The sequence below is a fragment of the Pseudoliparis swirei genome, chromosome 2 (assembly GCF_029220125.1).
Source record: "Pseudoliparis swirei isolate HS2019 ecotype Mariana Trench chromosome 2, NWPU_hadal_v1, whole genome shotgun sequence".
NCBI classification, from domain to species: domain Eukaryota; kingdom Metazoa; phylum Chordata; class Actinopteri; order Perciformes; family Liparidae; genus Pseudoliparis; species Pseudoliparis swirei.
The window spans coordinates 19,446,867-19,518,955 of NC_079389.1; positions in this window are offsets into that span (position 1 = coordinate 19,446,867).

Below are 72,089 nucleotides of genomic sequence, written 5' to 3' on the forward strand. Positions count from 1 at the left end.
TATGAAAATAATTACGGGGGATCATCCTCTAGCCACAACATATATGTTTTGTTTGCTTGTTTGCTGGTCCGACATCTTGTCAAGCGCCCCAGAAAATAAATAGCTGCGTTATATTTTCAAGAATGCAGTCCAAGTCGACTGCATTTCAACCGACCTGAAATAAGGATCAATGATTTTACTGTGCAAATGAGGGAAGATTTAGATTTGCTTCTTTTAGATAGGGGTGATGTTTTTCTAATTGAGTCATCAGCCTGATGAATACACTCCCGTGCACGGCCTGTTGTGTTTCCTTTCACGGGAATCAAATGCCTGCCCACTGGTTCTGTGGCTTACAGCAAATAAACTGATGCCAGATTTAATAATTTTCCTTCCACATACTAATATTTCACTTTGAGACACTTTCATCATTAAAGTGACCATTTATGTGAAAAAAATGTTCACATTAATGTCTTTTACCTTTCTTTAGTTATTTCCTTTTGTATTTAATGCTTATCATTTGGTTGTATTTAGTTTGATTGTTTGAGTCCTACTCTTGGAGGGTAGATGTATAAGTATAAACATGTGGGAGGGGATGGGTGGGAATGTCGGGCGGGTGTGTATGTGGATATGGATGGATTTGGATGTGTGTTGATTTTATTTTGTTGTAGATTTATATATATATATAATTTTTTTTCTTTTCTCGATGTCAAGGACTAATCTGTTTGTGGAAAATGATAAATAAAAAGTTATAAAAATAATTAAAATAAAATTAAAAAAAGACAATTTATTGTAAATTGTTTGCACAGTTAGACTTGGAAGAAATGTATGGGACCTCTTTTGATCCAAGTTGCTTCTGTATATCATCTTGATACAAGGAAAATACTCTTCACTGAGTGACACGTTGCTTTGGGGGTGTTTCACTTTCCTCTCAAGGCTTGGAGATCTGGTCTCATGTGAAATGTAACTCAGGACATGTAAACCACTTTTAAGTGGATCTTGACTGTGTAGAACAATTCATGTTCTTAATAGAAGTAAGAAAAAGCCCCTTAACCCTCCAGTAAGTTTGTAAAAGAAGCAATGAGTCCATCTCTAGGGGAGCAGCAGGCTAGTGCTCTCTAATGCTTTGCCGATAGTAATTATGCGTAGAGAAAAAGAAAAAGAGACGAACCCTTTCGGCGACAAGAAATGCATGTGTAGCATGAAGCCACATTTAAAAAAGGAAAATATTAAAGCAAAAACACAAGTAATTTATGCTGCTGAACCAAAACACTTTTACCCTCGACATATGAGGCGAGCCAGTGCCAAAGCCCCAAAACAATGGCAACAACACAAACAAATATATCAATAACACCTATAATTATGAACTGAATACTGATATTTACTGTGGGTCTCAGAAACATGAAATTATGTTGCACATTCCAGGCAACAATGAATTAAATCATCAGCTTAATAAAATAGTGTGTTACCCCTATTGTAAGGCTTATTGAGATGTGCTAAGCACAACCGTAGGTGGCACTAACCCGAGAACTATATTTACTGCGTATGAAAGCACAATATATAGATGCTAAGCATCTCTGTGGTAAATGAACCTCCTGAGAATAGTTGCTATAGTCCCAGACTGCCCAGGCGGCATGTGAGCCAACCGAAGGTATGGCGTACAACCGGCTACAAAGGACTATTTGTATTATTAGTGTACCTTTTTTTCCCCACATACTTGTCTTAAGCGGACATTTATATTCAGCAGCATGCAGTGTTGGAATGAAGGTATCCCCTGCAGTCATAGGTGGATAACTGATACTTGGCTCAGGTGGGCAAGGTGATAGGCCAGAGCCTCTGTCTGAAGTGACGTAATCGCCCAATGAAACGGCCAACAGAGTGCTCTTGAATTCACATATCCACGCGTTTCCTGTTCAAAACCGAAAGCTAGGGAGGGACTTGTCTTTGTCTTTTGTTATAGATTGCACCTTACTATCAAAAAAAAAGAAAACCATATTGGTTTTAGAGACAGGTTTTGGTTTGGAACCACTTCTAGTTGAACACAAGTTCTTCTTTAAACACAGGCATATTCACAAGGTGGAAATCTGGTTCTTTCACAAGGTCCAAAACATTGTTGGCGGGCCTGCTCTCTCTCTGGGCCGCCCTACCGCACAGGCCCCATGGTGCAACGACACACACTTGATATGCACACCCCTGTCAGTCACATTTCGTAGTATGAAAACCACAACAACCTCAAGACTTGTACATTCCGGGACAGTAAGTCGTGTCGTGTGGACAGCACCGCCATCTGATGACTTTGAAAGTAGTGTGGAGTGAACTTCTGGAGATATACGAAGAACTGTCAGGTTAGAAACGTTGCACTTTGCACCTGTACTGATAAGATTTGATGTCACGAGTAAAATGTCTGTTCAGGTATCTAAAAGAGTATGTCCAAAGGAGTCTGGATGGAGCGAGGTGTTTGTGGAAGACATCTCAACACTAGGGATGCATTTAAGAGTATTTATTTAAAATAACAGAAACACCAGCGGAAATGAATTATTTGGCCAAATTTGGACTTGATGGTCGTTTTTTAAAACTTTTGTTCACATTTTGCAGAATTCTTTAACATTTAGCTTCTTGTTCGATAGAAAATAAATAAAGTGATGATTTGTTTTTTTCTGGTTGCTTTAAAGCCCAGCTGTGGCCATCACTCAGACGTCTCCTCATATCTTCAGCCCACATTCTGCCTCCAACAGTTTGTCGACCTCCGATACTCAGACAGCCAATCTAACGTCTCACCAATAAGACGAGTACTTACAGTCTCCATTCAGTGAGCTTAAAGCTCCCAGTTCGTGTCTCGTTCTCACTCACCGCCCCGATGGCGTGCTCTCTCCTGCTCGGCATTTGAAAAGAGCCTGAGCTTCGCACCACGAGCGATAACGGCTGCATTTCCACTTCCCATTTCAGAGCTCACTTCTGGTTTTAGACTTCAGAATAAGAGCCCAAACAGGATACCAGCTAGGCGCTCAAGGGAAACGTACCTCTACCATAATAAAACCAATCTCATTCATACCATCCATATCCTATAGTTATGATAACAATAAACCATATAAAATCCACATTACAGTTCCAAATATAATACAGTGATAATACTTGTCTATGCTTCTTAACCCTCCTGTTGCCTTAGGGTCAGTTTGACCCCATTCAATGTTTAACCCTCCTGTTACCTTTATATTTACTGACATATTTTACCCTTGGGGTCAATTTGACCCCAGCAATTAAAACCTCTAGAAAATTCTTAGAATTAATATTGTTTTCCAAGTTTAAGTGTGAGGTACTTTATGTTTGTTTGTTGACTAAATAGCCCTTTAAATATAGAAAAAAGTTGATATTTCTTATGTTTGACACAGTGAAAAACAGCCTGGGGTCAAATTGACCTCAAAGAACACCGACATTAAACATTGAATGGGGTCAAATTGACAGGAGGGTTAAACATTAATCAGAATATTCCTCCCTAATATCCACTATGTAAATTATCTTTCTATATGCATAATTTAAGACTTCCATATTTACATGTGCAAGTGTACATAAAATTCACGACAACCTAACAGATCCGACACAATTAGTCAGTGCTTTAACTTTGGCGGCAACTTGTATGATCAAGGACATACGTTTAGCTATAGCTTCAGAGCTGTTTACACATCACCAGTGCATCTATGGATTTTCCTTTCAGTACCTCTAAAGGTGCGTTCACACCAAAAGCGAAACAATCTTTTCGCGCGACCGAATTCCATGAAAAGTCAACGTACAGACAGAGATAAGCCCCGCCCCTCGTGGAGCGTCTCAACGCTCATGGTGAGAACACGGCAAATGGTCGAGCGAGTAAACTCACGCGTTTTGGGCGATGCGAAAAATCGCGTCGCTTTTGGTGTGAACGCACATTGAGAATCACATGTACAAGGTAACGGCATCCAATGGGGGAGAGTATGAAAACAGGTTGTGTATCACTGGCCTTTCTATTGTGAATACTCTATTAAATACTGTTTTCCAATGAAATATAGAGAACATCATATTGTTCAGTTAAATAGAGGCAAGGGGTCCCCAGAATAGTTGCCACGGTCATGGACATTAGTGCACTGGAACAAATAGTCTTGCTCCATGTGTTCGTCTGATCGACTATCGCCACAGCTCACTTTCTTCGAACATCAAAATCTCTGTGTGCTCTGAACAATAATCAATACATGAGAAAGGAGAACTGGAAAGAAGGTTGCATCGATGTCCTTCTCTCTCCACACGATCTATTCTTGTTGGAGCACTTCTTGTTCTCCTTAAAGCAAAGTTGTGTTAATGACTCGGCGCTTGGCAGGCAGCCAGAAAGACACCAGATGATGGTGAAGGGATCTCTGTAATGGGCATGGCGGAGGAATTTATGGTATCTTAACATTTACCCCAAAGTAAATTGTCGGCATCAAACATACCTTCCCAAGGTTGCTGTAAAAATTACACTTTACGTTGGAGGTGAGTTGGGCATTTAATTGTGACGCTTCCTTCAAAGTCAAAGTACTCAAAAGTGACCGAACAAACGTTAAACGTTCGAGAGCCATAGAAATGCAATGGCCTCTTTTGAAAGAACTCAGCTGGATGAATTGCCTTTAAAAATAAGTATAGTACAATTATATTTATTTTGTAGACAATCCAAATGAACAGTAAACAAATTTAATGATGATTATATATCATCATGAAACTTCCCCAGTTGATTACTTTGATTAAGATAAGTACTTGTTGAAATGTTATCCTGAAATATACAAATGAGGCATTAATTAATGCTTAGTTTCTTTGACTTTAAGATAACGCTACAAAAGCAAATTGACAAAGTGATCAAATAAACACCATAATGTGTATGTTTGTGTTTTGTCCCACTAATCAGAAAGAAGACAAGTTAAGGGAGCAAAATAGCTCGACTTTTCAAAATTCACCAGTACATGAAAAACAATATATTTGCCTGTAGAGTCTCACCCCTTAACGCAGTACAAGTAGGATTTCCAAGAATAACATTGTGAAGATTAATCGTCACTTACGACCCACTAAAGGTGAGTGGTGGTGTCGGGATCCACAGAGAACCTGCCCTCTGCATGTCTTTTCTTAGTTACCTTCGCATTGAAAATGCGGAAGGTTATGTTTTTATCGCTGTGTATTTATTTATTTATTTATTTGTATGCGTGTTACTCGCATAACTAAAAAACTATTAAACCGAATCGCATGAAATTTGTTGGAATGATTGGTTATTATCCGGGGACCATTTGATTAAATTTTGGGATCGATCGGATCAAAGGTTAATGTCAAGGTCATGAAAAAGTCAAAATCTTCTTTTTACCATAGCACGGTCAATTTGTATCCAATTGGCATGCAACTAACATGTTCATAATTCAATGCCCGATCTTGTGATCTGCGAAGGTATGCGCTCTACCGAGTGCCCATTCTAGTTTCTTGTGTTCTGAGCATCAAAAACATGAAGCGGCCATGCGTCGGATCATAGAGGACGAGGAAGATCCCAAAAAAACATATCGGCAACTTTCTCAAACTATGAATACGTACAGCATGTGCTATAGTCACACTCTCAATGCTCAAAGCCTTCTCCCATCCAGCCCTCAGGGCAGGCACGTGCACAGACATTTTGGGGGGCAGGTGCTCAAACCAAAAAAAGGCGAAATTCTCACAAGAACTCAAATAAATGCCCCGTCGGATATTAAAACAGATTTGGGGGGACTTGATGACAGAAAGAGTAACGTTTATTCTTAAATACGGATGAATAATTTTTTTTGTCTCCAGCAAAAAGGGCACTTTACTCATCCAGGGCAAAGGGGCTGGTGCTTGAGCACCACTTGGGCTCTATCTGTGCACGTGCCTGCCTCAGGGTCACCGTCTCCCCACACCCACCTCTAAACTCCTCTCTCGTTAAACATTAATGGCCAATATGAAACTGGATTCCTCTCGGTCCGAATGGGAGATAACTGCACGTGCAGAGCAATAGGATAACATAATCAGAGGCAGACAGCTTCCAGGGCCTGACAGCTATAGCGACCTAGCTGGCTACGCCGCCGGAGCTGAAGAGTGATGCCTGGGACTAAAAATGAGGGACGGGGGTGGGAAGGCGAGGTGTGTGCATATGTACGTGGGAGATTGCGTCAGTGTGTGTGTGGTGGTGCTCGTGGCGTAGAGATAAGGCCGTAGGGAAAGGAAGATGGAGAAAAATCTGGGATAAAGAGTGCAACATCAGTGAGAAAGGAGAAGAAGAAAACCACAAGGTAAAAGAAGGTAAATATCAGAAGTCAAAGAAGCTGAGACGGAAGCGGGAGAGAGGTGAAGTAAAAGGGAAGCATGGCGGAAGTTCAGATATTCATCCACCTATTATAAGTATTTTTAGAAAGTAATTGAGAGTGACTTCACTCCTGAATGCTGATTAGAATAGACAACTCGGGATATTTCCTCCACACATTTCCCTGTCTCTTACTATTAATGGAAACTCAGTTCAACGGGCTGCATCAACTTATCGGATGTCATTTTTTTGAGAGTCTGTCTTAAAGTAACATGATGCAACAATTGTACCTTAAAATAACAGCTTGAAAAAAATGGTGCCGCTACAATGACTTTTAATATGGCGATTTGTGCCTCCGCCATTGCCATCGGGGGTCTGTGGGGAAATAACTCCGCTATGTAGGATTCTGGAGCCGCCCGATCCGGGGCGGATGTACTTCCACCTGCTTTCTGGCAGTGATTACGCAATGTCATATAGTGCCAGTCCACGCTCGCAGCTCCAGTATAAGGGCGAAGCAAGCGAAGTCTCTTGTAATGAATTACACGTTCCAATGTAAATTATGAATATGGAGCTTTTTGGTGTCGTCAACAATATTGTATTCGATCACACGTACTCCACATTCAAACATTTAGAAAACAACGTATATAGGCTGAAAACGCGATCGGTATTTCATCTAAACTAAATGTTGTCATTCTTTTGGTTATGTTAGCATTCATCTCCGATATCACAATGAATAAAACTATGCAGTCATATTTATGTAAAATCTTTGAATATTCTTACCTTATCGGTTGACATCATTTCTTGGTTTCTGACTTCGTCTGGTCATTAATACAAGTGTATGCGAGGCTGCATCTATCGTAACTGGGTATTTACGACACTGAAGTCAACGTTAAATACCTCCAAAACTGGGCTATACAAATAAACTGAATTGAATTGAATTGAAAAGGGAAAAACTCCATTATGGGGCTTTAAATCCCCTCATGTAGACCTCGCACTCTCTCTTCTACAAGGACGCTAATTGGAGGTTGATGTGCTCGTTAGCAAATAAGAATGGGCACCGGCAAGCTGTCAGTTGTAGCTGTTGTTCGGCGCTTCTGTTGTTGTCAACCGACGCAGAACACGGGCTCTTATTGAACGTGTCCCCGATGCCTGGGAGTGGAGCGCCGAGCACGTCAAGCACGTCTCGCTTTTCTTCGGCTTTCTTCCTCGATATTCTCCCCTCCCGCAAAGTACACGAACTGCTCTAAAACAGATGGTGCAAAGGAGTTTAGGGAGGGATAAGTTACAAGGACATTGTTTGTGAATTTCAGGGCTGAGGAAGAAGGAGAAGACAAATGCCAGGGGGACGTTCTATCACTGGAGGAGTGGAAGAAAGGAGAGGAGGGGAGATGGATGCTCCCACGCTCACAACATCTGTTAGCGAGGTGTCTTTGAGCCTTCAGTCTCAGGTGCCTCGGCAAAAAAGAAACTATATATCCCAACAAAACAGGCCGATCATTGGTTTTAATTCCACGGTTTGACACAACACGACGTACTTGCAGTCACGTTGGTTTTGAGAGCCTGGTAAATGAGGTGGAAAGTGTGTCTTTTAATTGGGACATTAGAGCTTTAATATGCCACATTTTAATAATTGATTGAAGGATTGTGTGGCTGAAAACAGATGTCTTTTCAAGTGTTTTAATTGGGTTGACACTGAGAAAATGACACGTGACTTCAACAGTAATATGGCATTCAATATGTTCTCTGGTCTAAATGGAAATCAAATCATCAAACTGGATTAACTCCCTCAAATCTGGCTCATTTACGCAGAATAAAAGTTGCTATTCTGTAAGCGTAGGTTCATAAAATAATTAAAAACTTCTAGAGTTCATATTTTAGAAAAACAAATGTAATGATTAAAAAAATTACACAGGTGAAAATAAATAGCTGTATTTATTCGTTGATACTTAACAATCAAACCTCAATTTTTGCATCAAGCGACGATAATATTCAGCATCCAAAAGGTTTTCACCAGACAAAGCCATACGCTTAATACTCTTACTTTTCAAGGTATATGATCATAAATCCAAACTATTGGTAAAATGAAAGCCCTGCGACTCAGACGTAACGATGATCCTGTTCACGAGAGGAACAAACTGCCGTCTGAGCAGTGTCTGTTTGGCTTTTATTTATTGATTTACAATCAAAATATGAAGAGCTATTCGTCCATCCCTTGTCTTTTCGTAGCAGCTGATGCCAGAAGTTGTTGTTTTTCTATCGCCCACTCGTCCAGTTTCCATTCTGATCGTCCCGTCAGGCAGACACTCTGCACGAGATAGCGAGAGTTCACTCGAGTCAGCTAATTAGCGAGAGTGGATATCTTTGTGTGGAGCGCCACCATCCACATACGGTAACATTGATAAAGCTCTACTTTTAATTGCCGCTGTCATGCAGTTATCACTACGGTAATTTGTACAGTATGTTTCATTAAGGTGCGCAGATTTGGTTGTCGCTGTTTATTGATCCAAGTGGGAAACTTTGGAGATGCGGCAGAGTCGGGTTTTGTTCTTGTTAAACTGCATTTTCACATGAACTATAAGAGTACAATCTGTTCCACTACTGTGTCCAACTTGTTCAAGCAAACGTGATTAATAGTCGTCAGTTCTGAATGATCCTTGCCGAATCTGATTCTTAGCACGCTCTACTCTGATTGCTATCTTCTGGATACCTATCTGACAAACTGAGCGTTAGCTTGGACATCATATCTGTTACATGAGGCTTCAAACATTTGCACCAACTGAAAATCTAATTTATAATGCATTAAAAGCCGTATGTTCAGAGATAAGGAACGGATATCGCCCCCATCACACGCTTGAGGAAGCGTCTTCGTGGCCGACGTGAAAGCATTACATAAGTTGGCGGAACAGAGATCGGGACTTTTTATGCACGTTCCAAAGCTTTCCTGTTGCTGGGGCCCAATTAGCACAAATGAAACACATAGTTTCCTGGGCACGCTCCACGTTTTATTCATAACAAAATGTGCATACAGCGCTGGACCCACTCTATGCATGTTCCCAATACACAATCCACATGCACTGTATCCTTTGTGTGATTTTTCAAAAGATTAATGTCCACTCGGGGCTGAAATGAGGGGTTGCAGTCAAACTTATTTTAATACAAAACCTTTACATAATGTGCATGAGGGTCATGAATGGTTTGTTACTTTACCCACGTAAAATAAGGCGACGCAAACACATTTAGCGACGCAACAACAAATGCATTTGCAACTAATGCCTGAATCTTGTCTCATAGGAAACAACTTTGCCCTTTAGTGCGCGTCTAAGTTTGTCTTAGTGCACGTCTAAGTTTGTCTTAGTGCACGTCTAAGTTTGTCTTTAGTGCACGTCTAAGTTTGTCTTAGTGCACATCTAAGTTTGTCTTAGTGCACGTCTAAGTTTGTCTTAGTGCACGTCTAAGTTTGTCTTTAGTGCACGTCTAAGTTTGTCTTAGTGCACGTCTAAGTTTGTCTTAGTGCACGTCTAAGTTTGTCTTTAGTGCACGTCTAAGTTTGTCTTTAGTGCACGTCTAAGTTTGTCTTAGTGCACGTCTAAGTTTGTCTTTAGTGCACGTCTAAGTTTGTCTTTAGTGCATGTCTAAGTTTGTCTTTAGTGCACGTGTCAGTTTGTCTTTAGTGCACGTCTAAGTTTGTCTTTAGTGCACGTCTAAGTTTGTCTTTAGTGCACGTCTAAGTTTGTCTTTAGTGCATGTCTAAGTTTGTCTTTAGTGCACGTCTAAGTTTGTCTTTAGTGCATGTCTAAGTTTGTCTTTAGTGCACGTGTCAGTTTGTCTTTAGTGCACGTCTCAGTTTGTCTTAGTCAGTGGTGTATAGTAACGAAGTAGAAGTACTTCGTTACTTTACTTAAGTAGTTTTTTTGGGTATCTGTACTTTATTTTACTACTTATATTTCTGTTTACTTTTACTTTTACTTCACTACATTTTGCAATGAAAACTTGTACTTTTACTCCGATACATTTCCCCTGAAACAGTATCGTTACTCGTTACTACGGAAAAAAATAATCATGAGAAACATCGGGGACTGTTGTGGAACACACCGCAGCGCACCTGAACGCAGCACGAGCACCAGGTTGGGGGTCAGTGGTGCTTGCCGCGTTCTTTCTATTCCCAGTGATGCCCAGGATGTTAGCGAGCGAGCGGCTACAGATACGACTCATTTCATGTGGAGCAGCAATGGAAGCTACTCGAACAATCACGGAGACCAAGATCAACGTCCGTGGCCATATTTGGGCGAACTCTTTTCTTTGGTCGGAGTGAAAGTTTCTTCCAACCGGATGAAGTGCCTCTTATGCCGACCGAAAGCTACGGAGATACTGGCCTTCAACAACTCACCAACCTCAGGAAACACATTGAGGTGAATTAAGATTAATCCCATGAGCCGCAACGTTAATGTTTAGTCATCATAAACCTGTTAAGATATCTAGCAGTGTTGTCCTCAGGATTGTAGTAAGTTATATCTTTGGCAGGAGAGGGGGGGGGGGGGGGTGAACAGTCTGATTGTCCTCCGCATGTTGTACGTTAGGCTAACGTTCGCTAGCTATCGTCAATTAAATGAGACAATTAGCGTGAGTGGAGCAGACAGATCGCTAGCGAGTTAATGAGCTGAAGAAGTGTTGATAGTTGTGAGAATTTGTTGATTTGAGTAGTCTTAGCTAAAATATAATGCTAATCATTACAGCATTATTATAATTATTTGTATTAATATTATAAGAGTGACGGTCCAGTAATGGCGACGATATTGATTTGGGACTGTTATTGTGTTTAACTACAGAGATACAAGTACATATTCACAAATCAACTCTGGATGCACGGACAGTGCATGAAACTAAATGTATAAACCTCAAATTAAAACAAACTATTTTGTACAAAACTTTAGGTTGGGGTCATGACATGTTAGGAAGTGTTATTAATTCTATCATGTCTGTAATACTCTCACTTTATTTCAGGAATGGACAACATCAAGCAGCACATGGAAGAACCCTCCCTGCAGCTATGTGATGCCACCAGGTCCAGTTCATCTGATGAAGAGGACTTCTTCTTCGTCATCTCAAGCGCATGACAGCAGCAAACAGCTGGATGGAGACGTGGATCACGTTGACTTGCTGAAATGCTTCCCAACTGTGTGCTGCTGTCTGTGAAGCTAGACACACTCTACCTGCACCAGGGCCTGTGAAGCTAGACACACTCTACCTGCATCAGGGCCTGTGAAGCTAGACACACTCTACCTGCATCAGGGCCTGTGAAGCTAGACACACTCTACCTGCATCAGGGCCTGTGAAGCTAGACACACTCTACCTGCACCATCAGGGCCTGTGAAGCTAGACACACTACCTGCATCAGGGCCTGTGAAGCTAGACACACTCTACCTGCATCAGGGTCTGTGAAGCTAGACACACTCTACCTGCACCAGGGCCTGTGAAGCTAGACACACTCTACCTGCACCAGGGCCTGTGAAGCTAGACACACTCTACCTGCACCATCAGGGCCTGTGAAGCTAGACACACTCTACCTGCATCAGGGTCTGTGAAGCTAGACACACTCTACCTGCACCAGGGCCTGTGAAGCTAGACACACTCTACCTGCACCAGGGCCTGTGAAGCTAGACACACTCTACCTGCATCAGGGTCTGTGAAGCTAGACACACTCTACCTGCACCTGGGCCTGTGAAGCTAGACACACTCTACCTGCACCAGGGCCTGTGAAGCTAGACACACTCTACCTGCATCAGGGCCTGTGAAGCTAGACACACTCTACCTGCACCATCAGGGCCTGTGAAGCTAGACACACTCTACCTGCACCAGGGCCTGTGAAGCTAGACACACTCTACCTGCACCAGGGCCTGTGAAGCTAGACACACTCTACCTGCACCATCAGGGCCTGTGAAGCTAGACACACTCTACCTACATCAGGGCCTGTGAAGCTAGACACACTCTACCTGCACCAGGGCCTGTGAAGCTAGACACACTCTACCTGCATCAGGGCCTGTGAAGCTAGACACACTCTACCTGCACCATCAGGGCCTGTGAAGCTAGACACACTACCTGCATCAGGGCCTGTGAAGCTAGACACACTCTACCTGCACCATGTGAACGGCTCTTCAGCATCGCAGGACTCGTCTTCAGCCCCAGAAGAGCAAGACTGACATCTGTCCATTTTGAAAATCAACTTCTTTTGAAGATGAACAATACATTTTTCACTTTAAAGTGATGAGTCTGGTTGTTACTGTTGGTTCTGCTTTTTTCTGTGTTAATCGTGTTTTTATATTTAAGTAATTTCATAGTATTCATATATTGCTAAGTTCATCCTAGCTCATACTCCTTGTTCATGGTATTACAGCACCCAAACAAATAAACTTCATAATTCTCAAAATTCTGACCCTTTGTTTTTTTTATTAACAGCATTTACTTTTACTTTCAATACTTAAGTACATTTAATATCAGAAAATTACTTTTGATACTTAAGTACAAAAAGAATCAGATACTTTAATACTTTTACTCAAGTAGTATTCTCATAGGTGACTTTTACTTTTACTTGAGTAATTTTCCAGTCAAGTATCTTTACTTTTACTCAAGTATGACTTTTGGGTACTTTATACACCACTGGTCTTAGTGCACGTGTCAGTTTGTCTTTAGTGCACGTCTCAGTTTGTCTTAGTGCACGTCTAAGTTTGTCTTTAGTGCACGTGTCAGTTTGTCTTTAGTGCACGTCTCAGTTTGTCTTAGTGCACATCTAAGTTTGTCTTTAGTGCACGTGTCAGTTTGTCTTTAGTGCACGTCTCAGTTTGTCTTAGTGCACGTCTAAGTTTGTCTTAGTGCACGTCTAAGTTTGTCTTTAGTGCACGTCTCAGTTTGTCTTAGTGCACGTCTAAGTTTGTCTTTAGTGCACGTCTAAGTTTGTCTTTAGTGCACGTCTAAGTTTGTCTTTAGTGCACGTCTAAGTTTGTCTTTAGTGCACGTCTAAGTTTGTCTAGTGCACGTCTCAGTTTGTCTTTAGTGCACGTCTAAGTTTGTCTTTAGTGCACATCTAAGTTTGTCTTTAGTGCACGTCTAAGTTTGTCTTTAGTGCTCGTCTAAGTTTGTCTTAGTGCACGTCTAAGTTTGTCTTTAGTGCACGTCTCAGTTTGTCTTAGTGCACGTCTCAGTTTGTCTTTAGTGCACGTCTCAGTTTGTGTTTAGTGCACGTCTCAGTTTGTCTTAGTGCACGTCTCAGTTTGTGTTTAGTGCACGTCTCAGTTTGTCTTTAGTGCACGTCTAAGTTTGTCTTAGTGCACGTCTAAGTTTGTCTTAGTGCACGTCTCAGTTTGTCTTTAGTGCACGTCTCAGTTTGTCTTAGTGCACGTCTCAGTTTGTCTTTAGTGCACGTCTCAGTTTGTCTTAGTGCACGTCTCAGTTTGTCTTAGTGCACGTCTAAGTTTGTCTTTAGTGCACGTCTAAGTTTGTCTTAGTGCACGTCTAAGTTTGTCTTAGTGCACGTCTAAGTTTGTCTTAGTGCACGTCTAAGTTTGTGCAGGAGCCTGAAGTCTGGCATTCTGCTCACAGATGAATGGATGCGTCACTCTCTTCTTTTCTGCGCTGCTCCCTCCGTGACAGCCGAGGGAGTGAGTAGGACGTAGAGGGAGTTAAAGAGGGTTTCTGTTTAATACAATGATCTCACCTGTCCAGGGGTCTCATACATCCTTACATCTGCTCGCTTTGGTGACAAAACTTTAGAGCAATCACTATTAAGCTTCAGTTTTCTGATAGTCCAACTTACGTTCAGTCAAGACTCTTAGGAGGTATGAAATATGACTGTCGAGGTGTGACTCGAGTCAGCTGGTCGCTACCTCAAGGTTAGCGAGAAGTGCTAAAACAAAGGTGAGTTTTTTTAATGGACATTATAACCCACCTAGAAGTTAGAATGTCTGCTAAATTCTTGTGAATGTGGGTTGAACAAGCAGCACAATGGGCAGCTAAAGTGAGACCACGACCCGTTGTCATTATTCATGATTTACACATTCAGACTCAAAACACTATAAGAAGCATAATTGCCATAACAAGTAATAAAACTGTATAGTTAACATTACAATTACAAAATGCATTCCACGAGCTAAGACACATCGCAAATGTTCTGTGAGGACTGGAAGAGGCTGTCGAGTCTGATCAAATCCAGATTCTGCAAGATTACCCCAATGGCCATGTGAGGCATGGGACTCATCATGCATGGTTGCAGCTGCAGAGGCTAGAGGAATGTCTTTGGGCAACAAGTCCCCTGAGTTAAATCCCAGAATAGGTCTTTTAAATAAAGGGATGTGAGCCGGTTTGAATCTGATGACCCTATTGGCTGAATGACATAACTTAACAGTGCCAGTGTTGTCGGATATTAACCCTTCAGATTAAGGGTTGAGTGCTTGTATTTCCACATCTCGATTCTACGGCACACTTTCCTCCAATCACAGTCATTATGGCAACGATCAGCAGCATAATGCTGCCAGTCAAAAGCTTTCATAAAGAAGAACATCCTCCCTTCGGTCTTGGGTATTTTCCATGTTGTGAATCATTGATTTATGTTCACGGTTCTCTTGCTGAGTAAACTTTACAACATTTGACAGATGCCGTCAGCTACGGTCTGTACTGTTAACTTTATTTTTAGGTGGATTTTTATAAAATACAGTAAGTACCATCTGCATACATTTTCTTCTCACAGAAAATGTGTTGTGAATAGAAAGTGGTGAGTGCCAAAAAAAAAAGCGACATTATTTCACATTTTTCAAATACACTTTTGCTGGATTCACAATCCAGCCTTTCTGTGTGAGGGGGAGATAAAACACTTAAACATACTTTTACATCATGGCAATCAATTCTGAGCTGGATTCTTGCGATATCTTGAGATCACACGGAAATTCATCTCACGATTCAGTCATGCGTTTGTCGTCCGACCTCCCGTGGTTTGGACCAATGGGCGTCCTGTGAGGAGCTACTGGAAGCTCCAGGCGTGGTTTTAATGTTTGACACCAACAACACGAAGACGTGATGAGTCATCCTTCAGATCTTCTTGGCATAACCCGCCGTGCGTAGCTGGTTGAGGCAGAGACGATGGGTTGACGTTAGTCATTGACCTTGAGTAGTTGGGGTAAAGGAAGTCCATTAGTCAGGGCCTAGGACCCAAAGGAATCAAGTTCCCAGTACCTCGCTCACACATGGAACATCCTAGTGCTTGAATGCTGGTCTTGCCTAAAAGAGCAGTGTGACTCTCAATAACGATGTTCAAAACAACAATGGCGGCTTATAAAGATGTAAGTGTAGATGCTGCGATACGATCAGTTGTATCGGAAACAGGAAGGTTTTTCTTTATTGACAGCCGAGCAAAGAACGGCACTGAGGGCTTTTCTCAAATGAAAATAGTTTGATTGACACATGGTTCATCCAATTGCCTGCCACCATATTTCTAGAAAGGGTCTGCCCTTCTCTGAATAGTTTTCAACGACTGCTTCTCAGATGGTTTTTGCGTGTAACAAACCCTTTGGCGTATCAAGTTAGATCTTCACAACTCATAACCTCACACTGCTGACACGCAAACCTTTAAATAGCAAATGAAGATTTTAAATGAAAAACAGCCTGTAGAACTTGACGTTTGTCTCTCAAATCTGCGGTCACTCTGCTGGCTGTCTTCTGACGAGTAATTGCGGAGATGGAAAGTCTTGAAACACTTTTGTTCTATAATGCTGGAAATGTACTCAAAAGTTGACATGAAGTACCAATGAAAGGCTCCAGTTATTTAGAAAACTACAATATGGAGTTTTCTTTCCATCCTGGCCTGAAATTATGTTGTTTAGCCTTTTTTTTCAAAATGATTTACTAAATTTTTTCGACAATTCACAATGTTATTAAACATAGATCATTATTGTGGTTTTGATTTTTAAAGCTGATGTCACACACAATCGCATCAAGCGGTATTTTAATATTTCCGAGGCTCTTATCAGTTTGTGAATTGTAAGGCAAGAAGCATCAGCTGTAGACACAGTGATCCAGCCAAGATGTGGTATGCCATGCTTCACTGGTACAGTATATGTGTAGCTATTTACTGGCAACAGCACTTGTTATCTTGACAAAATTGCATTAGGTGTTGACCAAACAGGGAGTTAATATCTGAAATATCAGCGTTCATATCCCGTATCTCCCGCCCTCCGGTTCCCCCTCAGGTTTACACTGTCGGTAGTATTGCGATATCGTAGAAATCACAGTCACATCATAAAAGCAAAAACAAAAGAAGAATGTTTCTACTCGTCCTAAAAGCCTCAAGGTTGCAGAGAGGAATATTACCATAATCTCCTGAAATAAAATGTTTAAATCATGCTAAAGGGATGTTTAAGACCTTCTAGGGACTTTATTTATATGTCAACAAAGAGGGGTTGTCGGCATGCAGGTTCATGCTCGGCACTGCCCCTGCCCCTAACAGGACCCAAACAAAGACGGATAGATAAGGAGACAGATGATTGATTTCAATGATTTATTTTGTAAAAATTGCTCCCAGGCTGAGTTCCAAATGCAGTCAGGTCACACTTTGCAGGTCAATCCAAGAAGCTCAAAACGCTGTCTGGAACACAAATCACAGGGCACAAAAAACAACAACAAAGTGACACAAGTGGACTAAATATGCAATGAAAAAAGGGTGATAACAGGAACAGGTGACACCAGGGATAATGAGGGAAGAGTTGAAAGAATCAGGGCGGAGCCTATGAATCACACAGAGGCAGAAACAGGAAGTGAGGTAGTCTGCGAAGACTATGGGAGACAACAATTTCTCTGGCGACATGTTGAAGGAACTCAAGCATGATATGTTATTATATGTTTGTAAAAAAGCAGTTAGATCATTAAATAAAGAAGCATTATGCTCAATCATTATTATTATGAGGGAATAACAATGAAAATATATTCATCTAGTTTGGCTATAATTACAATTCTGTCCGAATTTATTTTTCAAGAACACAACTAGAAAAGTGCACTTAGTAAAATGAATATCTCTGGCAGATGTTAATCACATTACATTACATATAATCTCGCTGACGCCTTTATCCAAAGCGACTCAAGGTGCGTTCACACCAAAAGAGAAACTATTTTTTCGCACGACCGAATCCCATGAAAAGTCAACGTACAGACGCGTGTGGCTGCGATAGACGCAATATTTTCCTGGGCGGCGCGTTTGGGGCGACGCGTTTTCAGCGACGCAATTTTCGCCCCGAGTTGAAATATTTTGAGGCGGTCATCTCGCAACTCGGGCCAATCGGCTCTTGAGTTCCGCTCTCGTAGCGCTGGAAGCGGAAGTCTTTCAGACGTAATAGTAACTTCATCGGTGAAAGTGACCGAGCTGAGTGAACCTACGGGTGATGTCATGAACCCAAACACGAGGGCGTTAGTGTGTGGGACGTCCACAACAAATATAAAGCAGAACTAGTGGTTAGTTATTCTGGTGGAGGAAGGAGATGATAACGGTCTTTACGGAGACGAGACACAGAGATAAGCCCCGCCCCTCGCGGAGCGTCTCGACGCTCATGGCGAGAACACGGCAAACGGTTGAGCGAGTAAACTCACGCGTTTTTTCGCTATTGGTGTGAACGCACCTTTACAATAAGTGCATTAGACCATGAGAATGAACTCAGAACAACAACAATCAAGAAAGTAACATTCATTCAAGAAAGCCGAACTACAAAAATACCACAAGTAATACCAAAAGTATGAATATAAGTTATACTGAAAGTGCCATTTAAGTGCCACTGAAGTGCTAATCGTTTTTATTCAAGGTATAGTGTGAAAATATGTTTTAAGTTTCCGGCGGGTGTGTCGACAATGACGAGTGCTGTCATGTTTGATTGAATGATTACAAATCACAATCCCCCCCGCCCCGCCCATCTTGACTGTAAGTGTTTCAATCAAACATGTTTTAACTAACGCATCTAATTTGAAGCTATCCAGATGTCTGCCCAGGAACGCTTCTCAGCATCTTCTCACGGGCGTAACTGTGACTCGAATCGCTTATTTAGGCCGCACCTCATTTTTAATAAGCATCGCAAAAGGGAGGCTGATGCGTCATTAAAAGCCACAACATATTTACAAATGTATTTTCATTTAGCAACCCTGGCAATGCAAGGTGTGCTGCTTCCTGGCTCAGTTCAAAGAGCCGATTGTAATCCCACAGACTTTTCTGTCACTTGTTACCAGCTGCTGGGAAGCAAGACCCGGGATTGTCTCGGAATTGAGGAGGAGTATTTTTGTGATAACACACTTTTACTTTACTGTCCTGCAACAGCATGGCTAAGAAAGGACATCTGTTTTCCAGATGCTGCTGTGGTTAAAGCAAAATGAGGATATATTGCACATTCTTTGACAACATTTTAATGGTTTTGCCTGATCCCAGAGTCAAAGACACCGAATTTCAACATACCTGAAGTGAAGTTTAGTTATTCTTAATCCCAGAAGAGAAACAAGGTTACTTTAATGGAAACTTTAAATCTTTTAGGATCTGCCAGACTTTTTCTTTTTTATGGCTGAACTGATCTGAGTCCCACCCTGTTGGAATGTACCATACTAAAGCCATCGGAATGTAGAGGAGAGTAAATCCCCTGTCTCCTTGGTAACCTACCCATCCACGGAGAGGTTCACCCACCTTATTAATGGCCACTACACCCCTGGATGTCGGCCGTACAAATAGTTACCCCGCGCATCCCATCCACATCACAAGAGCGGCGTCACTTTGTATAGATGGAGTCCCCGGGGACCACTGCCAAAAAGAGCGCATGGTGGGGGAAATTTACAACTCTGCCGACAAAAGAATCAATAAGTGATTATGTGGATACGGCGCAGCACGATGTTATCGCCCCTTGGGCGACCCACACTACCTATTCATAAATAGTCAACTCACTTTATTTGCAATACAACAGAACATGCTCTAAAAACAGGTGAGTTAGGAGGGTTCTCGCAATAAAAGCACAATGCAGATACAATTGATGCGGTGCAGCAATCAATGCAAGGTGATGTATTCCACTGGCTGGATAACTCCTTGGAGCCTGAGGACCACGCTAACCCAGCAGGCACAGCCATTAGCCTTTGCACAGAGTACTTTAAAAGGCTCGCCTCAGTCCTTGCCCAAAAAGCAACCAACAATGGCAGGCTTCTTCCCTTCCCTCCTGGGTGCAGATTTCACATTCGCGTCCATTATGCATGAATGTCAATGGATGCAATGAATCAATGCAAAACAGAAGAATGAATAATTTATTCCACAGGTTCTTCCTGCGTTCGAAGAGGCAGGAGAGAGCATTGAATGCCACAGCGTGCTTGGCAAACACGCTATGGTGAGAAGGCAGGTCTGACGGTTTGCACGGACAAAACGTGGACGTTCCCTCTTCAGATGCTCTTCAAGGAGTGCTTTTGTACACCTAATAATAATAATAAATAATACATGACATTTCTATAGCGCTTTTCAAAATACTCAGACGCTTTACAACAAATAGTTAAAATATCCTAAAATCTGTGCAATAAAAATAACTAAAATTACAATAAAAAGAAAGTTTGACTCACAAAAATGAATATAGCCTAATGACATCACCGTTCATTTACATGTTCTATTGATGCTGTTGGGGCACGCCCAACGTATGGAAAAAAGAAAAGAAAATACAATTATAAAAACTAGTGTGTCAATTAAGCCTCAGACCAAGTGTGGCTGTTAAAAGAAGTGTCTCGACAGCAGTTTGTAACACCCGGTTCTGTTTCTCCTGTGTTCTGTTTCTCCTCTGTTTCCTCTGTGTCTTCTCTGTCTTGATTGTTTAATTCCCTGCACCTGCCCTCAGCCACTCTTGTCTCGTTACTGTCTGATGTCGTACACCTGTGTTTCCCCCCTATATATCGTGTCAGTCTTTCCCTTGTCTGCTGTCGGATTGTCGTCTCTAGTTCCGTGTCTTTTTCCCGTCGTCCCGTCTGTCGTATCTGACCCTGCCTGCTTCGACCCTGCCTGCCTGCCCTGACCGACGATCCTCTGCCTGCCCCTTTTGGACCTTGTTTTTATGTAAACTGTTTTGCCTCATTAAAGAGTGCTTTTTTTTGTTATTTATATTGCGTCCAGCCTGTCTCTCTGCGCCTGAGCCTCACCCCGTCACAAAGACCTGACACAGTTGGTTGTCAAATATCTGATAACATGAACATTGGGTAGTTCAAAGTAGATCCAAAGAATCCGAAACACCTGCATTCAGATTTGTTGAACACATCCTAACTTTTATCCGCACTGCTGCATTTTGGTATTTTCAAATGCAGCAGTCCGCCAGAGATCTGAATCAATTTGGTGCCGTGATTTTCATCAGGACCATTTTCATCCCATCTCAGAGGTTGATTTAATGTAGATTGAGAAATAGCCGAAGCCTCACTTATCCCAAATTGTATTTCCCAAGATGTTCCTTACTCTCTTAAATAAGTAAAAAATCTTTTTAATTCAAATGTGAATGTGTTCGTTATATTTTGGTGAGCTAGTTTTTTTGTGTGTAATGTGATGACTGTTAATCACTGCACAGATGTGGTTAGGCCACACTGAAAACTGCTGTAAATACAAGTGTAACAAATACAGACAACACATTCCCAAAGTATGGTTTCAATTAACTATTATGACTATTGTTTGTCCCAAAAGATACATGGCAGCAGAGACAACAGCAATGAGGGTCCAATTGAGGTTTTAATGGTGCTTTTCAATGTTTAACTACACAACATCGCCAACAAAGACACACATAGTTGGCCACTAACAAAACTATTCTCTCTAGTCTACAGAAATCTGCATCATGGGTAAAATATGAAGCAAGCCTCCAGCAGCTGTATTCTCAGTGTCACCTAAAAGCTTACAGTCATATACATCACTACAGCCCGCTAGTTACTTATCATATAAGTGAATGTTAGCTCCTGTTAGCCTGACCAAAGCGTACGTTGAGATTGTTTTAGGTAAGTGACAATTCAAGTAGCTGTTTAGCTCAAAAATATTGGTTGCCCTATGCATAGTATTACATCTGGAATTAATTACTGGCCCCAGATGATGAGGGCGTTGGTGTCTGACTCGTTCTGAGCTCACATCTGTTTCACTGGCAGGCAGAAGACAGAGAAGAAATGGAGATGGAGGGGAGTGGGTGGAGGATGAAGCTGGAGGGGGGTGCAGGAGAGGAGATGCCCAGCGGCTGACTGCTGGTCTCATGGGAGTTCAACAAAGTGCAGCACGGCCCTCCAGCTGGAGTTCAGAAAGAAGCATCTGGGTGTTTGTGAACACACACTTGTGTGTCACACATTTGTCTTTGACTTTGAATCTCGATTGACCATTGACACCCGTGTGTGTGTGTGTGTGTGTGTAAGTGACAGACACATCATCAGGGGTGGCAGGTGTGGACCACAAATGAGGCCACTGACTGACGGCTGGTCTTTGTGGCCAAGCTTGCCCCAATTTATCCTCTCTCCGTCTCCCAGACTTCAAACTTTTCACTTTGATGGACAAAATGTCCTACTTCCCTGCAACACTCGACTGCAGTATAATTAAATGTCAAATAACGGTTCCCCATCACTCAGACCGAAAAAAGTATTATTTGTGGCAAATTGAGCACTAAATCGGAGATAGAAAATGTCTGATTTATTTGCAGCGTCTGCGCTTCTGCATTGATTGAAATATTGAGGACAACTGGATTGCTGCAACTCTGTGTTGCAAAGTTATTGTCTATTGTTTCTAAATCAAAGCTTAAACTTTGGTTGCTAACGGGCAATGTCAAGCAGCCGACTATACTTTACAGCTTTAGTGTTTCACATCTAAAGCAACATTTTGAAAGAGATGCTAGAGAAAAGTTTTAAAAGAAAGTCAAAAGGACGAAATCTTTTTTTATATCTGACCACAAACTAGAGGGATTATATAGATGTGTATGTTGTTTGCATTATTCACAACTGATTTATTCAAGTTTTATCCAGAATGTGTTACCGATGTATATATACACGTTCTTATTTGCTTTTATCGTTTGTTTTTATTGTAATTTTAGTTATTTTTACTGCATAGCTTTTAGGATATTTTAATGTGTTGTAAAGCGGCTGAGTATTTTGAAAAGCGCGATAGAAATGTAATGTATTATTATTATATCTTATAAAGTGCAGCTACCAGTAAAAAATACATGATCTGACTTTCTATTCTACTAAAGGCTGTTTTTAAAATGTTCTATTTGTACAGTATTCACCGTTTATCGATGTGACAAGTAACATCATTGCTCTCTCAGATGAGTTTACTTTATCACATTATTAAAACAGGCATTATTCAAGCCATTCATCCTTTTCAAGGGGGGATGTGTAAAAAGTTAGTGTCGACGAGGAGGAGCTGAAAGTGCAAAGTAGAATCTACCACTGAAGCACTTTGGTGAAGCCGTGTCCATTCTAAGTGCCTCTGGTGACAAAGCATTGACAGTGTACATATCAACAAATATGAAATATTGTTTGCAGCTTGAATCCTAGTCAAGTGGAGCAGAAGCACAGACGAGGAGCATCATAACACGACCGTTCAAAGACCATCAGGAACAGGCAGATCCCAACCAGCTTCATGAGAACATTAATAGTGCACGAGCTGACATAGAAATGTAATGAAATCACTCATCTTGTTTTCAAAGGATTAGCTTGCATCAAAGTAAAGTATTGATCTCTCAGACAGCACCTGTGGTGTTCTTGAAAAAATCCTTCTTTACTCTAATCTATCTCCATCATTCGATTCCCCGCAAACCTCTTACCTTTCTGAGGGCTAACTCCCGTTTTTTAAAACGCATTCCTATCGTCCAATCAGTGTGTCTCTTCAAAAAATAGCCTGGCACATGTTTCATCTCTTAACCCTCCTGTTACCTTAGGGTCAATTTGACCCCATTCAATGTTTAATGTCAGTGTTCTTTGGGGTCAATTTGACCCCAGGCTGTTTTTCACTGTGTCAAACATATAAGAACTAGAATGGGCACTCGGTAGAGCGCATACCTTTGCATATCACAAGATTGGGCATTGAATTATGAACATGTTGGCATTAGTTGCATGCCTATTGGATAGAAATTGACCGTGCTATGGTAAAAAGAAGATATTGACCTTGTCATGACCTTGACCTTTGACCCGGTCGATCCCAAAATCTAATCAAATGGTCCCCGGATAATAACCAATCATCCCACCAAATTTCATGCGATTCGGTTTAATACTTTTTTACTTATGCGAATGACACGCATACAAATAAATAAATAAATACACGGCGATCAAAACATAACCTTCCGCATTTTCAATGCGAAGGTAAATATCAACTTTTTTATATATTTAAAGGGCTATTTAGGTAGTCAACAAATACACATAAAGTACCTCACACTTAAACTTGGAAAACAATATTAATTCTAATAATTTTCTGGAGGTTTTAATTGCTGGGGTCAAATTGACCCCAAGGGTAAAATGTCAGTAAATATAAAGGTGACAGGAGGGTTAAACATTGAATGGGGTCATATTGACCCGAAGGTAACAGGAGGGTTAATGCGAAACATGTGCCGTCGTCCTTGTGAGCCGATGCGATCTCCCCCACAAAAGCTTTACATTTTTAATGCTGCGCATCCCGCTCTGCTGGTCGGCGTTTACACCGAGGGGGCCTCTGATTTGTGTTGCGCGATGCTGTGTGGAGAAGTGCTGTGGTTGAAGAGAGATGCTGTGCATAAGTGCCACATCCACATGCAACGGAGGAGCACCGCTGCCACGTACATGGGAGGTAAAGTAAGGTGCAAAGCAAAAACAGGTGTAAAGACCGTTGCCAGAGTGAATACTCATCCCGTTTTAACGACCGATTCGACATCTGGCCAAAGGGACAACAGTTTGGCATTTTGGCACATTTACTGGGAGGTTGATCAATGTGCATTGTCCCTGAAAACGAATAAAACGAGTGAATATGCAAAATGCGGCAGTGATTTGTTTGGGTGGAATGCAGAAACCGAAACAGGCAGCAGGAGGATGGTAGTCGCAGGAATTCCACATACAGCTCTTTTTGAGTCAAAGGATGTTCACACAGTGCGCAGCGTCCTCTCCACACACACACGAGCCGCAGCTCAACCGAGTGCAGGAGATGGCAGGCGTTCCGTGTCTAATTGAAAATAAGCAGATGGCTGCGGGGCTCTCATAAAAGGGGTACTCAACATCAGGTGCTGAGAGGTTTTGAAGACCACGTCAGGGCCCGGGAAGAGGAATGTGAACAAATCTCAGTTCCGTTAGATCAGACGCAGGCAGGCCCACACCCGAGAGGGAGCCTCCTAATCGGTACTAAAACAGTGAGAACTAGAATGGGCACTCGGTAGAGCGCATACCTTCGCATATCACAAGATTGGGCATTGAATTATGAACATTTTGGCATTAGTTGCATGCCAATTGGATACAAATTGACCGTGCTATGGTAAAAAGAAGATTTTGACCTTTTCTTGACCTTTGACCCGATCGATCCCAAAATCTAATCAAATGGTCCCCGGATAATAACCAATCGTCCCACCAAATGTTATGCAATTCAAGAAGATGTTGATCTTTTCATGAACTTGACCTTTGACCCGATCGATCCCAAAATGTAATCAAATGGTCCCCGGATAATAACCAATCATCACACCAAATGTCATGCGATTCAAGAGGATTTTGACCGTTTCATGATCTTGACTTTGACCCGATCAATCCCAAAATTGGTGGCGTGAGGAGGGAGCAGTGAGGGGAAAAGGAGTGATTCGAGTGGATGAAGAGGCAGCGTGTGGTCGTAGGATGTAGCCTTTGAACATTTCTTGTAAGTATAAATATATAAGTAGAAATTCCGATTCAGTGCCTCGCAGAAAATAAACGAGGGCAGGGATGACAAAATGATCCCGCATTCCCGTGTCGAAAAAAACCATCTGGATCCTGATGCCGATAAATGCCGGTTGAACTCCAGTGCTCTCTCTTTCCCCTGGAAGCCTGAGCATGTTTGGCCTTTTATTGTTATTTGGTCTTATATCTAAGCTGGCTTGCTGTGGTGAGGTCGTTTTTTGGAGCGGTACACCATTTGTTAGATTTTGTAGGAAGTAGCACTCTCCTCTTTATGAAAAATGAGGATTAAATTGTCCTTCAGGAAAGGCTATGTGTACTTGTAAAAAAAAAAAAAAATCTTTATTGCAAATCTTCCAACCAACAGATGGTGGTTGAAGGGTTGAGTTACCCATAACACCCTTCTCTTCATAGACGTTGGCGTGCATCTTTAGAGAACTGTAGTTCCAGCATCAGTCAGTCTGCTCACACATATAGTACACACACACACACACACACACACACACACACACTGCTCTTTTCGAGACATAATGGTCAACCTATGGTGAATTTAAATGTCATATTTATTTTGTTTACCCCGCCACGAAGCACATCCTCTCGCCTCATTTAGCCTCTGTGGAAGACGCATGGTTGGACGTTCACGGCGTGCCAACAGTGAGCTATTCATCCTTCTCGAGGATTTATGCCTGAAGCTGTTTGGCTACACTTTGGATTGGAGATAAAGAATTGGCTGTAAACATAAAACTAAACAAAAAAGCAGATTTGGGATTCAATGCGTAACACCGTGTTGGAAAACATCCCACTTTCTCAGTGTTTTAGCTCTACTTCAAACGGTCCGCGTGTGAATGTGCGCGTTGTAAATTAACATGTATGTGCTACAGGCCTGTGGGTGTGCATGCATTAATCCGGGCCACTTTTTTGTGTTTATTAATTTGTTACTAACATATGCTGGAGCATTATCATTCTGCAACACCTTTTCATCCCACTTGACGGCCCTCCATTAAACAGCCCAGCTGTACATTAGCCATGCCTCATATTTATTTTTTTAAAGATGTCACATAACTCTACTCATGAGCTACCCACTCAACGAGACGCCAAGAACCATGCATATGTGCACCAGTTGCTGTGATGCTGAGCCGTACATGCCAAATGCAGATTTCCACAAATATACTGCACAACACAGACAAAGACACCGCCTTAAAACTTTCTCTGCAAAGCCTCTCGCAGTCCAAGCTCAATATAATGACTCCCATCTCGGGATAATCTTCCACCAGGACAGCAGATGGCAATGATTTTCAAGAATAAAAAGTAAAACAGCGGCCGTATCTGCTGCTCACTGCTGGAGGAGAGACGGGTTCAGCTTGGCTCTCCCCTTCTCTTCAGCCATGTTATGGAGGGACAATACACAGCTGCTACTCACCTGCTAATGAGGAGGAGGTGCTGGACATGTTTCTCAAGGCTGGAGTGAGAAATGTGTGTGTGTGTGTGTGTGTGTGTTTGTGTGGTAGTGTTTTACCCATCTTGTGGGGACATACATCTGATCATACACTCACATCGTGGGGACTTGATTTTTCAGGGGACAAAACGGAGACACGTCCTGAAGAACATAAATCCTTACATTTTTAGGGCTAAGACTTTGTTTAAGCTTAGGGTAAGCTTACATTAGACTCGTAGCGGTTATGGTGAGGGTTAGTCTCCAGGAAATGAATGCAAGGCAATCTAATGTCTCGTAATGTTTATAGGTCATTAAACTAAACAATGTATGGTTGTATTATGCATGCGCCAATGCATGAAAGATGTTGTCCAGAGGAATTCTGAGTAAAAAAAGTTAACTGCGGTTTAATATCACACATTCAAATTGAGAGTCTTGAATTGTTTACACAGAGACCGGAAATTAGAAATCATGCACAGTATGTTAGAAAAGACACAGAGGTCTATATCAATCAATCGATTTTGTTTTAAAGCTGCATTCATCGATTTGTTGGTTTGTTTTGAGCAGACGCAAATAAATACCAGGATTCATTTGAAATTGTATTTTTGCCAACCCAACATGTTTATGTTAATGTTAATGTGTATTCTCTTTTACGCTCTATTTAGCTCTCCGCTAACTCCTGGACACGGGAGCAATTTTCCAAACCCACAAAACGTACCTTTTAATTAACCCTCCTGTTACCTTAGGGTCAATTTGACCCCATTCAATGTGTAACCCTCCTGTCACCTTTATATTTACTGACATATTTTACACTTGGGGTCAATTTGACCCCGGCAATTAAAACCTTCAGAAAATTATTAGAATTAATATTGTTTTCCAAGTTTAAGTGTGAGGTACTTTATGTTTGTTTGTTGACTACCTAAATAGCCCTTTAAATATATAAAAAAGTTGATATTTCTTATATGTTTGACAGTGAAAAACAGCCTGGGGTCAAATTGACCCGAAAGAAGACCGACATTAAACATTGAATGGGGTCAAATTGACCCTAAGGTAACAAGAGGGTTAATTGAACTTCCTCAGTCATTGTGTGTATAGCTTTGGAAGAACCAGAGGAATGCATTGTACATCCGTAATGTGGCTAACAAAGACACCAAACTGGGGCGACTGGCGGTGAGCGGGGTCGTTCTTCAATCAGAGGATTCCCGGCTCCACCGTAGTTCCAAACTTGTTCTGCTGTGCTCTTTGGTGCTGCGCTGTGTGGGCGATTAGTTTTTACCGCTGAAAAGAGCTGCATGCTGCCGCAATAAATGAGTGTGATGAGAAGAGAGCAGTCGGCTGGCTGGAAAACCCCAAAAATGAGGTAAAAACAGAGTAACTAGCTTTGTCAAGCTGAGAGGACTGAAGAGTTATATTTCCATCATGGGGTTATCCCTGCGAGCGGCCTCATGATCCGTTGTTCATATAAAGATATGCTATTGACAACAGTTTGAGCTAATTCCCTCTCCTCCTCTGCGGTAGCAGAAGTGGCAGGTAGATGTCATACAAGAGCACCAACTGCCAGCAAACACTGTTAGTTCATGTGCTCTCTGTCGGAATAATACCATGCACACACACACACACACGAATATGGCGGAATACGGAGTTCAGGAACAAGGTGGAGGGACGTGAGAGGTGTGTGGAAGGGCTACAGACAATCACGGACTTCAGAGGAAAACCACCTGCTGATCATCCAGAGCATGTGCAGACCAGTTGGCAGGACATCTTCAACCTCTCCTGTCCCAGGCTGTTGTTCCTGAGAGCTTCAAGATGTCCACCATTGTGCCTGTCCCCAAACACCCCAAGGTAACCTGCCTGAATGACTGGAGACCCGTAGCCCTCACCTCGATTGTCAGTAATATATATATATATATAAACTTGAAACCACGGCATAGCACCAAAAGGTCAGAGATTTTGTTTTCATCTTGAGTGATGTCAATCCTTGAGCACCCTGAGCAATTTCGAAAGTGTTGCGATACCGCGACTCTCTGTTTTAGTGACACTTTGGTCCCGGAAGAGCCCTCAGGCTCTCAGGCTGAAAATGTACCTCTCTGTATTCAACCTACAGCTTACCAGGACAGTTCTGTCTGGAGGCACTTATGGGGCAGGGTAGGGGACATTTCTCTCTCTATGCTTTCTTTCTTTTTTTCTTACCACAGATACATGCTGCACTTCTGATAAAACTATGAGTTATCTTTAAAATAGAATTTGAGATAAGGCCTTATGTCAATGTCAAGGGGCTAACTCCCGTTTTTTAAAACGCATTCCTATCGTCCAATCAGAGTGTGTCTCTTCAAAAAATAGCCTGGCACATGTTTCATCTCTTAACCCTCCTGTTACCTTAGGGTCAATTTGACCCCATTCAATGTTTAATGTCAGTGTTCTTTGGGGTCAATTTGACCCCAGGCTGTTTTTCACTGTGTCAAACATATAAGAACTAGAATGGGCACTCGGTAGAGCGCATACCTTTGCATATCACAAGATTGGGCATTGAATTATGAACATTTTGGCATTAGTTGCATGCCTATTGGATAGAAATTGACCGTGCTATGGTAAAAAGAAGATGTTGACCTTGTCATGACCTTGACCTTTGATCCGATCGATCCCAAAATCGAATCAAATGGTCCCCAGATAATAACCAATCATCCCACCAAATTTCATGTGATTCTGTTTAATACTTTATTAGTTATGCGAGTAACACGCATACAAATAAATAAATACACGGCGATCAAAACATAACCTTCCGCATTTTCAATGCGAAGGTAACAATGGTTTAGCTCGCGCCGCGTTTTTTTGAGAGTCGCGTCGGGTGTGATCGAGCCCTCAGGCGTCATATAACAGCTAGTAGAATATTTACCTTCGCATTGGAAATGCGGAAGGTAATGTTTTGATCACCGTGTATTTATTTATTTATTTAATTGTATGCGTGTTATTCGCATAACAAAATAAGTTTTAAACTGAATCGCATGGGATGATTGGTTATTATCCGGGGACCATTTGGTTAGATTTTGGGATCGATCGGGTCAAAGGTCAAGGTCATGAAAAGGTCAAAATCTTCTTGAATCGCATGAAATTTGGTGGGATGATTGGTTATTATCCGGGGACCATTTGATTAGATTTTGGGATCAATCGGGTCAAAGGTCAAGGTCATGGATAGGTCAAAATCTTCTTTTTACCATAGCACTGTCAATTTGTATGCAATTGGCATGCAAGTAATGCCAACATGTTCATAATTCAATGCCCAATCTTGTGATATGCGAAGGTATGCGCTCTACCGAGTGCCCATTCTAGTTTCAAAAAGTGTGAATCACCGCAAACCATGAGAGGTCCTTGAGCATACAGTCATAACACGGAAAGACATTAGGCTGATGGGTCCTGTAGTATGCTAGATTAGCTGTGGACAGACAGAAAGACACACACAAACACACGTTCTCCCCACAGGCTGACGTCCATCAGTCATAGAATTCTTTTTTCAGAGGAGCTTTGTCTTTCTGCATGATGGCTGTGCCGAGGCTTAAACAGCACAAGTTTTACTATGAGTCGAAAAGCATATTCAGGATTATAAGAACTGCTTATACTGCTGTAGGGGGATACAAGAAAAGGAGCAATCAAGCATTAAGCTCAATCTGACAAATATATATTTGTTAAATAGCTCGCACATATACCTAAAATGCAATGTACTTGTTTTACACTTGTTACTCTTATTTAAGTGTTTTATCAATAGGGGATGTTACTTAAGCCATTCCCCTTTTACTAAATCACTCAGTTAGACAACAGAATAATCATGTATTGATCTTGAAGAGGCATTGACTTGTACCAGAGCTCATCGGACTCTGATGCATGATTCCTGTTCATTAGTGAAGGTATATACAGTAAGAACTTTGCCCCCTACCTGTCAGATTCAGTCCATCAATGCAATGTGAACAAGAAAACAAAGTGGAATCCACAATCGATATGCATCGATTCCAAAGGCACGCCGACGTGACATGGCTGATGTTTTGTGGGAGGGAGATTCTTTTTAATTGGTTATTTATTCCAAACCCTGACCCTGTGTCGTCTCTGACGTGGGTGGCGTAGGGATCAGTTGGCAGCTGGGAGGTGCATGTTCCGCAACAATCAGCCTCAAACTCTAAATGGCATTGACATGTTCGAGAAAAGTCAGTCAATGTGCCTGCATATGTTAAAAAAAAACATCTTATTTTTCCAGCTGCACATGGTGAAAGCACAAAATGGACCAGCAGTCCTATTTAGTTTGGTGACACTCATGGTTACTGACAGGGCTCAGTTTGTGTCCGACCCTGCTGGAACAGGGAAGGGCTGTGAGTGTGTGTGAGTGTGTGTGAGTGTGCGTGCGGCGCTGTCTGTAGTGCTGAAATATAGAGGAGACTGATAGATGAAATAGAACACGTCAATGTCTCTAGTCTGTCAGCAGCGGCTCCTGGGCGGCTAACTTGCTTTCACCGGCCTCACTAACAGCAGAAATGTTAAAGAAAAAAGGATTTTTTTATGTCGGGTCCTTTGGAAGAAACCAACGGTGGTTGTATATCTGTGGACTCATTGATTTTATTTCCCTACCTGGCATAGCGAGTGAAGGTGCTCTGGAGTCAGAGTGGATTGATACTTTTAATAAAATGGGATTCAGTGTTAGCCTGTTTGCTTGTTGTGGGTTGTAAATAGAACAATTGTCCTTCTCATTGTAGTAATCCATGACCCGAGAGAGAGGACCAGCATAAGGAGCTGTTTATACACGCTTCCCCCTTCTGATTTGAGTGATTATTGTGAATGTTCGGATTAGTTAAAGGTAAATATTGAATGCTTTGTTTATGATGACAGAGCAGCAGAAGACATTAAAATATATATTTTTTATTTTAATGTCTTTTACTTTTCTTTAGTTATTTCATTTTGTACTCCATGCTTATCATTTGGCTGTATTTAGTTTGATTGTTTGGTCCTTCCCTCCCTCCTCATTGGCTCCTACTCTTGGAGGGTAGATGTAAGTATAAACATGTGGGAGGGGATGGGTGGGAATGTTGGGTGTGTGTGTATGTGAATATATATATATATATATGTATTATTTATTTTTTTCCTTCTCGATGTCAAAGACTAATCTGTTGGTGGAAAATGCAAAATAAAAAGTTTTTTTAAAAAAGAAATAAAAAATTTTATGTTTTCAGTTTCATTTTCATCCAAAGCAAATATGGACCTCAGTTAGAGAACTCTGAGTTGTAGGTCAAGGGGAGGGTGCTAATGGAGGGTCATACATGCCCAATTAGGTTGAGTATTGAACTGACCTGACCTGAAAAAGACACACACAACACGGTGAGTTCTGGAAGCAGACAACACATTTGCACCGCAACATGAGAAATACATTAATCAATATGTTATGGTTAGCTCACGTGTCGGATTATTAGGAAATGTATTTTAACAAGCTGACTTTAATCCAGGAACCCAATGAATTGATATTTATGAAAACCTCTTAATTTTTCAGAATAAAAGTTTAATGTAAAGAAATAAAACAAGGGACATTTATTTATGCTGTAGAGTAAATAATAAGTCTCATCTATCAGATAAAATTACAATAATGTTGACGTACATAATTGCTCCTGTGAATCCCTTGTTCGTGAATATGCTATTTGAATCCAGCACAGGAGCGACAGATTCTGCCTGTATGGAAGGCGAATTACAGAATGATAATAATACTGAATGACGACTGCTGAAAAAATGACGACCAATAATATTGTCAAAAATGTAGTTGGGAATAATGAAGAAGAATACATCTTTAAATCTAAAACATGCCAATGGTTTTTTGTTTTGTTTTATGGTCTTGGCGGTCAATTGGCACACAGTGCTGACTCCACCTACCCAGAGTCTGTCAGTAAATCAGTGGGCACCAATTCTGAGATACGAGGCCGAGCAGTCGATTCTGTTTTCACTCAGGGACTACGTGATGATGGTGATGATGATGATGATGATGATGATATGCTTAAAGATCAGACGGGAAGAATTGGCCGAGTCCGCTGCTCATTCAGCTGACTTTACGGTTTCAAATTTGACAGACTGGTTACTTGGCGTGACTGATTTAGATGCTGGAATATGCTGGCATACACTGGTGGGAAGTGTCCTTCTTACTTTCCTGAGAGGTAAATTACCTGCTCTTTTATTTTGATTCCTCCAAAAGACACAGTGAACACGTGATGGCTCAGTGACCTCAATTATCCTCACCGGCGATGTCCTGTTAAGACCACTTGTTTTTTTGTCCATATCTATTGATCGCGTGGCCATATTGGAAAAACAGAGCAGCTAATCGGACCAGAGAGTTTTAGGCCTTTATGATATTGTCGATGTCATTTACGCCATTTTCCTTTCCTAATTACCTTCGCATTGAAAATGCGGAAGGTTATGTTTTGATCGCCGTGTATTTATTTGTTTGTATGCGTGTTACTCGCATAACTCAAAAAGTATTAAACCGAATCTCATGAAATTTGGTGGGATGATTGGTTATTATCCGGGGACCATTTGATTCGATGTTGGGATCGATCGGGTCAAAGGTCAAGGTCATGGAAAAGTCCAAATCTTCTTTTTACGATAGCACGGTCAATTTGTATCCAATTGGCATGCAACTAATGCCAAAATGTTCATAACTCAATGCCCAATCTTGTGATATGCGAAGGTATGTGCTCTACCGAGTGCCCGTTGTAGTTTGCTTTGTTTTCATCATCACTGACATGCCTGTGTGGCTTGTTTCTTGAAGAACATGTTCATCAACCAGATAAATACATTAAAAGTAAACGGGCGACGTTCAGCAGGTGCTTTTTCAAACAAGTCAGGAACATTATCAGGCACCACCCGCCCTCCTCATAACTGACAGTGAGCTAATCAAATATCATGGAGGGGCAGATATAATCTGAGCACTTGTGTCTTTATGCACATCTATACCCATTGTGTCTAAGTAGGCCCTCTTCATTTCAGCTGTTCGGTGAAGCAACAACAAAAGAAAAACAATAAACCATCTTTCCCGACAAAATTAACGATGGAATTAAAAATCCAATCTTCGTGTAGCGCAGTACGTTCGGGCTGCTCTCCACTATGATGTGCAATTAGTGACTTGGCTTGTTCACTGTATTTTAAACACAATCCAGTGCTGATGAGGTTGCGAGAGCCAATAAACAGACATCAATTTCATGGATTGGAAAGTATTCAGCTCCTTCAAGGGGCCACTGGAAAATGTCCTTCATTCCACGCATGGTTTGTTTTAAAACCAAACCGCAACCCACATTTCTTTTGTTCAAAGGGCAATGCTAATCAGGACAAACAGCCCATTCTCTGATTCAGTCCATATGTCTGTGTAGTGTAAATGTTCCACATCCAAGATGTAATGTCTTTAATTAGTGTCACTAATATATTCACACTCGGTAAACTCAGCACTTTACTTTATTTTCCCCCTGTATATTTATTATTAGTTTTTAGTATTTAGTTTTGTGTTTATATTTATTTTCGTTGATGCTCTGCTGTGATTTTTTAAATTTCCCCACTGTGGGACAAATAAAGGAATATCATCATCATCATCATTCCCTGGAAAAGGCAAACACATCTCGGCCATGGGCTTCTATTATGTTTCTTGTTTGGTTAAAATAGTTAGTAGCTATCACATAATATTATGCTTATTTTACATGAAATATGAATCTGAGTAAAGTATATTAGGAGTATAGTGTAAAGTGTACAAAAGTTTATTTTCAATACATGAGTGTAAATATGATGAGAGATTTTTGTAAGTTCACGGTACAAAAGGCTAAAAAAGGGATTAAAAGAAGATGTATTTCTGTTGTAGGAGTCCAATTATGGAATAATGTTGAAATGGATGTAAGAATGGTGAACTCCTTTTTGGTTTTCAAGGGAATTATTTATAAAACAATTCTTGAGTTATAAATGTGATTAAAAACGTATTTATATGGAAGATGTATGTGGTAGTATATATATTTTGTTTTTTATTTTCTTTATTGTTGTTGTTTTTGTTTTTATTTTCTTCTTTATTTTATATTAATTTTCTGATTTATTTTTATTTCAATTTAGGATAGGAATTTATAAGCATTTTTTGCTTCTACCTATACCTTTTCAGACTTTCTCTTTTGTATATTATATAGGATAATATTGTATTGTATTTGATTTGATTGACTGAATAAAATACACAAACAAACAATATAAAGCTATTCATTTAAATGAATAATTTCTCATTTTCGTCATACAATGAGGATTTCTGTGCAATGAGTATGTCGATATTGTCCGAAGTCAAGTCTCTGTGATGATTTCACCAGATGATACAATGATGGGTTTGTGTGTACCTTGCTCTACAGGGGCCCCTCGTAATAAAGTGCATCGGGGGCCCCTTGTAACTAAGTTACGCCACTGAATCGACACAAGCGCCTTCTCTCTCTCTGTGTCACGGTGACTTCTACAAGTGAAGAGAGAGTGGGTGGAGTTATTACAGAGTCACGGTCCCTCTAGTGCTATCATAACAACCGTCTGCGAGATGCAATGTCAGCGACATGGTTTATTGAGGGTCTCACGCTCGACCACGCACAGTGGCCCCGTGGTCGGAGTTCAATCGCAAAATAAATGTATAGCCGGCACAAAGTGCCCGAGCTCGTCGAGGGAGAAGGACCCACTTAAAGAACGCCAGCGGATGCACGCCAAGTGTCGAAGCGGTCTAGAGCTCATCAAGTGTGAAGAGAAAGAGGCCAAGTTTGGTCCATTTTTTGCCGTATTATACTTAATATTTAACATCTATATAGCACTTCAGTGGGACTTGAATGGCTCTTACTTATGGTACTTTTGTAGTTCGACTATCTTGAAGAAATGTTACTTTCTGTATTCTTGTTGTTCTTAGTTTGTACTCTTGGTTGATTCACTTGTATAAAGTCGCTTTGGATAAAAGCGTCTGCTAAATGACATGTAATGTAATATAATCTAGATTCACATGTCACTTTAACACACAAACACACACTTACAGTACCCTGTCTACAGCACTGGTATCTGTTTGTGCACTTTATTTAATCTCATACTATTGTAAATGTAATGTTTAAATGGTTGCACTATGTTAGATAGATAGATAGATAGATATATACTTTATTAATCCCCCAGGGGAAATTTGTCGTCACAGTAGCAGCACCAATAAAAAACTAAACACACGAGAATAAAATATAAAAAACAGGGATGAAAGATATAGATGTATACAAGTAAAATATAAAATACAAAATGAAGTATATAAGTATGAAGTATGATGATTGTTGTTGTGTTTGTGTGTCTAATGGACACACCAGCCGCCATGTCAAATTATTTGTGTGTCCAACACACGGAGCAAATAAATGTTTCTGATTCTGATACCAGTACAGGTAGTACGGTCCAGATCCAGTCAACCCAGCACCAAAGAGATTGAAAGAGCATTAAACACTGATATCAATCAACATATAGAATCCCGCCACAGTGCCACTTCCACCATAAACTATGAATAGATGCATGACCTGAAAAGAAAAAAAACACAACATCCACTGTAGTTTCTTACGCTAGATAATTGCACTTCCAAACATAAATGACCTTACTGTCCTAATTTCTATAGTACTTTAATAGTGACAGTCCCTGTGGCTGAAACAGATTTATTTTAATTGGAAGTTTGAGAATTTATTCTGGTTCACCGGTTGTAGATGACCGTGAGTGTAGTGGGTTGTATATATATATATATATTAAACGTTATTAGGTATTGATATTCCTCTCACATGTGTGCACTCTGCTCCCCACTCCCACATGATTTGCATTCGAAGCATTTAAAAGTGAAGGAGAGGGAACTCAGAGGAGTAACTTGCACTTGACTGCATGATGACTGACTTAACCTGCATGTTTTCTCTTCTCGGGCGTGAAGGGCACAAGGATCTGAATGTATTGGCCCAGACGATGACTGGAATACAGGCAACCAATAAGACCCAGACAGTTTAAGCTTTCAGCTCTCCTACTCCCAGCGGGGCCCTTGGCCCTAACCTTTAGGCACCTTGAGAATGCAGTTCGTGAACACATTGTGCAAGGCTTTTATTCTCGAGATGAGAGCTAGTCTGACAACCGACAACCATCCATCCATGAGTGAAAATTAACGCCAACTTATTTTGCAGTGCCCCCATCCAGGTAGCCTTTAAAACAGCAGCATTTCTATATTGATGGCCTTGCTATTCTGACTGTTGTCTACCAGAGGAAAAGGTGGAAGAAGCATCACACCAAATGCCAATCTGAAACAAATTAAGCAAAAGTAGAAGCAAAAGCTGTCCACTTCTGGTCACATGACATCTATTACACCTGTCTATCCTGGAGAGGGATCCTCCGCTGTTGCTCTCCTGAAGGTCTCGTCCCTATTTTTTCCCAGTGAAGGGTTGTTTGGGAGTTTTTCCTGATCCGATGTGAGGTTCTGGGACAGGGATGTCTATGTGTACAGATTGTAAAGCACTCAAATTTGTAATTTGTGAAAATGGGCAATACAAATAAACTGAACGTGAGTCCACCTCTAAACTCACATACGTACTTTTCTCACTGCAAAAGAGATCCAGAGCAGCCTTTTGGTCCAGTCACTGTACTCATGCTGTACTTAAGTCATTTCTTCTGCTCCCTTTTCTGATTCATTCCATTGTCATGCAACATTATCTTTGATAAAAAGATTTATTTTTTCCTCACTTAATTCAATAAAAGGCTCATTTTTAATGTCAACGGATGAGTCAACTCAATAGGACAAAAAGGTATTTGAACCGACGGAGGAAGAGGTGAACCTTTTAATTAGTTTGAAGCCTCGAAATTACACTTTACATGTGAATGTAAAGCACATTGAGTTAACGTGTAATGGAACGTGCTCTGTAAATAACACGTTTTACCTTCGCATTGAAAATGCGGAAGGTTATGTTTTGATCGCCGTGTATTTATTTATTTATTTATTTGTATGCGTGTTACTCGCATAACTAAAAAAGTATTAAACCGAATCGCATGAAATTTGGTGGGATGATTGGTTATTATCCGGGGACCATTTAATTAGATTTTGGGATCGATCAGGTCAAAGGTCATGGTCAAGGTCATGAAAAGGTCAAAATCTTCTTTTTACCATGGCGCGGTCAATTTGTATTCAATTGGCATGCAACTAATGCCAACATGTTCATAATTCAATGCCCAATCTTGTGATATGCGAAGGTATGCGCTCTACCGAGTGCCCGTTCTAGTTACAGTATTGTTTTGTTCTAAAATCAGAGGAATGTTTTTGAATCCATCCATTTGTGCAGGACATTAAACATTCTTATGATTACGACTAAGTGGGTCAAAAAGAAGAGACATTACATCCTATGCTTGACGAGGCACATCCTTTTTAGGAGGACTGTTCAGTCATGGCATGAATTTGATGGTAAGTAATTATTAGCTACACATCTGTCATCCCCAATTTGCATAAGCCTCGATAGAAACACAGTAATTACTCAGAAATAACTGGATCCGAGCCTTTTCTGTCCACCCAAAAGGATTCTCACTCGTCTGCACCTGCTTGTGAAATGTAAAATTTAAAAGCAAAAACAAGAAAAGATGTCAGGATTCCCACCATCTTGACTACAATAAGATCTCCCGTGTGAAAATAATCAATCGTAGAATGTGACAGGGTAATGAGGTAGAAAGCAATTCATGTCTGGAATATTGGGCCGATCTCATCTGCATTTCATTTATTCAACAAGTTGTCATTCGCAGATGGCGTCGGAGAATGAAGGGAGAACACACCTTACTGGCATGTGAAATGCTAATACACTGACATGGAAAATGTCATATCCAATTTTGTTCTCATCTCATGAAGCTTGAGGAACCACTTACAGTTTAGATTGTGTGTGACAGTTTCGAGAATATTGGAGTTTCATCAATATTGTTCACCGAGCATGTTTCCCCAGCTGCTTCCTGTCCAAACCACGTTTCAAGCCGGGAAATTAACAATCAGTCCGTCTTGGATTATTTATAGAATCTGCTTTAACGGGTTTCTATGCATGCTTGCAGGTAGAAGCGGAGTGACTTTAAAATATTAGTTTCAGCTTTTTAAATTCGACACGTAACTAATTTATTTTGCATTACACTACAGAAAGAGGAATGTTTCAGAAAATAAAACATGAATGAAAAATAAATTAAAGTATTTCCCTTCTATCTGGACATACATTTGCCAATGGCGAATATTTTAGTGGTATTTTAGACGAATAGTTTGTGTGTATCGTATGCATGAAAACACGACCAGATGATGACGGTAAAAATTCATGACTAGGGATGGAGAAACGTACTTAAATATTATACTCAAGTATTAAAATTGAAAGTAGTCTATGGTTTGGGGAACAAGCATTGGTGAGACACATAAATTAAATAGACATGTCTCATAGAGCCGACAGCTGAATAAAACATCACCAAGCAGACAACACAGAGATTTATAGACAATAAAACCTCCACAGCAGCTGCCGCTCATAAACACACATTACTGCAACGGAGAGCCTGCACAGGTTTTACACACACACACCGTGCTGCATACACAACGAATTGAGTGAGAGAGAGAGAGAGATATTGATTTGATTGATCAAAACACTGAGTGTGTTGTTGCATTGTATTCTCCTTGGAAACTCCTCCTCCCTGATCTATCTTCAACTTCTCTGCTCAAATATCTTAATGCTTCCTAACCAGTCCACTGAGCCTCCCACTGTAATCATTTAGGTGTACAAAAAATGTAGATGGAGTCAGGAATTTATCTCTGGAGGATCCATCATTAGCAGTATTTACCCGGTCCTAGTGTGCACCTATAAATTACGCCATGTTATTATTTTATTACTATGTTATTTGTTTTTTTATGTGGCAACATGTGCCTACAAACTGCATTTTGCTGCAGAACCCCATTTTAAAGTGACTGAATAAATAACCTTGTAACCTTGTTTGTGCCCTCGCTGGGTGGTGTAATAAACATGTGACAGATGAATGTGGATCATATGTCAATTATTGTGTTTCTGCTACCCCCAGATGTAAAAAGTATAGCTGAGGGATTAAGGCTGTTGTTTACTGACATCAGCTGTTGGTCCGTATTAGGCCGCCCTGCATTCCTCATACATTTTAAATATAAAAACTATACATTTTGGCAATTCCCTCCCAAAGAAATGTCCTTTACAGTGTGCACTGACGGCTAATTTCTTCAATTTGTTTGTAATATCTCGCAAATATGTATGCAGCTTATAACAACCAAGACTGCAAAGCCTACAGCACTGATGCAGGGCACTTCACGTGTTTTTAAAGAGGTGATGATCCCGCTCTGCTTTAATAAAAAAGATTAAAATAAAGACCCGTTGACAAATTTAATCCAAATCTCTAAACTCCGATCAAAACACACGCACAGAATCCCCAAAGACAAAACTGCAGAGAAAAAAAAACAGTATTTCGAACGCCTGTTTGTGTCAGGTCTTTGTGACGGGGTGAGGCTCAGGCGCAGAGAGACAGGCTGGACGCAATATAAATAACAAAAAAAGCACTCTTTAATGAGGCAAAACAGTTTACATAAAAACAAGGTCCAAAAGGGGCAGGCAGAGGATCGTCGGTCAGGGCAGGCAGGCAGGGTCGAAGCAGGCAGGGTCAGATACGACAGACAGGACGACGGGAAAAAGACACGGAACTAGAGACGACAAACCGACAGCAGACAAGGGAAAGACTGACACAATATATAGGGGGGGAAACACAGGTGTCTGACATCAGACAGTAACGAGACAAGAGTGGCTGAGGGCAGGTGCAGGGAATTAAACAATCAAGACAGAGAAGACACAGAGGAGACATAGGAAACACGGAACAGAGGAGACATAGGAGACACGGAACACAGAAGACACGGAACACAGGAGAAACAGAACCGGGTGTTACAGTTTGACCATGACCTGAGGCTGCTCCGACAAATCCAGTGGCCCATATCACGCGCCATGCCACATGTTACAGGAAGAGGCTCCTTTTGGTCTACACGTGCCATGCAGGCAAGGGCAGTGAGGGCACGACCTTTGGCATGACGCACCACATTACAGGGTCACAGCCAGTCACGCTCCGTCTCCTCTGGGCCTGTTAGAGCGAGACGCGGTCTGTCGGGTGTTCCCGCGAGTGCTCGTCTCCGAATGCGCCCCAGCGAATGTGCGCAGTGTGCGCCGTCTAACGAAGCAGTTCATCACGTCATTTGTGTCATTCTACGTGACACGCCGGTGCCCTCTGCCGCTCCAGCGACTTCCTGGTGGGCTTACCTGAGGGGAATGCGTAACGTTGTGGACACGTCGGTTCTAATCAGTTCAGTTTAACTACACCGACTGGATTTCCTCAAATATAATTAATAAAACTCAGCGGTAACACCGTTATGTCAGGCTGAATGCCAGTTATTCATTTAATGACAGCGAGTGTGACTCACACAGTGGAATTACATTATTACATTGGTGTTCAAATTAATGTGTGGATGAGTAGTGTCTCAAGTCCAGTGAAAGCCTATTAAAGCCCTCCTGTTGGGTGCTGCACACAGCATTTAGCACCCACCCCTAACTGTCGGCAAAAAAAAAATCGCGCTCGTATTTTGTAACAGCCATCAAAAAGAAAGACTTACGGTGGGTTGGCAGATGACTTCTCTTGGGAATGAACTTGAATTCCTCCCGTTGTAGATGTACACTACCGTTCAAAAGTTTGGGGTCATCCAGACAATTTCGTGTCTTCCATGAAAACTCACTTTTATTTATCAAATGAATTGAAAATTGAATAGAAAATATAGTCAAGACATTGACAAGGTTAGAAATAATGATTAATATTTGAAGTATTAATTTTGTTCTTCAAACTTCAAGCTCAAAGGAAGGCCAGTTGTATAGCTTATATCACCAGCATAACTGTTTTCAGCTGTGCTAACATAATTGCACAAGGGTTTTCTAATCAGATATTAGTCTTCTAAGGCGATTAGCAAACACAATGTACCATTAGAACACTGGAGTGATCGTTGATGGAAATGGGCCTCTATACACCTCTGGAGATATTTCATTAGAAACCAGACGTTTCCACCTAGAATAGTCATTTACCACATTGACAATGTATAGTGTGTATTTTTGATTCATGTTATCTTTATTGAAAAAACAGTGCTTTTCTTTGAAAAATAAAGACATTTCTAAGTGACTCCAAACTTTTGAACGGTAGTGTATGTGAATTACTTTTGAGTCATCCAAATGATCAGAGGGGGGGAGGCGTCACAAAAGTACATGCAGTAATCCTCATACTCCATTCTCCAAAGACTCTCTACCTGCTTGGAGTCAGCCATATTAACATTTCATGAGAATGTGGTGTCTAGATTCAATCCAGTTAAGAGATGCTGTAGTCCAGGGGTGCTCACACTTTTTCAGCACGCGAGCTACTTATAATATGACCAAGTCAAAAATGATCTACCTACGGGGGGGTGCAAGACGGAGAGCCGAGAAGTGTTTACGCGACACATAGAGACAGAAATGACATGCTGTTGTGTAGATACGATCAACAATAGACGGCTGTTTAGTTTAATAAAAGAACAAAGACGTGCTATAGAGAAAATTTCAGGGGGGCGGGCCAATTTTTTTTAATGTCATGCGATCTACCAATACTACGCCGCGATCGACTGGTAGATCGCGATCGACGTATTGAGCACCCCTGGTGTCGTCGTTCTCTAGGTTCAGCCTTCTTCTTCCCGCTTCTATTGCTTGAAATATGTCACTGTCACAAAGCAGCACATACTCTGGGGAATTCAGTCATCTCTACAGGGCTGATAAGACAGCGGTGACCACTCCTGCACTCCAGATGAAGCCTGGCCCCGTATGAAGCCATAACTCACGCAGCCTCTTCATTTCCTGGGATCCTGTGTGCCTGGACCAGCTTTGTTCTGCAGTGGAGGGCGTCCATTAATCCCACACTACAATAATCTCCACTATCTTAATGACACCACCAAGAAAGACAGAGACAAAGGAGCAGGTGAAGACAATAGTTTTTGTTCTCTTAAAACATGATGAACCTTTGGAAACACTTAATCTTCCTATCTCACTTACTGCTTCCAATCAAAGTGTTGGTAATGGAAACCCTGGGTCATCTCAGTGGAACAGCATGAAACCGATTGGCCAAGCTACAGTATAAGGCTTTATCTTTAATGTTTTTGTTAAAAAGCCCAAACAATGACTCCCACTACCAGCAGGATTTCAAAAGGCTTTCTGATTATTTGCGGACAGAAGTTCGAACCTGAATGCAGATAGAAAGGCACAGCAAAGTTGCAAAACTTGTTTTAGACTTTTAACACAGGAGAACCATTACAGTAAGTAATCATAATTGCCAGCAGTTTTACTATCGGAGGTCACCTTACTTGGAATGGCATTTAGCAGCATATGTTGCATATAGAAGTCTGAAAATTAGCCCTGATGGGGTTTTAAAGCACATGCCACTGCTGCTGCATCTGTTGAGAACCAGTCTGTTCGCTAATTCTAAACTCTGTGTAAAAGCAAAAAGGAACAATTGTCACAAGGTGAAACGGAATAAAATGTCAAATCGTATCAGCGTTTACTGTGGTCGCTTATTTACGTCAAAAGGCTATTTCACATTAGTCATGTGACTCATTACCAACGGTCCCGTAATTGTCCTGCTAGTCTTGAGAGTTGCCGGTCACTCGTTGGTTATTTACTGACTTCAATCGTTTCCTCAGCCTAACCAAGTGGTTGTGTTGCCTCACACTTACATACTATAACACTTTTTCCTGAGAAATGTTTTTAAAGGATGCGTAATACACATCGAAAAACAAATGCTAGATGGGGACCGTTTATCTCCGATGCTGAAGGACATTGACCAGGCGGGGTTGCTTGAGGAGTTGGGAGTGAGAATGTGCTTTTTATTATTACTCTCTCTGTCTTTTGTACATCAATTCTCTCCACTGAGGCTTCAGGCCCCACGGATATGATACTACACTGAGAAAAACATTGAATTATTGAGATTTTGATCTGACCTTGAATGCAGTTTAATTTTCACACTTTATTAAATGAGCACAGATGGGCAAACATCGTGCTTTTATTGAGACATAGTACATAACCCTTCAAGAAAAGAGTGATAATATGACTTGATATGAAACATATTCTCTCCTCCTGATTGTTTCGATGGATAGACAGGTTGTCAGTATGACCTCACCTGGACAAGTTTCCTGTCTATCTCTTTGTTCTTGAATAAAGTTATTCTGACTGACAGGGGCCTGTTGCCAAGCCAACAGCGATAAAGCGAGAGACAGAATAAGGAGACCTACTTCAACCTTTAAAGGATGAAAGATAAGCTTTTACTCAGTTCAGCCATGCCATTTTATATTTAATATCTGCAGAATGAAAATAGGTGAAAGAAGTCAATCATTTTGATTTCAGATACATGTAATTAGATTCTCTGGAAATGGATTACCTGTTAAAACTCTGCTAGTTTCCTTTTTAATTTGTTCTAATGTGAAAATGACAACTGAATGCACCCGGTGTAAATCAGAGAAAACATATTGTATTGATGGGTAAAACATACGTCTATTTGGTGGACATTATTATGCCAACTTACTCTGGCTCCGTCCAGATCATTCTAAAATACGGATGTACTAATTTACCGTCCTTCATTAGACTATTGGAGACTTAGGACTGAGAGTGACTATTTCAGGACAAGCGTCACATGTCTCCAGTGCAAACCTCCCCACCTCCCCTCTTGTGTGCCGTCCATTCTGCAGTCCCACCAAGCATGATGTCCCACAAAGTTAAACACAGAGAAAGGTCAGGGCGATATCGACAGAGCTCTGCTTAGAACTGTGACATTAGAGCCCAAGAGTGTGTGTTTTATTAAGTGTTCGATATCTCCCGGAGAGGGGGGGGCACATGCAGATGAGTGTTACATATCAAAGGTAGGCGTGTCAGCTAATTTGCCAGAGGAGATCAACCTGTGACAGGCCACACATTGGCTGGCTTCAGGATTACTAGACAGTTGTGAGGTTTGGATGCTGAATCTGCTGTTAGCAGATTGTTTCCCTACACAGCACCGTGTCACGAAGACGATCCTGTCATAAAGTGCGAGCCAATACTGTGACCTGAGAACACTTGTAACAATTGCATTGTGTGTGTAACGTGAGACGGAGGTTGTGTTACACTTACATTCCAGACACATCTAATTCAGTCTCCTCTCTAAAAGTCGATCATTCTTCCTTTTCTTCCAGACACGCAGGAATTTCATTGGGTTTTGTCATTTGTCATCTAAAATACTGTTGTATTCATCAAATTGCACACACAGAAAACAGATTCATACTGTAGAAGCTGTGTAAAATGAAAATGTCAATCAATCAGCAGAATTGGCAATAGGTGGTGCTTAATCTTCTCATTGATTAAGCTGATTGTATTATGCAGATAATACAGTATAACCTCCTACATTGTTGTGCATTTGTTTATTACTGAAAGGCCAACAGCAGAGAGCTTGAACACATTGAGTAATGCCATTAGGAAGACGCATGATGGATGACAGGAAGAAAATATAACAAACAGAAACTAATGCAATTAAAGAAAGCAGTTGGTCATTGATTGTCATTTGAATATGCGTATTGTTATGTTTTATGTGATGACTTGTTTAATGCATGCAGAAAGATAATAGTAGACAGCCACAAAATCGGTGTTCTTTGTTCAGTATACTCCCTCTCTGTGGCTATATGAGCTATACCTTTGTAGCACATTTCTGTGATAGAAGCCACATTATGATGAGATCCGTACCGGCTCTTCTGTAAAAAAAAAAAAGAGGCCCTTTAGGGCGTGCCTGCCCAATTACATGTGGACCCCACAGTATATAAGGCAGCACACACAGCTGTCTGTCAACCTACACTGTCTTCAGCAAGCAGTAGCGCTAGAGCACTTGGTCGATGACTCCGCTAGTGCTATAATAACTGGATTTACAACATCTAAATCTTTGGTCGAACTCACTCTACTGGACTCTACGGTCCAATAGTTGGAGCTCAGTGAATGCATGTACTGCATTGAGAAAACCACACTGATCCTGGCTCGAGGTTAGTCCCCGTGGGCCACCTGTTTCTTCATAACCTAGATAAACCAAAAAGGTCTCTCCATGCTAATTTCCTGGTAGATGCATTCACAAATCCAACCTGCCAGGCATTTCTTGGATAGGTTTTTACTAAAGTACCCAAACAATTGTTCAGAGCATCTGATGGGGGGCCGAATTGAAGCAACTCACAAGGTAGTTGTTCACACATTGCCTATACGGATGTCAGCATAAGCAGCAAAGCAGTCTTGAATGACCCTTTACCAAGGCCTTGAGTACTATTGGCAGTTCCCACTGCAGGACGGAGGCACGCATCACAAGGGTGCAGCCCTGCCAGAACCAATTCATGCGGTTTGGATGGTCTGCACAATCTGCAGAGACATTCCAGCCATCCTCAGCCCTCCAAATTTAGAGAGGATGGCCCAGAGTGAGAATAACACCTTCCTGACCCACCAACTGAGACAGTGACCCCCAGAACCGGGGGACGAGAACACCAGAAAAGCGTAAAGCAACTTCATCTTGTTGGCACTTGTAAATGCTTCCACGATGTGGGATGACTTGTCCTGCTGTGCCAGGAATAACTGTGTGTGGGTATTGTATTGGTTGAACCACTTCTGCTTCCCTATACAAGCTCCAAATCTGCTTCACCACCTTGGGGTGAAGCCTTGGATTCCACGGGAAGGGTTTTGCCTCTCAACATGGGGTAGGCACATCTGTTCACCAGAACCCAGATTGTGGAGAGGTTTCAGAGACAACAGCTGCTCAAAACCACAGGCTCTCTTCTGGACAAGGGACCGAACTTTGCCCTGCCTCTTCATATAGGCCACTGGTGTGCAGTTGTTGGTTTTCACCTTCAAATGCTTCCCCTGCATCGGGGGCCTGAAGTGCTGGATGGACATAATCACTGCCTGAAGCTAAAATAGGTTGATATGTCACCATTAACCCGAGCGCCTGCATCACGAAAATCACTGTCACTATCACACCCCCCGGCAATTTTCCAACTGCCTGCTCTAGGGCCGTTCCACTGTGTTCCGACCGGGTGCCCAACAGCCTGCATACAAAGAGTACAACCCCCAGATACCACACAATGGTCAGTTAATCGCAAACCCAAATTTGGTTAGGTGTAAGAACTTGGTTGTCTGTAAAAAGGAATCTACTACCAAGGGCTGCCACGAAAAATATTGATTACTGTCAAGGGGAGGGTCCAATCCATAATGGCATTGTACTGTTGTGGAGCAAAGTTGCTTCCCAACAGTTACACGGTTCTGTTTTGTCACAGGTATTTATTTGGCTCAGAAGTTGGACTAATTACCTTCGTATTGAAAATGCGGAAGGTTATGTTTTGATCGCAGTGTATTTATTTATTTGTATGCGTGTTACTCGCATAACTCAAAGTATTAAATCGAATCGCATGAAATTTGGTGGGATGATTGCTTATTATCCGGGGACCATTTGATTAGATTTTGGTATCGATCGGGTCAAATGTCAAGGTCATGAAAAGGTCAACATCTTCTTTTTACCATAGTGCGGTAAATTTCTATCCAATTTGGCATGCAACTAATGCCAAAATGTTCATAATTCAATGCCCAATCTTGTGATATGCGAAGGTATGCGCTCTACCGAGTGCCCGTTCTAGTTCTAAATGTATCTACATGTACAATTCTTTCCCCTGAGCACAGTTAATACCAACAAACAGTGGGAAACAGTAACTCGCCATGAAAGATCTACTCTCACACAGCCTATACACACTTTTCAGTCATTATCAAAAGGCATTTTACGAATGGAGAGTGTTTTTTATACCGGAGAACATTTTGCTTTGCAGTTAGTACACCTTAAAAATGTAACCCGATAGCAAAAGGGGAAAAGAGAGGGATGAAAAATGGATGGCGACGGTGTGCGTGTTTTCCATCAGTCAACCTTGCTAGGCAATTTGGGCCCCCATTTGAGAAGCCTAATGGGAGATGGACAGTGATGGACAGCACGTGTGGGTTACTTATTAATCTAAGAGAGGCAATTTGAGACCCTCTATCGACCTGCAGTAAATTAAATAAGGCCTATCCTGAAATGGCATTATTCTCTCTCAACTCTCCCTCTGCTCCTCTCTCCTCTCTTGACCCGCTGCAAGGGATTAGAGCAAATAAAATTGGAACTGATGTTGACACTGTGAAATGATGATGGATATTGACCACACATACAGTAAAATGTATAAACAGTATTTGAGAATTAATCCACAGAGATTCATAATTTGAGGTTTATTGAAGATTTGTAAAAAAATGTTTTATATTTTATGTTTTGTATTAAGTAAGAAGGTTTACTGTTTACCTTCGCATTGAAAATGCCGGAAGGTTATGTTTTGATCGCCGTGTATTTATTTATTTATTTATTTATTTATTTGTATGCGTGTTATTCGCAAAACTCAAAAAGTATTGAACCGAATCGCATGAAATTTGGTGGGATGATTGTTTATTATCCGGGGACCAGTTGATTAGATTTTGGGATCGATCGGGTCAAAGGTCAAAGGTCATGAACAGGTCAAAATCTTTCGCAGAACTCAAAAAGTATTGAACCGAATCGCATGAAATTTGGTGGGATGATTGTTTATTATCCGGGACCAGTTGATTAGATTTTGGGATCGATCGGGTCAAAGGTCAAAGGTCATGAACAGGTCAAAATCTTTCGCAGAACTCAAAAGTATTGAACCGAATCGCATGAAATTTGGTGGGATCATTGTTTATTATCCGGGACCAGTTGATTAGATTTTGGGATCGATCGGGTCAAAGGTCAAAGGTCATGAACAGGTCAAAATCTTCGCAGAACTCAAAAGTATTGAACCGAATCGCATGAAATTTGGTGGGATGATTGTTTATTATCCGCGGACCAGTTGACTAGATTTTGGGATCGATCGGGTCAAAGGTCAAGGTCAAAGGTCATGAACAGGTCAAAATGTTCTTGAATCGCCTGAAATTTGGTGGGATGATTGGTTATTATCCGGGGACCATTTGATTAGATTTTGCGATCAATCGGGTCAAAGGTCAAGGTCAAGGTCATGGAAAGGTCAAACTCTTTTTTTACCATAGCACGATACATTTTTGTCCAATTGGCATGCAAGTAATGCCAAAATGTTCATAATTCAATGCCCAATCTTGTGATATGCGAAGGTATGCGCTCTACCGAGTGCCCATTCTAGTTTATTTATTTATTTATTTATTTGTATGCGTGTTATTCGCAAAACTCAAAGTATTGAACCGAATCGCATGAAATTTGGTGGGATGATTGGTTATTATCCGGGGACCATTTGATTAGATTTTGGGATCAATCGGGTCAAAGGTCAAGGTCAAGGTCATGGAAAGGTCAAACTCTTTTTTTACCATAGCACGATACATTTTTGTCCAATTGGCATGCAACTAATGCCAAAATGTTCATAATTCAATGCCCAATCTTGTGATATGCGAAGGTATGCACTCTACCGAGTGCCCATTCTAGTTTTTACCTACAGTAACTTTTGTTTCTTATTGCACTTTAACGGTCATGAACAGTGGTCCCCAAACTAAGGCCCGCGGGCCGGATACGGCCCACCTCCACATTTGGCCCGGCCCCCTGAACAATACTAGACGCATTATGATTTTTTTTTTATTATTATTATTTCATAAATAGTGTTATTTATTTCCTGCCTTTTTTTCTGTGAAGATCCTAGAAAGGGTTATTCATATTTGGTTATGTGTGGCTTTCTGGGAAAAAAATAAATGTTTACATTTAGGCACCCCTGCGATCGTCACACTGACCCCGGCCCCCATCAGAGAAGGGAAAAGTTATGTGGCCCTCACAGAATGTTAACATAATCTTTTAATTTAAAAAGATAATTTTTTATCAGTAAGGAAATCATTTAGTTGTTGACTGTTGTTTTGTGACAACAACAAAGCTGATGAGATTGTATGATTCAGTTGGGATAAAAACCTGTCGTGCTTAAGCTTTTTGTTGTTAGGCATGCAAAATGGATAATCATCTCAGAGGTTTCATCTTTTCACTCCCCCAGATGAACCAGTATGTGAGAATACACCTGTTTAGAGGACAGATAAAATAGCACTTGTGTCCAATAATAGCCTAAACTCTGTTCTACATCTCTCATCTTAAATTGTAAGACTATTTACAAAGCCTTGATTGGTGATGCCCCATCATATCTTAAGGAGCTTGTAGTACCATATTGCCCCACAATAAATGCGGGGCTTCTTGTAAAAACTTGAGCAATCATCCAACACCATCATCAAGTGTTGGACAAACACACAAAATGTAATTATGTGACATGCTGAACGTCAACATGCCAGCATTGTGAGCTTATTAATTGAAATATTTAGTCATAGTGCTTAAGTATAGCCTTAGGGGGCTGCTAGCATTGCTGTAGAATAGTCTTTTAAAATATAAAAGTTATGCATCGTGCTTTTTTTTTCTTCATACAAGCTTTATATGAGCTAAGGCAGCACCCTTCAACAGGCTCTTTATCACCCAACCTGGCAGAACAGCTTGTTGAAATGTACATGCAATGGTTTGGGAATAGGGTGATGAGATCATATCTGTCTGCACTCACTAGCACTTATAGTGTCACCATTACTCTACAATATCTCACATGCCCTTTGCCGTCTAATATTCTCAGATTACAGGGGGGAACTCCAGACGTTTATACTACCATTACAACTAAATAATGCAAACCTAAGGTCTTAAGTCACACTAAAAATGCAAGTAATTTTCTATAGTGGACGCTTGGTCAGAGTGGATGGGTCTATAACCATGGGTCATGCATACAAATGGAGCAGTGGTCAGACCTATGGAACCCATTAGAAGGTGATGCCTGCAGTAGATTATAACGGAAAGCAGGGTTGCATTCAAAGCACCTTTAATGTTTTGAATTTGGAAATAGACTTTCATTAAGAGGAGTTGATCATCTATGCATAAGCACCGTTCCGCCTAGCTTTCAGGACCAGTTGTGATTCCAGCTTATGAATGGACAATATCCAGATGACAGGGCCCCATCTTGTTCAGGCTTCACAAAAAAAGGAAAGCAAAATCACAAACATTTGGCCACGTGGTTCAAAAGAGCCTCTCGTCAATAAGGGAGCAGTTATGGAAAGACAAAAGTTCCGTCGTACAAAAGGTGCGAATCAGTTCAGTGGTCACATGGAGAGATGAGTGAATGACGGTTGTATTTTGTAAAGAGGGATTTACGAGGAGAGATGAGCAGATATTGAAGGTAACAGCCCCCATCCGCACTGTCAATACCACCACTAACTAACTCCTCTGGGTGTGAGAGGCCTACTCAACCGGTCGCTCAATAGATCCATTACTTGGGCATTAGGCATGCAAGATGAGAACAGTAAAAGCCATGTGGTGTGTGCATGTTTTTGTGTATCTGTTTCTATGAATTGGTTGGTGTATATTAGACTATGCCTTGGCAAAAGCAGTATTTCAGTTCATGTACACATGTTGGAAACCAAACATTGTGACATATTTGTATACATACCTGTTCGGGTCATCTGCAAACCTGCATCTTTTTGGGGAAATCGCCATTCACGTACATGATATGCATACACACACACAAAAAAACACACGCTGGGACCCATCTGGGTGAATGCATTTACAGACACACACACACCCCCACACACAAGCCAAGGTCCTTTGGAGACCAAAGTGTCTGCCTAATGTACTTTGTTGCACCATCTGCATTATTTGCACAGTAATTGCTTCCGTTGTCTGCAGGTTAAAATGTGTAACCTCTAGAGAAGTGTAAATAATGGAGGAATAATAATCTTTTATCTCTGAAAAAATATAAATCTGTATTATATTCAGGATTAATGTTTCATATATGTTGTCCTCCGTTACATTCTTTTCTCTTCCTTGGCCACTATTAGTCATTTTTGACATTCTGAAAACCATAAATGCAATTTTATGGACAGTTAGATCGAAAGTGATTTATAGTGCATGCTTTTATATATTTGTCACGTCATGCCGCCGTCCAAAGAGCGTCATGTAAATCTTCAGACCATAAATCGGTCAAAGTTACAAAAGAATGAGTGCATTTTAAAATCAGTCCCAACTGAGATCCATAGTATCCGTTAACAAATAAAACTAAAAAAAACATTTCGTAATCGGAGATGAGTATGATCTTCAGGAAATATTCTTAATTGGAGACATCTTGAGCCTGGCTGATATCAATCCCACCCATGCCATCTCCACTCCATCAAATGTCAGAGAATGCTGTAGTTGTGACGCACTGCAATAGGAGATGTTGGAGTAATCCAATAAAGACATTAGTGTACCATTAGGAGGGCGCTTCCTGGATTTGGAGGGACACACAGAGCCTTGTTTAGCCTAATAGGGCGTCCCTGTTAACGTTTATTTATGGCAGCAAGATGTCAAACCACTTAGAGGTGGAATGTTGCCTGTCCATTAAGGCTGTTGTCCAATGGGAAGCTTCAGAAAGAAGAAATTAGGGCTTGACCGTAGACTAATCTACCCGGACCCTTTGTTTTCAAAATAAATAGCCTTTGGTATTTTTAACCGTCAATAAAGGTCTCGCATCAAATTTTATATTTGCGGCATTCCTACTTTTCATGTAAACAACTGGTCCCAAAAACTCTTATTTGGTGATCTCACAGTTTCTGTTCCAAATTCCTGAATTAATACTGAAAGATTAATTATTAAGAATGTAGGTCAGTGTAAGGCCCTGCCTATACATCAAATACACTTGAGATAGCTTTCACTGGTTAATCTCTGGTTGTCACCATTAGAGAAAACTCCAGTCTATCTTGTACTTCCATACACTTAATAAACAATAAATTACACAGAAGTGTATTTGAGGGTCGTCTGTAGCTCAGGTGGAGAGTGGTCATCCCGTAGATGCATGTCGAAGTGTCCTTGAGCAAGACACTGAGCCCCCAGGGTTGCTCCCTGGGCCGCTTCACTGCAGCCCACTGCTCCTTGATGACTAAGGACGGGTCAAATCCAGAGAAGAATTTTCCCCACGGGGATAAATAAGTCTAAATTTTTCTTTTTTCTTTATTAAATCCCTACCAATGTTTTCTCTCAGTACACTCCCTTGTCATCTTGCTTTTCTGCTCACACACATTTTTTTTGTCTCACATTGTTGAGACTGGATACTATTGGGCAAAAGGAGTTTGCTAAATATATAAACAAAATGATTTTTGACAAATAATCGCGTTGATATTAGAAATAATCAAGTGGATATTATCAGGAAGTGGGTAAAGGCAACCCTTAACCTTCATTATGATATCCAAACTCTAAGACAATCTTGTCTCTTATTGCAGTCTTGATAAAATAGCAATATATTGGCCCCTACTTGTTTCTCTAATTTTGTTTCTTAGCCCAGCTCGGTCAAAACGTCCACATCTACTGTATCATCATATTTGTCACATATTCTGTGTTTAACAATTATAAATAGAAAATATGTATCTGTTGATTCTCAGATAATCTTTTGCTGTATTTACTTGACATATCAAGCAGATTGAAAACATGGAGGCCACTGGCTCTACTCAGCATCCCCTTCGAACTGATAACCCTCGTAAGCTCTTGTAAGCTCTCGTCAGCCTACTTCCTTCTTTGCTTCACTGATTTCCTGGCTTGTTTGATCTTGACATCGTGCTCTTTACTTTGATGTAATCATGCACGGAGGAATGAGTCGGAATGAGAGCTGAGAGGAGCTCGTGTCATGCCAATCTCTGGTACACATTTGGTATTTGCAGGATGGGCTTGTCCGACACAATCAATACAGAGCATCTACATTTTGGAGATTTCAAAGTAAAGTCACAGAAACTGTGGATTTCAAATGACTTGAATTCCAAAATTGTAATTTAGAGGCAGGCAAAATATAAGTTTATTTTGTGCACAAAACCCAAAGTCTACTCTTCCAAACATCAAACTCAAGGGGATGTTTTACTGTTCTATTTTGTAAAGGCTTCGCCGTGTGCAAAGCTCAGAGTGGCACAGCCTGCTATCCTTAAATACATGAATGTTGAGGCTAATTTATAAGGGCCACAAGCTCTAGTCAGAGCAGTGCACACTAGGGTTACAGTACCGAGCTGCATATTTACTGTCTAGAGTCAATTCAACACACATTCGGAACTGCCTATCTGCTGCTTTACCAGTCCTGCTGTGTCCCTTCCGAGTTTGGCATTAAAAATCAATTCCAACTGTTTTTGATCTCCTGTGTGCTGCAATTGGGTCATAAAAGTATCTGTTACAGTGCGGTTTGTTAGGGAAGACGAAGCTGGATCTGTTCACCCGACGACAGAATACAGAATGCGGACACCTTGAACACAATAGACCACCCTCCACTAGGAGTAGATGTTGTGTGGAGAGAGGTTCGGCCCACGACATGTCCCTTGCCTCGTGTGTCAACATACCTTAAAAAGTTGGTGGAAAACAATTTGTATATAAGAGTATGCTGTAACCATTTACTCCTGCCATGAAGGCTATGGAGAGTGATCCTTTTTTGTGCATCCTTTGGTGACGCACTTTTTGAAGGTAGATAGACGACGCCTTCTTTATCATCATGAAGTTACTGCTTGTGATGCACACTTACTGTATTAGGAACATCCTAATGAGCCCATAACCCAAATCCCTCTCAAAATGCTTTTTATCAAGACAAAAGTCCTCCTAGTCTTGACCAAAGCTTGGCGTGGTGCCGCTCCAGCAACGATTTAGGAAAACATTGCAGAGCGTACGGGTAGCTGGCCAAACCTGCAGACCTCTCTTCGAATCGCTGCTCATATCTAGTCTTAAACTATGTGCATTGACAGCTATGTCTGACAATTGGAGAAAAAACAAATGTTAATCAGGTGTTTGGAGGCCAAATCAAGAATGTGGATGTCATCCCTCATGTACCTTGCTATTTATTTAGCTAAATCCATAATATCACGACAAGTAAATGGCCAGAAATTGGAAGCAATGGTGGAACTTGTGATGTGAAACAAATTGGCCTTTGGATTTTAAGGCTAAAACATTGTCATCAAATTTCTTTATTTCCTATCAGCTAATTGCCAGTATTGGAATGCTCAAAGTTGTTCCCATTAATCAACATTTTTGGCTGCATTTGGGGGCAAATTACATATTTCAACAGAAACTGAACAGTGTTGGGAGCCACCCTTGATGTACGGTTTGGTCCAGACTGAACAAATATTAGTCAAACAAAAATATAATTGGTATTTCTCTTTCTCTCTCTTCTTTTTTGTCAATAGAAGAGTCACTTCCTGAATCCTGTATGGTAATTATGTGCGTTTTGAATTATGACCACATCGAGTGAGCGAGCATATGGATAAGGGTATTGGCCCCAGCGAGGCTTAAAGGGGCTGCAGTACGACGCAGTGCTCCATCAATATCAGATTTTAAATTGGAAAAACGTTTCTGTGTCACAGGAGGGCCTGACCAATGGGGCTGCTTGATGAATGGGCCATCTGAGTGATTGATGGTCAAGGGGAAGCGGTCAGAGGGAAAGTTATGCCACACTGTCAATTGCAGGTTGTTTGCTTCTCATGAATAGTGATACCTGAAACAGTGTGCAGTAAGTACCCTTGACATGACCAATATACTTTTAGCAAGTGAGACTTGCAGTCAACATCCATTACCCAAATACAGAAGGACGACTAAACACAGGGCGAGCCCATCATTGCTTTATTCAGGCCATGTTTCATGGGAGATGTCTTTGTGGATTCACACATGTAATATGTTTATTCTTTCATAAAAACAGAGTCAATAAATCAAAAGCATATTTTACCTAGTTTGCATGCTCCCACATTCATTTTCAGCAAAATCACGACCCACATGCATTTGCAATAAATTGCCTTGCTAATTAGCTTTAGTTATGGGCATTTGCAATGCCATTTCAGATTTTTAACACTTGATACAATCCCAGGAGTCTATGGACTTCTAAATATGAGATCTCTGTCATCTAAAGCGGTATTAAATTATGTTGTCTAACTGAAACCTGGTTGAGTCATGAAGAATATGTCTGTCAAAATGAATCGACTCCTCCAAGTCATATTAATACTCACATTCCTCGAGGCACCGGCCGAGGAGGTGGAGTAGCAGCCACCTTTGACTCGAGCCTATTAATAAATCCTTTACCTAAATTAAACTACAACTCGTTTAAAAAGCCTCGTTCTTAGTCTTTCACATCCAACCAGGAAAACATTAAAGCCAATTATATTTGTTTAACTGTCCCGGCCACCAGGTCTATATTCAGAGTTTCTATCAAGTTTATTCCTTAAAACTGATAAGGGTATTATTGTAGGTAATTTTAATATTCATGTGGATGTTTATAATGATTGCCTTAGTGCTGCATTCATCTCATTGCTGGTGAGGCAGAGGAAGTTTGCTCCCTGGTATAACCCTCAGTCCCGCAAACTAAAGCAAACATCCCAAAAGCTTGAAAGCATACGGCGTTGTACCAATTTGTAAGAATTAGTTTGGCGAGATAGTCTTAAAACATATAAGAAGGCCCTCCGTAATGCCAGAGCAGCCTATTACTCATCAGTAATAGAGAACAATAAAAACAACCCCAGGTTTCTCTTTATCACTGTAGCCAGGCTGACAGAGAGTCACAGCTCTGTGGAGCTGAGTATTCCTACAGACCTCATTAATGACTTCATGAAAGTGCTTATAGTTAGGGCTGCCTCAGGTTCACCTGGTCCCGCCCCTTGAGATGCTGCTATTGGTTTATAGGCTGCTGGGGGAAGTTTTAGGATACACTGAGCACACCTCTCCTCTTCTCTCTCTCCTTATGGACGCATTTACGGCTCTTCATTGCCTATTACTAACTCTACTTCTTCCCCGGAGTCTTGGTGTCTTCTCGCCTCATGGGGTCCATTGGACCTGGCTGTGTCTGAAGATGGTCCTGACTCCTGTGTCCTGACTCCTTGCCACTGCTTCCTGCATCCAGTCCGTGGCCTGGACCTGGACTTGCCTCCTTCTTTGTCCCTCCTGCCTCAAGGGCCTCATTGGTTCGGCCTCTTTCGCGACGCCTCCTGCCTCCGTGGTCCTTCCCCCTGCCATGACCCTGCTGTTGCATCACCTCGCTTCCTTCTTATGTCTGGATTGTGGAGGTCTGGATCGTGGTCAGCCTACTAATTATTCATAAATGTCTGTTATATTCATTGCATGTGTTGTAACTCTGTAATGCTGTTTATTCTGTACGCTTTAGCATCTATTACTTCTGTCCATCCGGGGGAAGGGATCCTCCTCTGTTGCTCTGCTGAAGGTTTCTTCCTTTTTTTCCCTGTGAAAGGGCTTTCTCATAGAGAAGGAAGGCTATATTCCAGGCGCCTGAAACTTGCTTTAATTGCCTAGCTGGCCAGTGGAGCATGCTCACATGCACTAAAAGTCAACAAGCAAGGAGAAGCTTGAAATATAACACAGCATGAGAGCGGATTCATTCTCTGGAGTACTCCACTATGTCTTCAGATAGCAAATAGTTGTTTGCTGCTATATCAATGCGATAATGAGTTTAATGTTTGAATACTGTGGGTGTATGTTTGTCCTTTAATTAGTTCTGTGTTCATTTTGTATCACAAAGTGACCCTACATTGTAGCTTCAATCTTTATAATGTGAACCTGTTTTCACTGCTGAAACAGTTTGACATTATGGATATAAGCATTAAATGCAGAATATTGACTCTTCTTTATTGCCTGCCTCTGAACTCACCTTTCAATAACAAAAAAATGTGTGGATAATAATACCATAAGTGCAGTTAGTAACAGTGTCAGCGCTGTGGTAGCTCTGGCAGCTTGACGGAGTAGCAGCGGGCGGAGTTGAGCAAAGGGTCAGTTTTGTGTCAGGTCAAACGCTATGTCAAACGTGAAAAAACATTCAGGTACTAACAGGTAAGATATGAAGGAGTAGAAAGAGAAGCTTTTTATCTGTGAATTGAGCATCATGCGATCGGTTGTATGTGAATGCGTTTGTCAAAAACTAAAATGTTTTATTCATTGTCAATTAAATCCAGATCTCAGTGAATGCAAGAAGTAACACAAGCAGATAAAACCACATACGTTTATATTCATTTATATCAGTTGTGTCTGCTTTGTTAAATTTGAGCTGCTCTGTAATCATATTTCCTGTGGGAAGAATCCATGAGCAACATATTCAACCAATATATAGTTAATTTCTTTATGAAACATTAACTTATTTCAGTTGTTGCCATAACATGATTTCTTAAAGTTGATAGTTATCAACTTTGTCTTTTAGGGAAGGAACAGACAAGAAGTCTACAGCCGCATGCGAGCTTTGAGCTGAATGCTAAAGTTGTGACAATAAATAAAGTGCACGCTTACCATGTTCACCATCTGCAGCACGTCTGCTAACGTTAAACGTTTGGCAATATACACAAGGCAATGTAATTAGTTTCAAGTATTATTTTATTTTTAATCACAATCAATTTCCTGGTACTAGGTGGTGTTGGTGGTAATAGTTTACAGTGGTACTAGTGAGCTCTGTAAGTTCTCCAGAGGCTACATTGAAGCCCCAGACATATCGCCTCTTGCCCCCGAAGGTTTAACTGTTGTCAGATCGATAGCTGATGGGTTCAGATTATCCTTCAGGAGGCTTGAAGGCATGAAGCAAATTCAATGGCAATCCTTTGAATAGTTGATGAGACATTTTACTCAAAAACTGACACCGCTGTCCCTCGAGCCAAAGCATGAGAGTAGATAAAACTGAAGAGACAAAACATTCCTGTCCAAAAAGAGAACAAACTGTTCAACCAAGGTTGAAGCCTTTCATCCCTCTGGCGTACAGACAACCGAGCCCAATTAAATATTATGAATGTATTGCAAAACTACTTTATAATGTTCCTCAAACAAATATTCCCAACTAAATAACTAAACTAAAACAACTATTTTCTTTCATAAATAAACACAAAAGAAAACCATTTAATTTAAATATGGCTATAGGTGGACGATTGAACCTTGCAACATGAACGCTGTTCCCATATTCTGAGTGGAGCAGCTCTCGTTTTTGCTTTAATTTATATCCGGTATTCCAACCTTTAGAGGAAAATGATTGTTCTGTGTTCAAGTAGGAGTGTCTACTCCTACTTGAACACAATGAGAGAGTGAAAGTAATTCTTGTCTTGTTATATTTTTATATACATTTGTATCAGCATACATGAAGCGCGACAGCTTTACTATCTCTTTGCTGTCAGCCCAGTGACTGAGGAAATTGCCAATGGTGGTCACTGTCATTGTGGATGATTAAAAGTGAAAGAATAAGCATACACAGAGTGTTGTGCTTTACTGCTTTGCCTTTCTCCCAGTGGAGTAGAGGACGGGAGGCTGCCACCAGGTACGCGTCACACAGAACGGTAATGAATGGCAGGGGAGAGAAGAAAGGGTAAGAGGATGAGAGAAAATGGGAGGACAGGTGGAATAATGGGGAAATTAATAGATGTCGGGAAAAAAGAAAGAAACACACAGGTGTAGATGAGAAAACAGGAAAGGTCAGGTTCTTTTCAAATTACAGTTCTAAGACGTTGAATGTGGGCTCACAAAAACGCTAGAAAAGAGAGCATTTCCAAATATGTCACATCTAATACAGGCTTCATAAAAAATCTGCTTTAAATTCCAGAAAGGGTATCTGTAGACAAAAAGAGAGTGTCAGTGTGTGAGACACACGGCTAAATAGAACAAAAATAAAATTGGTATGGATAGCATGGGCATGTCAGCCCAACTCACGTCAACCAAGGAACGTGGATCATAATAGTATGTGAGAAAAGGCTTAAAGCAAAACCTTCATATTCATAAGCTATTGTCCATTGATTAATCACAGTTTAGCTGTGACATAATAATAAATAATTAATACACTGATCACAAAAGGAGCCCCTTTACAAGCCTTTCATCAACTTCAATTCTTATCTTATTGTCTCTGTGTCGTGTCTCGTCAATTGTGTTAAGTTTTAGGTTTAAGTCCTGTTTTCCATGTCTGCTTTTATTTTGTAGTAACTGTCCTCTCTCATTTCAGAAACTTTATTTCCTGCACTGGTGTTTCCTCGTTTGTGTGATTGTCTGCTCCACCCCTGATTGTGTCCACCTGTTCCCCGTTTCCTCATGTATTTAAGCCTGTGTCTACCTGTGTCTTGTGTCAGATTGTCTTGTCTCTTGTCTCGTCATGATCGTTCTTTATAGTGTAGTTTTGGTCCTAGTTTGCTTTTCCAACATAGTTGTGATTTTGTTTTGTACTTTGTTCAAAGTCATTTTCCAGCATAGCTGTGATTTTCTGTTTTTCTTATAAACCCTTTTTTGATACCCCTGAACTTTGGAGTCGTGCTCTTGGGTCCTGCTTCTTGAGTCGTGACACTCTGCACAATATAAAGGCCATGGCATTGTTCAGCCAATCATGATCTGTTTACTCAATCTTATGAAACTACTTTCATTAAAAAAAAAAATACTCCCTCTCACCAGTCCATGAATCTGCCATCATGGAACCGGAATAATCATGTATATAGATCTTGGGCAGCAATGTGATGCTATATTTGAAGAGACGGTTTCATAAATAGATGTAAACAAATTCAGTCCCTGATGTGTATGTCCTTTTGTCCACTAGGGTCCTCTTCAGGAACCACATGGATTTGTGAATTAACAGTGGCTATCCAATCACAGCTCTTCAAACACAACAATCCAGAGATGTACCAAGCCGGGGGCCAAGTATAAGTGAAAATTACAGTATAGGAACGTTGAAAAATAATTTAGGCTCACCAGGGAGTGACGTTGAATTCTGACAGTGAGTTTATCTGTTATCTCTCCTCTGCTTTTTCTCATTAGCACAGAGCTGTGACCAAACATCCAGGGTAGAAACTTCTCATTTATTAGATTCAGCACTGACAGTTAACATGACATTCGCAAGTTGAAATGACAGACGTTCCTATCGGCTGTCGCCAATTAACGTTTATTCTGTTTCTCTTGAAAATATGATGGATATCCAAACAATAGCCAACAGTCAACTTAACTACCAGGATAAACAATGGAGCATAAAGCATAATAGAGCATACATCTACAGTATGTGCGTACCATCATAATAAAATGAATGAGGAAAATTGAACAGGCATGGCAACTATAATCAGGGGGATGGGGCTCAGCGAAGGGTCAATTGATTTTTTAAATCCGTTGTAAACACCAGGCGAGGGAGCGTCAACATCAGTTAAGCAGGGTCAGGGTTTGCAGGCGTCTGTGAATACTCTTAAGATCTGCACAAAATAAAACTAGAATGGGCACTCGGTAGAGCGCATACCTTCGCATATCACAAGATTGGGCATTGAATTATGAACATTTTGGCATTAGTTGCATGCCAATTGGATAGAAATTGACCGCGCTATGGTAAAAAGAAGAGTTTGACCTTTTCATGACCTTGACCTTGACCTTTGACCCGATTGATCCCAAAATATAATCAAATGGTCCCCGGATAATAACCAATCATCCCACCGAATTTCATGCCATTCGGTTCAATACTTTTTGTGTTATTCGAATAACACACATACAAATAAATAATAAATAAATAAATAAATACACGGCGATCAAAACATAACCTTCCGCATTTTCAATGCGAAGGTAAAAAGGAATGACTGCAGCAGAGAAAAAAACTGGGTTCCACCAGATATTCGTTCACTGTTGTTCTAAGCAAACACAACTTGATAACCGGCTCACTGTCAATAACCTTTAACGTGTCCGATATTTGCAATGCATTAGGTCGCGTGTTTGCCACAGGCCAAGTAGACCTGATTGAACTGGAAAGGTTTGTCATTTGTCTGATGGGATGAAGACAGACGGTGAGACCCAGATCCATTTCTGGATAAAAACCGTGCTAAGGAGCATACAGGGTGGCATTCGTCCCCTCGGTCTAACTGCCTTGTCTCTTTGCTGTACTTATGAAGTGTTTAATGAAATGCATAAGCCAGGATCTGTACTTAAAAATATAAAGTACTCCTCAAGTTTAGATTGTGTCCTATACTCCATAATCTATCAACCGTCAGTCCTTACAACATTGTCCTGAATACTTTGAGTGCTTGTCTTTGAAAATAAAGTTACATTTACAAGATTTTAATGGCCAATGATTGCAGGATGCTCACACCTACACGACCGTTCAAAAGTTTGGGGTCACCCAGACAATTTCGTGTCTTCCATGAAAAATCACACTTATTTATCAAATAAATATAAAATGTAGTCAAGACATTGACAAGGTTAGAAATAATGATTAATATTTGAAGTATTAATTTTGTTTCCAAACTTCAAGCTCAAAGGAAGGCCAGTTGTAGAGCTTATATCACCAGCATAACTGTTTTCAGCTGTGCTAGCATAATTGCACGGGTTTTCTAATCAGACATTAGTCTTCTAAGGCGATTAGCAAACACAATGTACCATTAGAACACTGGAGTGATAGTTGATGGAAATGGGCCTCTATACACCTCTGGAGATATTTCATTAGAATATCTAGGTGGAAACCAGACGTTTCCACCTAGAATAATCATTTACCACATTAACAATGTATAGAGTGTATTTTTGATTAATTAGTTATCTTGATTGAAAAAACAGTGCTTTTCTTTGAAAAATAAAGACATTTCTAAGTGACCCCAAACTTTTGAACGGTAGTGTATGAATGCAATAGAAAAGGGAGTTAATGGTTGTCGATACATTGATTCTAAGGGCAATTGTGTAGCCATATACCTTCTCAAACAAAGATACCTTCATAGCACCAGGTAAAAACAACCGTAAATAAAAGGTGGAAAAAAGGACTGATGGATGAGGAGAAAAGATGAGAATGATGAAAGGGAAATGTCAGTGAAACTTAAAGCCACGCAGGACAAACGTAATATCAGATACAGGAGGTACAACAGAAAGACAATGGAAATGAGGGAAAGGCACTTCCCAGATGAAAAACACACTCCAGATGGGAGAATTTATTCAGATTCCTCTTCTCTCGCCACAACCTCCTATAGGGAGAGCCCTGTATCTGTGCCCCCTCGTAACAATGTGTGGAATATAAATCTCTTTTCTCCTCCAGTGGCTCCCTCTCTCCCATCTGCTTATGGTATGATAAAGCAGCTCTCTCGATGGCAGAGTGCTTGTGTGCCACGGCTTGCTCTTGGCCCCGAGGCTGTCAAGCATTAGCCACGCTAACATTGATACTGACAGGAAGAGGAATGTATGGCTTCACTTCAGTGCCTTTTGCCAACTCTTTATTCCCCACTGGTCATGTAATGGGAACGGTGATGAAAATGGTGAATGACATAAGTAAATACTCTACCAGGTAGTTGACTTATTTATATTGGAGGTCTCCCACTGTGTTGGCTCTACTGGAGTTGAGGCTTTATCCATCCTGAGGAGAGAGAAGGCACTTTACAGACTATATTTGACCTGAATCGACCTCGAACAATCCTACTCATTTGTCAGATGCAAAAAAAAAACACAGGGTTTTCATTGCAGACCTGTCATACATGGCGTTAATATGTAGATGAATAACTTATTTGTGGCACTAAGATGCAGCATTGACTCCATGTGTGATCACAATGTCATTTTATTTTGTGCTTCTGCTTTAAATCCAGAACCTCTGAACCCCCCCCCCCCCCCCCCCCCCCCCCACACACACACACACACAACCCTCTTCGGTGGCTAGCAGGGAAGATAATGAGCGTAATTGTTATTACTCAAGAAGCGAATGGAGTTTCAGTGAGGAGAAAATCTGTGGTGCTGTGTCAGTGGGAAAGTTCAATTCCCCGCAGAGACAGGGCCACGGTCATCGTTTGGCTATTTTGCTGACCCACACCACAGGCAAGGCACTAAGCACCGACAGGGGCCTGCGACTATCATAACACCAGACTTTAGTTTATTAGGATGGGGGAAATGGAATGCCCGACTGAATATAACTTGTCCTCACAGGTGCTTTGTCCACCACTCCGCCACAGTAACTGCAGCATGCACTTGAAAGCATCTTTCAATTTGGATGCCTGGTGGAGCCTTTGGAAGAATTCAGCAAACAACTTCTCTCGTTCTGGGAGATTTATTCTCTGATCACAAGCAAAGTACAAGCGCTCGCTGTGATTGCAATCACAGGAGTCCTTCTGACAACACAGAGGTTGGCAGGAGAAGCACTCTTACTCCCAAGCGAAGCTTGGCCTTTTAATACACAGGTTCACATCGCGTCATCCTGACCTCGGATTGGCCCTGAACGGTCTAAGACAGTGATGTCAAAGTCAAATACACAGGGGGCCAAAATAAAAAAAATGGTACAAGTGGAGGGCCGGGCTGGTTCAATGTTTATTAAAACTCGCAATTATTGCACATATTGAACCAAAACCAATAACACAGCCTATATTGCACTTAACATTAATCATTAAATTAAGTAAAACATAAATAAAATCAGTTGCAATATTTTCTCAAGGCTCTTTCAGTAATAAATTGAAAACGGTTTTTTTTCTTTTTTTTAACAGGTAAACAGCAAAATGTAATTTTCCTTCAAAGCTCAATGGCAAGATAAATGCAAAAATGAAACAGCATGCATTAACAAAAACAAAATCAGTGTGCTGCTCTGATCCTCACCAATGACTGTCTTTTATAATAAAATTAGAAATGTTAGTGCAAACTTGCAAAAGTGCAAAACAGTTGCATTAATTTCTTAGGCAACATTTCCCTGGGTCCATTCAACTGGAGAAAAAAAAAAAAATTCCCTTCAAAGAAATATCAAGTCCAAGTCCTTTCTGCTCACTTGTCTGAGGCTGAGCCCGATACTTGGTGTCTCATCTTGAGTACAAGTTCATTAATATTTGGGGTCAGGCTCTGAGCTGAGGAAATCCTCAGGATTGACTTCAGGTGTTCATCAGTAAGACGACTCCAATGTGATGTTTTGTTTAGTTTCATCAACGAAAACAGTTGTTCACACAGGTATGTGCTGCCAAACATAGACAGCATGCGAGCAACTTGGGTGCGCAGCTCAGGCATTGTGTCGGGGATGAAACGGGCAAACTCAGCAGCGCCCACGGACTCATATTTTGCCTTCGGTGTGTCATTACACTGGAGCTCAATCAGCTCCATTTGGAGATTTGCTGGTGCACTTTCCACGTCAACTGCAAATGGATTGCTGAGTAGTTGAAACCTGCTTTTTTGGGCTTCAAAGTCGGAAAATCTCCGCCTGAAGTCGGCAGCAAGTATGCCGAGTTTGTCAGCAAACTCTGTACTCGGGAACACGACAGTAGGCTCACTGGGCTCAGTAGGCTGTTTAGAGACCAGCTCGTGCATGGTCTTGCAACACGAAAAATGGTCAAAGTTATTTTTTCGCATCTGCGTTTCCCACAGGCTCAGCTTGGTTTTAAACGCCCTCACAGTAGAATACATGTCAGAGATGACATGGCCCCGCCCCTGCAGCAGCAGGTTCAGTTCATTCAGATGGCCAGCGATGTCACACAGAAATGCGACTTCACACAGGAACTTTTTATCACGGAGCTCTGTAGTGTCCACCGCCATCTGCCTGATGGATCGTGGAGGTCTCCATCGTGGAATATGCCTACTATGAACTATTCATACACTCTGTCACATTCATTGAATGTATTTAAACTCTAAATCTGTCCTTCTGGTCACATGACATCTATTGTTCTGTCCATCCTGGAGAGGGATCCTCCTCTGTTGCTCTCCTGAAGGGTTCTTCCCTTTTTTTCCCCCTGAAGGGTTATTTGGGAGTTTTTCCTGGTCCGATGTGAGGTTTTGGGGCAGGGATGTCTATGTGTACAGATTGTAAAGCACTCCGAGACAAATTTGTAATTTGTGAAATTGGGCTATACAAATAAACTGAATTGAATTGAATTGATTAGAAAACCCTTATGCAATTATGCTAGCACAGCTGAAAACAGTTATGCTGGTGATATAAGCTATACAACTGGCCTTCCTTTGAGCTTGAAGTTTGTAGAACAAAATTAATACTTCAAATATTAATCATTATTTCTAACCTTGTCAATGTCTTGACTATATTTTCTATTCAATTGATGAATAAAAGTGAGTTTTCATGGAAGACACACAATTGTCTGTGACCCCAAACTTTTGAACGGTAGTGTATGTGTAAAATTGCAGCTCGTTGATGTATTGTTTTAGTTTTTGTAGACAATGGGGCTTAAAGACAAAACATATGAGTAATCTATTAATTGTTGGTTTTAGTCTTTTCACTGGATTTGTTGGCAACAAGACAGCAGGCGTATGCTTGAAGGTTCTTTATGCTACTGAGGGAAATATATTTGAAACCTGATATATAAACGATAATTTTATGAATCTTCCTACTTCAGTAAGACCACACTTTCTCGATATGGAAGCAGAGGCTGTACAAATGATGTTATTGTGCGCTTACAATTGTCACGGCAATGTGATAAAAAATAAACACCAGGGTATGATATTATCAGAGTGATTATGTTCTCTACTAAAATCAAAGGAAAGTCAAATAATGGGCAGCAAACATACCTCATATCACATTTAGAAACACTTCATGCCAATAGCTGAAAGGCAACTTTGAAATGCGATACTCTCATATCTGAGTTAATAAGGCCACACGAGACATCTGTAATATTGTATTGTTTAGAAGCACAATAGATAGACGAATGAAACTGAAAAACAATGTTAGTTTATAGAGGGTTGAAAAAAGCTTATAATTGTCGTGCAAATGACGGTGGCAAATGCAGCGATTCCAGACCTGGAATTAGGGAAACCATAAACCAATCATCTGCCTACATACAAGTTAGTTGCACTCAATTTGTAAAACTAAGAAGAATTTAATGATTTAAAAGAACAACTCAAAAGACTTGAAAAGAGTAAAAGGGTTACTTTGGTTTGACATGTTAACCTGGAATTCAGCCAAATTCACAGTAGTCATTGAACACTGTCACAATGGCAAAAGCGAAATCAGTCAATCGATTTTTTAATTATACTCATAATAAAGTGACACAAGCAATATTGATCATCCCTCAAGCTTTGTTTTTTATCAAATGTACGGATGTAGAGCCGTGGGCCGAGAAGCAAGCTCGACGAGCCTCATGACGAACCAAATATTGCACAACCTTGATAATATGATTTGCAAAGTGTGGAGCATTCTTAAAGATTCTCAGAAAGAAAGGGCACAGAACCAAAGCTCCACACCTAATCATCAGGGTGTTCTCCTGTCGGTATTTCTTTTTTATACACACAATGATCAATAGTTGCAACAAGCGTAAACACTTGACTACAATCTTGTTTCTATAGTTGTTGTCCAAAAGGAAGTCCTGGATATACAAAAGGCAACATCCAGGCTTCTGCTGCACAAAGTACTTCATCATCCACCACTTTGGAAACCACATGAACGAGACCCATTGGTCACAGGGGGTGGTTTGTACTGTGTACCATTTGGTAGGTGAGATTATACCGGAGAGTGTTCGAGGCACACCGCATTACTGTCTGTCTCCAGGCCAAAAAGACACGGTAGGAGCCTCAATGCAGGCACAGCTGGCCGGCTTTCATGTGCCTCTGGGCTTATGTAAATACCCTCTATGGGCTGAACATTGGTAAACAGCCTTATCACCTCCCGCACCAGGTTTGCACGTCGCATGTCCCTTTTCCTTTTTCACTTTTACTCAATGTGGAACACCCTGTTCTGTTTCTCCTGTGTTCCGTGTCTCCTGTGTCTTCTCTGTCTTGATTGTTTAATTCCCTGCACCTGCCCTCAGCCACTCTTGTCTCGTTAGTCTGATGTCGTACACCTGTGTTTCCCCCCCTATATATTGTGTCAGTCTTTCCCTTGTCTGCTGTCGGATTGCCATCTCTAGTTCCGTGTCCTTTTCCTGTCGTCCTGTCCGTGTTCCTGGTTCTGCCTGTTGACCCTGCCTGCCCCGAACCTGGATTCTCTGCCTGCCCCTTTTGGACCTTGTTTTTGTGTAAACTGTTTTGTCTCATTAAAGAGTGTTTTTGTTGTTATTTATATTGCGTCCAGCCTGTCACTCTGCGCCTGAGCCTCACCCCGTCACAAGAACCTGACACAATGGATGTTAGACAAGTGATCGTGTTGGCCTTGGTCCACACAAATCCAAGGGGAAATTATTCACATAGTGGAAATGTGTTTTCTTTCTCCTTTTGATTACTTGTAAAAGTGAAGCAGACTTGAAGCACTGAAGTATTTTAGATATACTGACTCACATACGGCACTGCGGGCATATATACGGCACTCTATTTGTCGAAGGTTGCTCGAGTCGTGTATAAAGTCAGTCACGAGGAGAACTCCCATTCAGCATGCTCTTCTTAAGTAGACTTGAGCACATTAGTTTGTATAAACTGTGTGTAAAGTCCTGCATAGTAAGTTTCACCGTAGTTTATCCAAATTATGCTAGCATACATAAGCTTTTCAAAGAGAGTTCACAGTTTACGACAACTTGGCCTTTATTTGTGTAGCTCAGGCCAGTGAAGATGTGTTCATAAGTAGGCGGATGGTTTTGATACTGTACTTACGGATGTTTATTACCTTCGATTTGAAATGCGGAAGGTTATGTTTTGATCGCCGTGTATTTGTATGCGTGCGTGCGTGCGTGTTATTCGCACAAGTCAAGTATTAAACCGAATCGCATGAAATTCGGTGGGATGATTGGTTATTATCTGGGGACCATTTGATTAGATTTTGGGATCGATCGGGTCAAAGGTCAAAGTCATGAAAAGGTCAAAATCTTCTTTTTACCATAGCGCGGTCAATTTCTATCCAATTGGCATGCAACTAATGACAAAATGTTCATAATTCAATGCCCAATCTTGTGATATGCGAAGGTATGCGCTCTACCGAGTGCCCATTCTAGTTTAATATTGCTTACCTTCAGTTTGACATGTTTAGACTTGGTGACAGTTGATAGGGATGCAAACACATGACTTTGGATAGAAAATGCATCAGAATGTGACATTTTCAATTTTCTTTTAGCAGTTTGGATCTTTCCATGATCCTCTGGGGTTTACGACATTGTGTCTGGTTTGATTTGAATGTAAAAATCCAGATTTTCAGACATGCTAATGTTATGCTTAAAATATCCCAAAGAAGGGAGGTTCTGTGTTCTTAATCCGTGTAATCACCTCCTCAATGGTTTGGGAAAAGTTGGAGCAGGACCGGACTGGGAACATAACTCGAGCTGGGAATTTGCAACAGTCAATACATACTGGTGTAGGGGAGTACGAATTCACGAGGGCCCTTTAAGGAAAGGGGCGTAGCCCTGGTGACGGGAGGTGTTAAAGGACACCAGGAAGTAGAGGTAAACACAGGTGTGTGGATGAGAAATAAACGGCCACACCCAAAGAGAAATACTCGACTCTTCGTTCTTTCCGCACACCTACACTGATATTGTTTTTTTGTTTTTTTAAATGCACACAAACTGTTCAGAAAAAAAAAGGTTCCAGGGTTATTTACAGCGCTACAATTAAAGCTACCTAAATACAGAGTCATACAACCCATATCATGTGTTATGATATATCCTCAGAGCTCTAACTGGCCTTGAGTTGTCTATTATGACGCTCCGGTAGCTCCGAGTTACTGGAGGTGCTGTGATGCCGTCTGTTTATTCTGTCAGCAGGGGCATGGAGAAACGACAGGCCGGATTTTCATGAAACTTGGAGGAAGGGTGTCGCATCCGCTGAGGAAGAACCCATTCATGTTTAATTAACATGACACTGCAGAGAGTGGAGAGCACTCAGCTCTTCCTCGAGTTAATGGGCACTGAAGTAGAATATTCTTCACACCACCGTTTTTTCCCCCACTATTATCCAGACTTCCTGCTTTGGTTGTATCGATGTGCTCGTCTATTCTTCAGGTGATTTTGACATTGGTTTCGATGCCTCGCGTTCTAGCAATATTTTTTTTAAATTGTATGATCAATTGCAAGTAATACTATTTAAGTTTTATGTTATATTTCCGCACTAAAGTTGACTCCACCAATAAAAGAAATGTACATGAAACGTTTGTAATCTAAGTAATTACTATGTCCTGAAGTAGGATTGTGACTCGGTTTAACGAAGCGATTGCTTTGAATGTAAAGCGGTTGCTCATGAAATGTATACCACCTCAACTTTACACTACTCATATTATTATTAAGTAAATAAATCACTTTTAGAACGCATTACAAAAGTCATTACCGGAAGCCAATCAATACAAGTTCATGAATGACCATTGGCTTTATGAGGAGATTTAACTTTGAGAATTAATCATCTGCCCAGAATTGTATCATTGTAATCATTAGGCAAGGCAGTTATTTATTCCATTATACACTGAAATGTCATTACACTGTAATGACTAAGAGGAAAATTAGCATTCTCTGAGCTTAAACACAGGCCTCGCTCTACTCAGTCATGCTATGTCTCAATTATTAACCGTGTAAACTACGTCTCAGTGGAACCAAAACCCATAAATACAGCTCACAGTTTAAATGTCTTCAATGCAAACCGTGAGAAATCTTAATTTTTTATTGGATAGCCAGAATAGATGATCATGATTTACCGTGCGGAAAAACTATACATACAGACCTTTGATTCAGGTACGGGCCAAATTATTTTTGCATGATTTCATCAGGCAAATTGTTTAACATCAAAAGCTAACATTGTTGGGCATAATAATAATGAGCTGGTAGGTCATGTGAAATTTAAAACCACTCGGACCTTCCCAAAGTCTACTTTTCGATTACCTGTTAGGGTCACTGTTCACAACAATTGCTGTAGACCGTTTAACCACGTAGCCAACCGACACTGTGTAATCAAAAAAATCTGCACGTCGAAGAAATGTGATAATAGAGAGATGTAAATTTATCCATAAGGAGAGTGAGAAGAGGAGATAGGAGCTCAGTGTATCCTACATTTCAGTAATCTAGTCTAGAAGTTACACATCTTTTCATCTACTGCTCAGTAAAGCTCTACAGTGCTCATCATCTCCCCTGTAGGTTCATGAAAACAGACACTTGACCCTAAATCAAGTATTGACCAGGGGCGGCTTGTCCATAAGGGCGATTGGGGCGACGCACTGCCTCGGGGGGAAAAGAAAAAAGAAAAGAAAAAAGTTGCATTCTACCACTAGACGTCTGCTCTGCCTCTGTATGTCATTGTCCAATCAGGTAACAGTCATTCAGTCAGCCTAAAGTCGTGCTTCAAATGGCCCCGCCCCTTCTGGGGCGACTTTGGGCGAAATGAAAATCGCCCCAGACCTCTCCCATTGACTCCAATGTTAAACCCATTTTTTTCACAAAACAGAGCTCTCAATGCATTCTCTATGGCTTCCGGGAGGAGTCGCCCCTCCAGGTCTTGTCATCAGTAATCGACGTAAAAGCGTCTCAGTACGTCATACAGCTTCGACAGAGGCGTATTCAGTCGAGATGGCCGGTGCTCAGGGCAACAGCAGCGATTCAATTCTTTCTTTGAAAGAGACTCCTTTCGGTCGGCGTAACAATGAAGACACATTGGCAACAATATAAATCGGACCTCCTAGAGCAGCGGTCGCCAACACGTCGATCGCGATCGACCGGTAGATCTCGGAGACGTTCGCTGTCACTCTCCAAAATAAAATGAAAATAAAATCAGAAACACATTGTTCCTCATTCTCGAATATTTTCTAAAGTGTCTTCTGAAACGTTTTCTTCCTGTCGATCGACGTCAGAAAAGATCTCCGCCTGATTTTAATGAACGCCTGTAAACGGGTTCTCTGACAGCCGTGTTGTCAGCTGTGCTCCTGAAAGAGGAACATACCACTACAGGTGGGGCGCAGGGGAAATGCAGAAATACCTTTATTGATAACTTCACATGTTACACAAGGTCAAAGTACAAAGACATAAAACTAAGTCATCAATAAATATATGTTGAGATGCCTGTACCTTAGTGTAAATGTTTACGTTACGGCTTTAACAAGTTGCGTCTGCGCATGCGCGACAGCCGAGATTATTGGCGACTTGCCAGGTTTTACCTCCGTGAGTTCGGCTTTTCTGGTGTTGCCCTTCAAAACAAAAGCTCAACATTGAGCTTTGTTCTTGTCTGGTGGAGCAATCTGGTTTACTTGAAAGTGATTACAATTGCATTTATTCTATTATTTGAAAAAGCTCAGATGCAGGAGTCACAAATGGGGATCTGATATTTATTATTATTATAATTATTTAAATCTTGTTGAAAAAAAATCACCAAATCAAAGACCAGGAGCTGGATTACTGACAGCAGCTAACAGACGGCCTCAGACTGTCTGTGCTTATGAACTAACTACAAGCTCACAGACAGAGTTCAGTCAGCCGTCACACTGACTGGAGTCACATGACTTGATGGCATTGTGATGATGCTACACATAGACAGCTGTCTGAAGGTCTGTGGTTTGGGTTAATCATTATCAAAAAAATTGCCCCC